This window comes from Rhagoletis zephyria, unplaced genomic scaffold, assembly GCF_001687245.7.
Source record: "Rhagoletis zephyria isolate East Lansing unplaced genomic scaffold, Rhagoletis_zephyria_1.1 Rzeph_scaffold_00719, whole genome shotgun sequence".
In the NCBI taxonomy this organism is placed as follows: Eukaryota; Metazoa; Arthropoda; class Insecta; order Diptera; family Tephritidae; genus Rhagoletis; species Rhagoletis zephyria.
Window position 1 is genome coordinate 19,368 of NW_016157803.1, and position 68,102 is coordinate 87,469.

The 68,102-nt window shown below is 39.6% G+C and overlaps 5 protein-coding genes and 3 long non-coding RNA genes across 9 annotated transcripts; 5 read left to right on the forward strand and 3 right to left on the reverse strand.

Moving 5' to 3' along the window:
* Positions 1-3,731: 3,731 nt before the first annotated feature.
* Positions 3,732-5,650, forward strand: LOC108361222 (uncharacterized). Its single transcript, XM_017613799.1, has 4 exons — positions 3,732-4,095; positions 4,479-4,650; positions 4,704-4,834; positions 4,946-5,650. The coding sequence occupies exons 2-4, from the start codon at positions 4,499-4,501 to the stop codon at positions 5,299-5,301; spliced, it is 639 nt and encodes a 212-aa protein (XP_017469288.1). The 5' UTR covers positions 3,732-4,095; positions 4,479-4,498; the 3' UTR covers positions 5,302-5,650.
* LOC108361224 (uncharacterized) lies at positions 4,979-7,197 on the reverse strand. The gene is made up of 4 exons (XR_001847262.1): positions 7,111-7,197; positions 6,709-7,011; positions 5,678-5,910; positions 4,979-5,098 (listed from the first exon to the last, which is right to left on the reverse strand). It is a non-coding gene; the product is annotated as an uncharacterized LOC108361224 (long non-coding RNA).
* Positions 7,198-8,204: 1,007 nt separating this feature from the next.
* On the forward strand, positions 8,205-11,299 carry LOC108361227 (uncharacterized). Its single transcript, XM_017613802.1, has 4 exons — positions 8,205-8,237; positions 8,388-8,734; positions 8,846-8,975; positions 11,288-11,299. Exons 1-4 carry the CDS (start codon positions 8,205-8,207, stop codon positions 11,297-11,299), a joined length of 522 nt encoding a protein of 173 aa, XP_017469291.1.
* A 7,634-nt stretch (positions 11,300-18,933) lies between these two features.
* LOC108361220 (myb/SANT-like DNA-binding domain-containing protein 1) lies at positions 18,934-20,706 on the forward strand. 2 transcript variants are annotated; one of them, XM_017613797.1, is made up of 4 exons: positions 18,934-19,144; positions 19,461-19,708; positions 19,762-19,892; positions 20,002-20,706. In XM_017613797.1, exons 2-4 carry the CDS (start codon positions 19,557-19,559, stop codon positions 20,355-20,357), a joined length of 639 nt encoding a protein of 212 aa, XP_017469286.1. In that variant the 5' UTR covers positions 18,934-19,144; positions 19,461-19,556; the 3' UTR covers positions 20,358-20,706. The 2 variants fall into 2 exon arrangements, with proteins under 2 accessions (XP_017469286.1, XP_017469287.1); XM_017613798.1 differs by having other exon boundaries at positions 19,537-19,708.
* On the reverse strand, positions 20,056-22,964 carry LOC108361223 (uncharacterized). Its single transcript, XR_001847261.1, has 5 exons — positions 22,320-22,964; positions 22,167-22,264; positions 21,765-22,067; positions 20,734-20,966; positions 20,056-20,154 (listed from the first exon to the last, which is right to left on the reverse strand). It is a non-coding gene; the product is annotated as an uncharacterized LOC108361223 (long non-coding RNA).
* A 373-nt stretch (positions 22,965-23,337) lies between these two features.
* LOC108361228 (translation initiation factor IF-2-like) lies at positions 23,338-44,499 on the forward strand. Its single transcript, XM_017613803.1, has 4 exons — positions 23,338-23,356; positions 25,260-25,399; positions 33,084-33,430; positions 44,451-44,499. Exons 1-4 carry the CDS (start codon positions 23,338-23,340, stop codon positions 44,497-44,499), a joined length of 555 nt encoding a protein of 184 aa, XP_017469292.1.
* On the forward strand, positions 25,798-26,635 carry LOC108361219 (uncharacterized). The gene is made up of 3 exons (XM_017613796.1): positions 25,798-25,963; positions 26,024-26,154; positions 26,264-26,635. Exons 1-3 carry the CDS (start codon positions 25,812-25,814, stop codon positions 26,617-26,619), a joined length of 639 nt encoding a protein of 212 aa, XP_017469285.1. The 5' UTR covers positions 25,798-25,811; the 3' UTR covers positions 26,620-26,635.
* Positions 26,239-28,052, reverse strand: LOC108361225 (uncharacterized). The gene is made up of 3 exons (XR_001847263.1): positions 28,026-28,052; positions 26,995-27,227; positions 26,239-26,416 (listed from the first exon to the last, which is right to left on the reverse strand). It is a non-coding gene; the product is annotated as an uncharacterized LOC108361225 (long non-coding RNA).
* Positions 44,500-68,102: the final 23,603 nt, after the last annotated feature.

The window sequence follows — 68,102 nt, forward strand, 5'->3', positions numbered from 1 at the left end:
CCTTTCTGCGTAGGCGGCCTTCGGCCGCACTTAGGGATTATAACCCTCAGGCAGTAGAATTCTCCTTTCTGTGTTGCCAAAGAAAAGGGGCCGAACACCTTTTGCATAGAACACCTTTCTGCGTAGGCGGCCTTCGGCCGCGCTTAGGATTATAACCCTTACTACGTAGAATTCTCCTTTCTGTGTGACCTAACTGGGGCTACCGCCCCAGTGATGTAACCTTGGGAAAGGATGAGGTAGCTAGAATTCCCTTTCTCTGTGGTAAACCTGGGGCTGGCACCCCAGTGATGTCTATTTTGGTTGGCCATAAAGGAAAGCCAACTGCACCTTTCTGCTTAGGCGGCCTTCGGCCGCGCTTAGGATTATAACCCTTACTACGTAGTATTCTCCTTTCTGTGTGACCTAACTGGGGCTACCGCCCCAGTGATGTAACCTTGGGAAAGGATGAGGTAACTAGAATTCCCTTTCTGTGTGGCACCCCAGTGATGTCTATTTTGGTTGGCCATAAAGGAAAGCCAACTGCACCTTTCTGCTTAGGCGGCCTTCGGCCGCACTTAGAGATTATAACCCTCACTACGTAGAATTCTCCTTTCTGTGTTGCCGGAAGAGGGTAATATGACCCCAAGCCCCCTACTATTTATCTTTATCTGAACAAAATAACCTTATTGTATTTTCCTTTTAATCGTATTTTCTTTGGTCTTGCTTTCCACTCTTGGTTTTTAGATATGGCAACACAGTCCTGCTGCCATTTGCGCATATTCTGCATGTACTCTCATAAAATAAACAACAATCAATTTTTGATAAAAAAGCTGTAATATACTAAAAGTATCTATTTGTTTGAACGTGCACACTCTAACCGCGCATATATTGAATGTAAATAACCTGTAAATTTAGTGGAAAATGCATTATATATTGTAAAATAGTGCCATACAAGTTGGTTAAAATTACAAACTTTAATAACAAATTCCTTAAAAAGTATAAGGTTGCGCGCTTTGAAACTTCATACAGGGAACTGTTAGACCCCCCTCTACCCCAAATATTTTTCTTAATGCTGTACTCCGGGGTTACCAATCTAAAGCCCACCCTCAAAAGTCGGAAACCACCTTGCACAACTTCGCCTCGACTTGTGAATTGCAATTTCAAAACCCAAGGTGTCGAAGAGACCAGTCCTTATTACCAAGATCAAGACGTACCGTTTTTATTTAAATAGGCGTTTTCTTTAAAATTCACGATTAATAATCCAAACCGAAATATATGGTAGCAATATTATAACAAGACCTTTGACAATCACGTACATAGAGAAGCACACGCTGCTTCGATGCTTTGAAACATCGATAATATCGGTCTCAAACTCGATGTTTGCCATCGATATTTAATACACCCGATTAACGTGATTCAAGTACTTGGAAGCAATGCGTGTGCATTCCCTTTTGTGTTTTCTATTTGCTTTTAAGGTACGACCGCGCTAGGCGACGCGACACGACACTACACAGCGCGGCGAAAAATTCCTTGCATGTATTCTAATGGAGCATACCGCACTACGTTGCAGCGGAGCTACGCGACACATGCATTTCATTCAAGAAGAAAATTGTATGTAATGAAACATAATATTTGAGAAGAATTCGTCAAGGAAAATAAAAATAAAAGGCATATACACAACATCAGCGTCACTGGCATCAATCTTGTTTGAAGGTTTTGACACAAATAAATTAAAAAATTTGCAGCGAAGTGTCCCGCCGCTCCAGTTTCAGTGCGATATACCAAAAAGTGTCGCGCCGTGTCGCGTAGTGCTGCTGCAGTGTCGCGTCGCTTAGTGCGGTCTTACCTTTCAACGTTTCAATTTTGTGAATTCAACTCTTCCGCTCTTTAAATGGAAAATAACGAAAATGTCTAAAGCAAGACAAGAAGACTGGGGGGTAATTATCTAGGTGGGCTTTCAACCCCTAAAATTGATCAAACTTTAGTAAAGGAGGTACCGTTAGACGCGTCTGCACCCCAGTAACAAGAATCCGAAAGCGGAAATTAACTTTTTTTACCCGATTAAAAGTTATTAATAAAAAACTTTTTCACAATAGCACCTTTTTTATTCACTTAATACACACACAAACGCACAAATCGCCCATGTTTCACCATACGTACAACAACAATACTTCATTTTAGCCACATAGGTCAAAATATCGCTAAAAGCTTATATATTTTATTTATTATAATGTAAACAATTTTGGCCTGCTCAACGCAAAATTCACCTGCTGATGTGCGGTATTGCCACTCTCTAACACTCCGAATTAATACAATTACCCAACGTCTACACCTACCAACTATTTCCGCGTGCCTTTAAGAATGTGGTTTATAATGCAATGCAATTTTGTTTCAGAATTTGGAATTGGTATGGGGTGGCATTACGAGTATGGAAGTTTAGTTATTTTCATGGAAAGAAAAATATAAGCGTCTTTTAAAAGTAGTAGTATATACATATATATATAGTAGTACAGTGAAGTATCGATTTTTATTAAAAAAAGCGAAGCAGGGGAAAATTTGTAATAAAAAATCGCAAAATAAAAATCGATACTTCGATATATAATGAAAATTTGTAATAAAAAAACGCGCGATATCCTATCGGTACTTCGATATATAATGAGAATTTTTAACAGTCTGTACTCCGTGTAAACATATTCAATATTTATTCCATTCAGATTGAGTGGCAATACCGCACATCAGCAGGTGAATTTTGCGTTGAGCACACCAAAATTATTTACGTTTTAATTAATAAAATATATAAGTTTTTAGTGATATATTTAGCGATATTTTAAAATAAATGACTAAAATGAAGTATTGTTGTTGTATAAATAGTGAAATATGGGCATTTTGTGCGTTTGTGTGAGTGTAGTAAGTGAATAAAAAAAGTGCTATTGTGGAAAAGTTTTTTGTTCATAATTTTTGATCGGGTAAAAAGTTAATTTACGCTTTCGGATTCTTGTTATTGGGGTCCATACGCGTCTAATGGTGCCCGCTTTTCAAAAGTTTGACCAATTTCGGGGGTTGAAAGCCCACCTAGATAATTAACATTTGCACACACTTGTAGTCAAGGGTCTACACATTATTTTAACACCCACTTTTGTAATTTTTGGTCACTAATTTATTTAAAAATTGGGCTTTGAAATATGCCCTTTTTTGAAAAATTCGGAAATTAGTGTACATTTATCAATCCTATTCTCTTTAAAGCAGTCACTTCACCAATATATTTTTATGGCCCCTTGGCCCAAAAATCGATATGTAATGCAGCGCTCAGTATAACTAAAACTTTTTAACAAAATCATTTTCCCTTTTCCTAACAGACAATTATTAATTTCTTCTCAAAAGTTTCCGATATCATTCCAGCCGATTTTTAGAATACTTAGCATAGGTAGAGCCTTGTTAGCATTCTCTCAAACTAAGCTTTTCAACAATAGTCGATAAAGACAGTAAATAAAATGTAACATTAGGTTTCCTGAAATAAAAATAACTAATTAATAAGTTTTGACGCCCTTATCTACATTTACCATTGCGTAAATCGGTTATGTAAATTTCAAAATCCACCTATGCATCCCCAACTTGCTTATAAAATCTAAGAAATAAACAAATTAACCCAATCGGCCTGCATGACATATCGATAACATGCCATCATTGCTACTGCGCAAGTTGCGAGGGTATAAAAACCTGATGGCAACCCCACAGTCGGCCTTTAGCAAAATCGTTTTGATGAACTCGCGCCAGTCATATAGCGAAACAAACCAAGAATTTACAGACATATTTTAAAAAGGAAAAGTTTGAACAAATTAAAAAGAATTCATTAAAAATAATTAAAAAGAATAGGAACACTAGTGCTAGTGAAGTGAAGAAAAGGGCGAAGAAAAGAACACCCTACAGTGATCTGTGGAGTGAAAAAAAAGGAAAAAAAAAACTAGACTAAAATAAGCCCACTGGGTGGAGGGCACCCCACACCATAATCCAGTACCCAAACCGTACGGAAGGCTCAGCTACAGAGCCCCATCACCACCTACGAGCACCAATCTCGCCAAACGACAACCAGCACCATCCACAGCAGCCGCAATCAAGGTAAGTCTTCTTTAATACAAATAACCATAAGTAGTGTAATGGGCTGTTTTTGCTTACGCGTAAATGTACATTTAGCGCATTTAGCTCTAAATGCTACTCTAAATGTACATTTATCCATACAAAATTCGTCATCTAAATGCACCTAAATGCAACTCAATCTTTGCATTAAGAATCTAAATGCTAAAAGCAACCCTGCGTTCTTCGAAGATTCGAACAAGATTTAATGAAAAAGAGTGGCAATACCGCTTGTTTCTGTGTACATACATAAATATTTGTTGACATTTTGTTTTGCTGATACATACATATTTTTTTTCCTGTGTGCGCTTAAATTAATAAATATTGACAATAAAAAATTAAGCGATCGCGAAATCTTTGGACCGCAGATGCAGAGGAGGTATTTGTGATGTTGTGGCAACAAAAAGTGGATGACTTGAGGGGGCCCAGAAAAAACAGCCATGTCTATCAGGAGATGGCGGCAGAAATGCAGATGCAAGGATATGATGTCAATTCCTCATCTGTCAAAATTAAGATTGACAATTTGACGGCAAAATATAGGTAAAAAAATAAAGTTATAAAAAATATTTATTCCTGTAATGTTCTTTTCATAGGAAGGCCAAGGCAGGTATGGGGACGACTGGAGGCTCACCTGCTTCTTGGCATTTATTTGAGCAGGTGCACCAAATAATTGGTGGCTTCTCCATCAATAACGTGGAAGAGCTGATAGAAGAGAGTTTTGAAGGTAATTGCTAGTTATTCAATTTACATGATTAAAATTGTATGTGTATATTCAAAATCATTTTTATTATTTAAAACTAATCTATATACATAAATTCAAAATACTCATTTTCAGATTCGATGTCATCATCCCCGACAAATATCTCGCCGCTTTTTCCTTCTCTTCCCCAGCTGTCGCCATCACCGTCGTGTTCATCACCACTGCCGTCAGGATCGGGAGGGGCAACACTTCCCCCATCAATATCAAGCGCAGCAACATCTACCAGATCTGGAAAACAAAAACAGATGGATCGATTAGTGACGATTTGTGAGGGTATCCAAAGCAATTTTTCGGAGGCTATGGAAAAATTCACAAAATCGAACGATGAATTGGTCGAAATAGAAAAGGCAAAGCTAGTCGCAATGCAGGAACTGCAGAGGGATGCAAGAAGGCTGACGGATGGACTACTTTATTTTTTAAATATATTTTAAGGAAATAGTATGTAGAAATTAGACTGAATTATTTTGTTTTTATTTTTGAAGTAGATATTAAGGAAATAGTATATAAGGTTTTGAGAATTGCACTGAATTATTTTGTTTACATTTTTGAAGTAGATTTTAAGTATATAGATTTTAAGGAATTAGTAAGTAAGGTTTTGAGAATTGGACTGAATTGTTTTGTTTACATTTTTGAAGTAGATTTTAAGTATATAGAAAGTAAGATTTTGTGAACTGAAGTGCTTGGATTTGAAATTGTGATAACATTTTGCTAGAGTACCTTTTTCCTTTTTTAAAACTAAAAGTTTTTTTTTTTACTTCGCGTCAAGATAAAAAGACATGAACTGAAATAAACGTGATATTAACTTACTGTAATATGAACAGAACGCATTCCTTATTGATTCCGCTTCTGCTAAGGTTTGGTGCGAGTCCACGGATTGTGGTTGTCTTCTCCTAATATCATTAGCGTGCTGCTCGTTAAGCCAAGAAGGTATAACTAGGTCATTTTCTGCTATTAAAAAGTTGTGCTAGGCACAACAAGCCTTTATAATAGAATTTGCATTATCAATTCTGTTATCAATTCCTTTTCCGATCCGGCGAAACCTAAATTTGTATACATATATGTTAAAATAATAAGTGTATCCCACTGGGAAAATAAGTAAGCACCTTACGAGGTAAGCCATGCTTTCTTTCAGTTTTTAGTACCAAAATTGTCATCATGGCCAATGCCACCTACAAGTAAAGCACAAAATGAACACCTCTGACGACACATTACTTTGTCAGTTGCAAAATAACTTGCAGCCGAAGTTATTTCCAAGCGCCAAACTACTCCGAGCGACTGCTCTGCATTATGCGTAACTTACTTTGTAAAGCGACTCAGAGGTATGTCTGATACCAAATGTACATTCTAAATTCCTACTTACATAAGGCGGCCACGTCTTTGTTAAAGTAAGGGAGATTCGTCAGTGAAGTCGTAAGGACTGCCGGGTGAAGTGTAAGTTGCTGGTAAGGTATTGCCCTTCACCCGGCGGTCCTTACTACTCCCTGCCGAATCTCCATTACTTTAACAAAGACGTCGCCGCCTTATGTAAGTAGGAATTTAGAATCTACATTTGGTATCAGACATACCTCTGAGCTGCTTTACAAAGTAAGTTACGCATAATTCTGAGCAGTCGCTCGTAGTAGTTCGGCGCATGGATATAACTTCGGCTGCACGTGATTTTGCAACTGACAACTTAATGTGTCGTAGGAGGTGTTCATTTTGCGCTTTACTAGTAGATGACATTGGCCGTGATTACAATTTTGGTACTAAAAACTGAAGGAAAACATGCCTTACCTCGTAAGGTGCTTACCTATTTTCCCAGTGGGATTTAACGACCACATCTATATTTACTTAATTACCTTGCTTTCAATTGCCCAAAAGCATTTTCAACCACTATACGAGATTTTGAAAGTTGGTAATTGAAAGCTTTTTGTGCAGGCGCCTTATCCAAACTGAATGGAAAAGGCTTCATTAAATATTTGGAAAAACGAAAGGCAGAATCTCCAAGAATGACAACTGGGATGTCAAAAATTCCTAAATTTGTGCTCATTGTGTTCAGAAGTGAGCAGTTCTCCAGTTCCCTTTTTAAGCTGGACTTTTCAAAGATTTGGGAATCATTACATCTTCCTGGACTTCCCACGTTGATGTATAAAAAACGATATCTTTAAAAGAAAAGAAAAAGTTATGCGCTATGTAATTTACATTCGGATGAATATGCATATACGCAAAATAAAATATCTAAAAAATTTCATACTGGGTACCTTGCATCAACAAGTGATAGTAACACTGTGGAATACCATCCTTTATATATAATCGACTGCTTCTTCCTGTCTGGGATGAATTTCTATGTGGCATCCATCTGAACAATATATTCGCTACTTAGTTGGGTAAAAATAATAATTTTAAGGGCTTACCAAGAGCACCCATAAACCCATTAACACAGTCTTCAATTGTTTCTCTACTTAGGGGAAAGTGGTTGAAATACATTGGGTGTAACACTTTCCACACTTCCCTATAAAATTCCAAGAGAGCTGCACATACTGTTGATTTGGCCACTCCAAACAAGTTCGCAATGCTACAATATTCCGCTGAGGACCCAAGAGCATATAGGGCGATGGCAACTCGTTTCTCCAAGCAGATGGTATTATGGAATCTTGTTTCCTTTCTCTTTAGGTGATCCAGAAATCCGCATAATTTTTTAAAAGCACTTCTATTCAGTCTAAAATTTTGTCTGAAGTTATTATCTCCAGAGCATTGACACTCGACTTCCTCGATTCTGTTAAACGTTGGATTTATAAGTATATGTATATACATACATACATAAGTGATTATAATTTTGTTTTCATACCTGTTGTGGAGCAAAGGTTCTTTTGTTGCAAGTTCCAAGTGGATGTATTCCCACGTTACAACTTGCACGTTTTTATACAGAATTAGCATCTCCATAAAGCGTGCACGTCTTTTTATTAATTCATATATGGATGTGTTTATTTCTTCAATTTTCGCATAATTGATGGTCACAGATACATATAATTTCACCATTAATAAAATAAATTTAATTCGGCGCATTTTGCTTAAATCTCAATGTAAACAATAAACAGATGATTTCGAACTTGGGTAAATGTACATTTGCTAAATGCGATAGCATGAACGCTCTTCGAAAATATATGTTCGAAAGTGCTAAATGTTGCATTTTAAATGCAGCAAAAACGCTGCATAATGAGCTGCTCTGGGTGTTTCTGGAGGATTTCCTTGCTCCAAAGTATTCTACCTTCGGTGAGAGCACGATTTCCTGCTCCAGCTTCTTATTTGAATGGAGTAACTTGGAGCAAGCAAGCACACACATATATTGTACGCTATGGACGAATCCAGTGTCGAACAGTCAAGGGGGGTTTGGTTATTTGTACAATAATTTTGGGGTGCCGTGAGCAAACGCGCTGCAAGGCTGCAACATACACGTGTAGGCAAAGATTTTAACTTTAATTTAAACCAACACTTCTGTGCTCTTTCGTACTGTTCTAAAAAAAATCTTATTTTGCAGCTACCCCATCCGGCTATAGTTGCCGCCACCACAGCTGCGCCCATACAACGGCGTAACACGGGTGCGCAACACCAGCAACCGCCAGAGAGCGGTGCATCAACCGGGGAGCACCCGAACACACCAGCACCCCGCCTAGCAACCCCGACAACAATCGGCACCAACAACAACCACGGCTGCTACAGCAGCAGCCACAACTACAACACCAACAACCTGGGTAAGCACCCGGGTAACCAGCGCGCCAGAGCGCCAGCGACCGCGCAAAGAGCGGTAACACCAGCGAACCGCCCAAGGATCGGCGGCACTAACCGCAAAAGCGGTAACCAGCAACGACAACACCAACAACCGGGGTAAGCACCCGGGTAACCAGCGCGCCAGAGCGCCAGCGACCGCGCAAAGAGCGGTAACACCAGGGAACTGCCCAAGGAGCGGCGGCACTAACCGAAAAAAAGGGTAACCAGCGCGCCAGAGCGCCAGCGACCGCGCAAAGAGCGGCAACACCAGCTATATCGACCAACACCAGCTATAACAACCAACCAACAGTCACAACAACAACAACAGCCGGCCACACACAAGCCTGCTGCAACAAGGGTGAGTCCTTCGGGCCATATAAAATTTGAAAATAAATATAAAGTTGGAAGTAGAGCTAAAAGATAAGAAAAAAGAAGACAAATAGGATTTTTGTATGTGAGCTTAAATTAAAGAGCACCCAACCTCTGGGGTAGGAGAGGTAAACGTACCTTAACGTAGAAACCATTAAACACTGAACCAACTCTGACTGCTAATTATAAAACAGCTTAGCTAATGACTAGGATGTGATGTAACTTTTAAAGTTCAATTTTCATTTAATATAAATAGATACATACCTTATTAGCATATGTACATAAAACTTATATATTAAGGTACCCGTGTACATACATATTATCAATTATCGTAATTAACTAAAATATTTTTCCACCAAACACGAGATAAGGCGATCATACATAGTTATAATGTATGAACCTCACTTGAGGCACATCCAGGGTATGATGCACATATAAGCCCTAGTGGCTGCATTAGGTTTTCTTCGTATTCAGTTTGTAATATATATTGCGTTGGGTATATATATTGAGATTAAATTAAATAAAAGCAAATTGAATAAAGTAAATTAAATTAATTGGAAAAAAAATAAAAAATCTAAATTGAAGAAAATTTCCTTAAACAAACATAGAATCAAATTAAATAAAAGTGAATTAAATTAACTAAAGCGAACTAAAGTAGACTACTATAGATTACGCCTTAAGTAACCTAATTTTTAACTAAAATAAATAAATAAATAATAATAAAATAAAACGAAAGATATACAAATAAAAATAATCCAGTGTATAAACTAAAGTAAACTACACTTTAATATAAATTCAAATAATATAATTCTAAGTAAATAAGGAAATTATAACAAAGAAAATGGCCACGATATAACAAAGAACTTAATATGCACAACTAGTAATACTAATAATAATAAATCCAATAGAAAAAGGAAATTAGAAGATTTAAAGGAAAGAATTATTTATTTATTTATTTATTTAATCAAATGGAATAAATCCTTACTGACTATAAAACAAGAGGCTTATATACTGCCTAAAATAATTAAGTAGGACAAAACGAACTGTTCCAAATGAGACTTTCAGCTTGTTTTATATTTTAACGTTCTTTTCCAGCTCTTTTTTTGTTTTAACGGATTTTTTTTTGAATTATTTTGCTATGTGTCCGTCCGTTAAGACGTTTGACAAGGCATGACTTTTCTCTGCTATGGCGCAGGGAACAGCGGTGAAGGCAAGAACCCAGCCCAGCCGACATGACTAGCCATAGTGCACCCTATTGTGTCATGCCGCCTGCATTCACTGCTGCTCCCAATGTATGCGTTCCATAACAGTGGCGCCCAACGGGGTAGCCCGAAGTCTGGCCAGGTTGACTGGTCCTGACTGGCACATGAATCTTCACCATCCCGCAAGTCCCAGAGGGGCATGCGTTTGCTGCCCCTTGCTGCGTTGCGGCGGGATGAGTGGAGCTGAGAGTGCTGGTTCGGATCGGTCCTCTTGGTTAGCAACCGATGGCTTCTCCGAGACTACACGTCACGTCCTCCGGAGTTTTGTATTCACCCGGTAAGGCAGTGCTAAACGCACTTAGTTTTTTTTGTAGTTTGACTTTTTTCTCCAAATTGTTCAGTGGTCCGATATGTCGGCACGGGAATGGGGAAAAATTAGTCCGCTAAGTGGGGTTCAGAGTAAATAGATTTTCCTTTAGTTTTTTTGCCGAATATTTTTTTTGTTTTTTGCGACTTGTTTTTCTTTGGGGAAAATATATATATATATATATATATACATTTTTCGTTTGAACCCAGCTCGCTCCATAGGTCTGCGCTGGCGCTCCTGAGCGCCTTCGTGTTGCGATGGAGTGGGCTGGGACTCCAACCACGACTGACTATCGGGGTCTCAGTCACCCCACATGTCTCAGGGGGCATGCGTAAACTGCCCTTTGCTGCATTGCGGTGGGGTGCACTGAGACCGAAAGACAGCTCAGTAAACTTGTACGCGAAGTCCAGTACACCCTTCAAGTCTGGAGGGGCATTCCATTATGCCGGCTTTGCATTGCGGTTGGGTGTGCTGGACCACAGCGATTTTTGTGTTTGTTTTTGTACCTTATTTTTTCGTAGACTAGTGCCTTCTTAATGTTAGGGGGGGTCAGCATTCCCATTGACTCCTGAAAAATACATATTTCCCAATTATATTAAGTTATACCCACTTGAATTTTGCTTACACGTATATTTACCACATATATATTTAATTAACCCACTTAATATGTTTATTTACTAAAAATATATTTTGATTGTTTTTTGTAATTCTTTTGCGTATATTCTTATTCAGTACGCGGACTAAATAATTAGTGATATTTTCGATTTTTTTTGTGGAATTGTCGCGATCGGTTACAGCAGTATCGCGCCACTTATATAAATCTATTGATTTTTTTTTATTTTATTGGAAACCTTTTTCTTCCTCGGACGTTCTTTGGCTTAGGCTGTTAACAGCAAGCCTTACCTAACTTATCATTTTTTCTCGGTTTTTGTTTGGAGCTCTTGGGGAGCCAAGCCTTAACCACCTATTGTAGACTTTTAATTCGGATTTGATTTGACCTTAAGCGTCACGTTTTTTGCTATTCCTAATTGAATTTGTCTCACCACTGAACACTCGGTAGATGGAACAGCAGCTTAGGCAAACACGCAGTGCTTCAGTTAGAGGTAGCGGCGCAAAGTCAAGAGGGGCCGGGAGGAGAACCAGTGCCGCTATGCCAGCAACTAATCCTCTGGTGATGCATTTACCTATTGCTGACCATACTGGGGGAGTTCCGCCTCCAATTCCAATGGCCAATCCCGCTCCGGGACTAAAGGTTGATAGCCGTCAAAGTTCAAATTTACTTACCGTCTGGGACTTCGGTCCAGAATATATCCGCTACCTCCATGACTATGCTTTCGGGAAGACAGGAAAATGATAGGTCTTTGCCAGGGAATACCGGTTTTGTAGAAGGTACTGCAGAAGATAGAAGTAGACGTTCTAATGGCGGAGCGCCTGCAGGAGATTCATGGGTAGGGGTGCTTCATCAGCTCTTACGTACTTCGCAAGAAGAAATGAGAGCTGAAATGAGAACAATGCAAGAAAATATGAACGCATTAAGTGCAGTAGTAACTGCATCTCAAACCACACCCAATGACCCTAGGAGCTTTGCTTCTATCGGACGCAATCCGACACAAGCAACTTTGAATAACCGACCAAATTTCACCACCAATATTGTCATTAAGCCACAGGATTGGAAGGTATCCTATGACGGCACCGGTAGCGTTTCTGATTTTCTCTTCAAACTCAATACGTTGTGTGAGCGCACACAATGTACAGATGAGCAGTTGATGGCAAGCTTCCACATATTTTTGTCAGGGCGAGCTGAGGAATGGTATTGGTTGTTCACTAAGCAGAATCCAGATGCGACTTATCCCTTCTTGTGCTACTCTATCAGGCGGGAATTCGGTACCTTAAAAAGTGAGCATGAAATCATGATGGAGATCTCAATGCGTCGACAGAAGGCTAATGAATCGTATGTTACGTTTCATACAGATATGTTAGCCTTGAACGGGAGACTAAGGGAGCCGATGTCGGAGAACCTTCTGATGGACATATTGAAGAGGAACGTTAACAGCTGCCTGAAATTGATGCTCTTCAATGCTGGTGCGCAAACTTTACATGACTTACGCGACGTTGCTAGGAAAGGCGAACAGATCCTGAAGGAAACCAGGAGCTTGGTACCGAACTATTCAGGACGGCATGTCAACGAAACCTTGGCTATCACACCGGATGAATGGACAGGAGGAATAGATGGAGAAATGGATCCACAAGTGGAAGCGCTAAATTTCCAGAGGACTAGGAAACCGGACTACTCAGGAATACAGTGCTAGAACTGTGACAAGATGGGACACTCATACATCTATTGCGAGGAAGCGATGCGGAACGTGTTCTGCTTCAAGTGTGGACAGAAGGGGGTGGTCACTCCAAGATGCCCCAGAGATCATCGGAGGCAGGCAAACCGGAACCCGAGCGAGAAGGCAATCGGGGATTCTCGTTCGGCCCCCTAGCCCCCTAAGCAGGGAGTACAGGAGCAACCGCCTCCTGTACTAAACCGAAAAGTAAGTCAGCCTCAGCCAGAACCGTTCGTTTGCATGGAGATGTCAGTAGTTCGGAGAGTAATACCAGTCCCTCGAGGGTTTCACCACGGGTCATCATAACTTTCCCAGATAGTTCCGATAGTTCTGATTCCGAGTGTAGGTTTTCTTCTACAGCCAATCCTCTCCAGGTTCGAATTCTTAGGCCTTCACGTAGGAATGTGGCATGCCAGACTCAATTCCCAGTTAGTTTAGAGAAAAGAGAACAGGATTATGAACGGATAAGGGCGGATATTTTCAAAGAGCAACCAAAATTTTTAGTTTCTGAAAATATTCTACTTTTGCAAAGCACTAAAATTCTTATAACGCCAGATGAGAGAACGCTAGCAAAGATTAAAATACACGATAGTTTCATAGTGGGTTTATTGGATTCCGGAGCAAACGTTTCCATTCTTGGAAACGGATGTGAAGAATTCCTAAAGAAAACAACTTAAAATATCATTCTTTGCGCGCTCTTGTCTACACAGCTGGTGGCAATCAGCAGAAAATACTCGGCTCGATATCTTTACCGGTCACTTTTAAAAATATTANGCTCGATATCTTTACCGGTTACTTTTAAAAATATTACGAGGACTATTCGCTTTTATCTTGTACCGTCATTAATCCAAGAAGCATACCTGGGAGTTGATTTCTGGAAAGCATTTGCGTTAGCACCCGATGTATTTCCAACCGTTTCTTGTTTAGATTTTCCAAATGAGGATGAGCCAAACTTCCGTCAGCTCACACCAGATCAGAAGATAGCATTGCAAGGAGTTGTTCAGGAGTTGCCCTCGTTCGAAAAGCTAGGACTAGGTCAAACCAATTTAGTGACGCACCATATAGACACGGGTGATGCGGTGCCAATTAAAAGTAAGCACTTTCCTCTTTCACCACCCAGGCATGCGGAAGCCTATAGCGAAATTGAAAGGCTACTCAAGATGGGAGTGATTGAGGGATCGAAATCACCATGGTGTAGTCCAGTGGTACTAGTCCGGAAACCAGGCAAAGTCAGGCTGTGCATAGATTCCAGGAAGGTGAACGCGGTCACCAAGAAGTACTCGTATCCGTTGCCCCATATTAATGGGTTGTTGAGCAGGTTAAAGGACACATACTTTATAAGTGGTATTGATTTGAAGGATGCTTTCTTTCAAATCAAATTAACGGAATCGTCTAAGGAAAAGGCGGCATTTGCGGTTCCAGGAAAGCCATTGTACCACTTTAAAGTAATGCCCTTTTGCCTGTGCAACGGTCCACAAACAATGAGTCGGCTGATGGATAAGGCTTTTCCTTCACGGTTACGAGAGAACGTCTTCGTCTACCTGGATGATCTGATGGTGTGCAGCTCAAACTTTGAAGACCATTTGGAATTGCTGAGCGAAGTGGCGAAATGCTTACGCGAAGCGGGACTTACAATCAACGTGAAGAATAGCAAGTTCTGCCGGAAGGAAATTCGGTATCTCGGGTACTTGATAGGGAATGGCTGTTTGAAAGTAGACCCGGGCAAAATAGAAGCCATAAACGATTTTCCGATTCCCAAGTCTCCTCGTCAGGTTCGCAAGTTTATAGGAATGGCAAATTGGTACAGGTCGTTTATTACCAACTTTGCAGATTTGGCTGGTCCAATGACAGATTGCCTTCGAAAGTCAGCTGGTCCATTTAAGTTAACTCCTGAGGCAGTGGAAGCATTTGGAAAGCTTAAAGTTGCACTCTGTTCAGCACCTGTACTGGCACAACCAGATTTTTCTAAAGAACTCGTGATACAATGTGATGCATCCAAAATAGGAGTAGGAGGCGTGTTATTCCAGCTCGATGAGGAAGGAGCAGAGCATCCCATATATTTTGTATCGAAGAAGCTTAATAATGCTCAGCAAAATTATACGGTCACCGAGCTGGAATGCCTTGCCGCAATAGTTAGCGTCAAACGTTTCAGACCATATATTGAAGGATTGCCTTTCCGAATAATTACTGACCATTCAAGTCTCAAGTGGCTAATGACACAAAAAGACTTGAGTGGCAGGCTGGCAAGATGGTCGTTTCTATTGCAACGATACAACTTTAGGATGGAGCATCGCAAAGGATCATTGAATGATGTGCCGGACACCATTTCGCGTTTTGACGTGGACGAATTGTCTTCTACCCCACCTCTGGAAATTGACTTGGCATCACCGGAATTCGACGGCGCAGAGTACTCGGAGCTTCGTGAAAGAATTAAAAACAATCAAGAAGATTCCATTGCTAGTTACCATGGAGGTTGGCAGAAGACTTTAGAGCGTGTTCGGCAGAAATATATCTTTGGCCGCAAATGGCAAAGGACATACGCCTCTATGTAAACCGTTGCGAAACCTGCAAAGCCGTGAAAGCCACAAATCACGTGTCCATCCCACCTATGGGCAATGCCTTCGTATCCGAGAGGCCATTCCAGCGTCTTTATTGCGACTTCTTAGGACCATATCCAGGATCAAAGCGAAGAAACCAGTTTTTGTTTATAGTGCTAGACCATTTTTCCAAATACGTATTTTTGAAGGCGATGCAGAACGCGACGTCGGCAAACGTAATTAGCTTCTTTAGTACAGAGATTTTTCCTGGTTTCGGGGTCCCTCAATTCGTCCATAGTGATAACGGGAAGCAATTCATTTCGAAGGAGTTGCAGCAGTTTTTTGAAAACTACGGGGTTGTTCACATTAAGACGGGGTTATACTCAAAGCAGGCTAACGCCTCTGAACCCGTGAACAGAGAGATTGTTTCGAAAGTTAGAATCCTCCTGAAGGACAAGCAAGATCACATGGACTGGGACAAACATATACCCGAAATTCTGCCAGTTTTAAGAAGCGATTACCATACGTCGATTCAGAGTTCGCCATACTACGCCTTATTTGGACAAAATATGATACAACATGCGTCAGCCTATAACATCCTGGAGAAACTTGTTAGCCTAGGACAAGACGAGGTCCCAATTACAAGCAGAGCTGATAAGCTAGCAAACATTCGCGAACACATACGAAAGAACCTTGAGCTAGCGCAAGACAGAGCAGCGAACACGTACAACAAACGTACGCGGGTTGTGAATTACCGGGAAGGACAAGAAGTATTCCGGAAAAACTTCGCTCTTAGCAATTTTTAGCAAGGCATAAATGCTAAACTCTTGCCTAAATATATCAAGTATCGTGTTCTGCGAAAGGTAGGCAATGCTTTGTACGATTTAGAGGACTTGAATGGCAAACCGATCGGTAGGTTCCATGCATCTGACATCCGGCCGTGACAATGTCATCTGTCACGAAGAGCGATCCGAAAGTAAAGTAGTTTTTTTTAAATTAATAATCACGTTTTTTCTAAAATTTTTATATATACACGTTTTTTCCAATATTAATCTTAGCGATAGGGTAAAACCTTGACCGCCCGCAGACTGCCCGGGGTCCAACCTTGCATGGCTTTTCCTCGAAGCTAAGTCATGTAGGGCTGTAACTCGCTTCTGTAACTCTTCCCTACCAATTATTTCTCTGCGTGTAGAGAATATACGTCATTCTCTACCACTCATTAGACAGAGAACAAGGCGTCATATATGAATTCGCCCAGGTAGAGAATCGGGACAGAACTGAGCTACTGGACTAGCGGAGGGGCCGTACTGTGAGAACCGACTAAGTTCGGCAATGGGGGGTGGCTAACTCTAGCCAACGAAAGTAAATAGAGTATCTTTTTTTCTCTTACTGTCCTTTTCACAGGGCGCTTTGGTACAAACCGCCCAGTATCCTCCCCGAGCATCTATATTCATAGGACGTTCACGCGCGCTCCCACCGGGAGTCTTGAACTGCCTGACAATCCGCACTCCCATTAGGATTGTCTTTTAGGAGTTTTGACGAGTTCTCCTTATCAAAATGTCTAATGTTTTCGGAGTTTTGACGAGCTCTCCTTATCAAAATGTCTAATGCCTTTCGGAGTTTTGACGAGTTCTCCTTTAAGAAAATGTCTCTTGGGCCGCAAAGCCATAATGAATAGGAAACAAAATAAATATATACACGTTTTCCCAGCCGCCGGACGGCTATAAACTCGCGGCCAAGTGTCCTTTTTAGGACAACCTGCCTTGTGTTCTTCTTAGCGGAGTTGAACTAGTGGGGGGCAAGGTGTAAAGACCGACTAAGTTCGGCACCTTGGGGGGTAGGCTTCTCTGGCCTAAAACAATAGAGAACCACCGCAACACCGGACTTGATTATTTTTTCAGAGTTTACTCGGTATAATTCTGACTCAAGCATTTCGAAATGAACGCTAATTCGACCCATACTTAGTCACAACTGGGATTGAGTTCCGAGTCTAGTATGCTAAGCAAACTCTGACCTAACTTTTGTTTTTCTGCCGGAATTACGAAAACCACCTTGACTTACCGAAACCCGGAATTGAACATTTTAAAACATTAAATTCATTGATAGCAAACACAAGAATGTTAGGAGCCGACTCAGTACTGACTAAATCCGTAGACGTATTGTTCCAGAGACCGGCCACACAATAACGAGTCCGCCCAGCATTGCAAGCGAATGCTGACGCGGAATACAGGAAATGCGTTGACTTCGGTACTTTCGTAACATCAATCTTAACTTTTAGACTACCCATACTGAGTCGGACGAACCCTAACTGCCACCTGACGTAACTAAGGGGTGTTATTATTTTGCCCGGCTAAAGACTTATTTTTTTGAGACTCTATATCTCAGGGGTGAGTAGTGCCCCACGTTCTTCTGATTTTACCACCTAATCTCTTGCCAGACGCCTTGCGAAGACAGTTAACCCTTCCTGTTCACTTCTGTGACGAGTCGTGAAGTGAAGCAGGTTTGTTATGGGTTACTGTTTGCCGCACAGAAATCTAAATATTTTATTCTTCGGCGTATAGTGCACCCGGTAACGTGTCAGAAAAATTCACCATTTAATATTGTCCAGAGTGTACGGCGACGCTAAAACTGCCAATGAGACTCTACCATCTTGACAATTCTTGGCGGGGTTGCCACTACAGGTAACATTGCGGCCAGGACATAAAAAGAGCAAAAGCGGAAAAGAGAAGACGGCACCTTTTAGACAAGCCACACTAGAGGACTATTACGTGGCAGGATTTCATTGGCGGCGCGAACTGCTGTTATAAACTTTCCGCGAAACTGCCGTTACAAAAATCACGCGAGACTCCCGTTACCAAATTGCGCGTGATATAGAGATGGCCCCTTGGCCCAAAAATCGATATGTAATGCAGCGCTCAGTATAACTAAAACTTTTAACAAAATCATTTTCCCTTTTCCTAACAGACAATTATTAATTTCTTCTCAAAAGTTTCCGATATCATTCCAGCCGATTTTTAGAATACTTAGCATAGGTAGAGCCTTGTTAGCATTCTCTCAAACTAAGCTTTTCAACAATAGTCGATAAAGACAGTAAATAAAATGTAACATTAGGTTTCCTGAAATAAAAATAACTAATTAATAAGTTTTGACGCCCTTATCTACATTTACCATTGCGTAAATCGGTTATGTAAATTTCAAAATCCACCTATGCATCCCCAACTTGCTTATAAAATCTAAGAAATAAACAAATTAACCCAATCGGCCTGCATGACATATCGATAACATGCCATCAATGCTACTGCGCAAGTTGCGAGGGTATAAAAACCTGCTGGCAACCCCACAGTCGGCCATTAGCAAAATCGTTTTGATGAACTCGCGCCAGTCATATAGCGAAACAAACCAAGAATTTACAGACATATTTTAAAAAGGAAAAGTTTGAACAAAATAAAAAGAATTTATTAAAAATAATTAAAAAGAATAGGAACACAAGTGCGAGTGAAGTGAAGAAAATGGCGAAGAAAAGAAAACCCTACAGTGATCAGTGAAGTGAAAAAAAGGAAAAAAAAACTTGACTAAAATAAGCCCACTGGGTGGAGGGCACCCCACACCATAATCCAGTACCCAAACCGTACGGAAGGCTCAGCTACAGAGCCCCATCACCACCTACGAGCACCAATCTCGCCAAACGACAACCAGCACCATCCACAGCAGCCGCAATCAAGGTAAGTCTTCTTTAATACAAATAACCATAAGTAGTGTAATGGGCTGTTTTTGCTTACGCGTAAATGTACATTTAGCGCATTTAGCTCTAAATGCTACTCTAAATGTACATTTATCCATACAAAATTCGTCATCTAAATGCACCTAAATGCAACTCAATCTTTGCATTAAGAATCTAAATGCTAAAAGCAACCCTGCGTTCTTCGAAGATTCGAACAAGATTTAATGAAAAAGAGTGGCAATACCGCTTGTTTCTGTGTACATACATAAATATTTGTTGACATTTTGTTTTGCTGATACATACATATTTGTTGATAGTTTTTTCCTGTGTGCGCTTAAATTAATAAATATTGACAATAAAAAATTAAGCGATCGCGAAATCTTTGGACCGCAGATGCAGAGGAGGTATTTGTGATGTTGTGGCAACAAAAAGTGGATGACTTGAGGGGGCCCAGAAAAAACAGCCATGTCTATCAGGAGATGGCGGCAGAAATGCAGATGCAAGGATATGATGTCAATTCCTCATCTGTCAAAATTAAGATTGACAATTTGACGGCAAAATATAGGTAAAAAAATAAAGTTATAAAAAATATTTATTCCTGTAATGTTCTTTTCATAGGAAGGCCAAGGCAGGTATGGGGACGACTGGAGGCTCACCTGCTTCTTGGCATTTATTTGAGCAGGTGCACCAAATAATTGGTGGCTTCTCCATCAATAACGTGGAAGAGCTGATAGAAGAGAGTTTTGAAGGTAATTGCTAGTTATTCAATTTACATGATTAAAATTGTAGGCATATTCAAAATCATTTTTATTATTAAAAACTAATCTATATACATAAATTCAAAATACTCATTTTCAGATTCGATGTCATCATCCCCGACAAATATCTCGCCGCTTTCTCCTTCTCTTCCCCAGCTGTCGCCATCACCGTCGTGTTCATCACCACTGCCGTCAGGATCGGGAGGGGCAACACTTCCCCCATCAATATCAAGCGCAGCAACATCTACCAGATCTGGAAAACAAAAACAGATGGATCGATTAGTGACGATTTGTGAGGGTATCCAAAGCAATTTTTCGGAGGCTATGGAAAAATTCACAAAATCGAACGATGAATTGGTCGAAATAGAAAAGGCAAAGCTAGTCGCAATGCAGGAACTGCAGAGGGATGCAAGAAGGCTGACGGATGGACTACTTTATTTTTTAAATAGATTTTAAGGAAATAGTATGTAGAAATTAGACTGAATTATTTTGTTTTTATTTTTGAAGTAGATATTAAGGAAATAGTATATAAGGTTTTGAGAATTGCACTGAATTATTTTGTTTACATTTTTGAAGTAGATTTTAAGTATATAGATTTTAAGGAATTAGTAAGTAAGGTTTTGAGAATTGGACTGAATTGTTTTGTTTACATTTTTGAAGTAGATTTTAAGTATATAGAAAGTAAGATTTTGTGAACTGAAGTGCTTGGATTTGAAATTGTGATAACATTTTGCTAGAGTACCTTTTTCCTTTTTTAAAACTAAAAGTTTTTTTTTTTACTTCGCGTCAAGATAAAAAGACATGAACTGAAATAAACGTGATATTAACTTACTGTAATATGAACAGAACGCATTCCTTATTGATTCCGCTTCTGCTAAGGTTTGGTGCGAGTCCACGGATTGTGGTTGTCTTCTCCTAATATCATTAGCGTGCTGCTCGTTAAGCCAAGAAGGTATAACTAGGTCATTTTCTGCTATTAAAAAGTTGTGCTAGGCACAACAAGCCTTTATAATAGAATTTGCATTATCAATTCTGTTATCAATTCCTTTTCCGATCCGGCGAAACCTAAATTTGTATACATATATGTTAAAATAATAAGTGTATCCCACTGGGAAAATAAGTAAGCACCTTACGAGGTAAGCCATGTTTTCTTCCAGTTTTTAGTACCAAAATTGTCATCAATGCACATGCCACCGACTAGTAAAGCACAAAATGAACACTTCTGACGACACATTACTTTGTCAGTTGCAAAATAACTTGCAGGCGAAATTATTTCCAAGCGCCGAACTACTCCGAGCGACTGCTCTGCATTATGCGTAACTTACTTGGTAAAGCGACTCAGAGGTATGTCTGATACCAAATGTACATTGGAAATTCCTACTTACATAAGGCGGCCACGTCTTTGTTAAACTAAGGAAGATTCGTCAGTGAAGTCGTAAGGACCGCCGGGTGAAGTGTAAGTTGCGGTAAGGTATTGCCCTTCACCCGGCGGTCCTTACTACTTCCCTGCCGAATCTCCATTACTTTAACAAAGACGTGGCCGCCTAATGTAAGTAGGAATTTAGAATCTACATTTGGTATCAGACATACCTCTGAGCTGCTTTACAAAGTATGTTACGCATAATGCAGAGCAGTCGCTCGTAGTAGTTCGGCGCTTGGAAATAACTTCGGCTGCACGTTATTTTGCAACTGACAACTTAATGTGTCGTAGGAGGTGTTCATTTTGCGCTTTACTAGTAGATGACATTGGCCGTGATTACAATTTTGGTACTAAAAACTGAAGGAAACCATGGCTTACCTCGTAAGATGCTTACCTATTTTCCCAGTGGGATTTAACGACCAATTCTATATTTACTTAATTACCTTGCTTTCAATTGCCCAAAAGCATTTTTAACCAGTCTACGAGATTTTGAAAGTTGGTAATTGAAAGCTTTTTGTGCAGGCGTCGTATCCAAACTGAATGGAAAAGGCTTCATTAAATATTTGGAAAAACGAAAGGCAGAATCTCCAAGAATGACAACTGGGATGTCAAAATTTCCTAAATTTGTACTCATTGTGTTCAGAAGTGAGCAGTTCTCCGGTTCCCTTTTTAAGCTGGACTTTTCAAAGATTTGGGAGTCATTACATCTTCCTGGACTTCCCACGTTGATGTATAAAAAACGATATCTTTAAAAGAAAAGAAATAGTTATGCGGTATGTAATTTACATTCGGATGAATATGCATATACGCAAAATAGAATATCTAAAAAATTTCATACTGGGTACCTTGCATCAACAAGTGCTAGTAACACTGTAGAATACCATCCTTTATATATAATCCACTGCTTCTTCCTGTCTGGGATGAATTTCTATGTGGCATCCATCTGAAAAATATATTCGCTACTTAGTTGGGTAAAAATAATAATTTTAAGGGCTTACCAAGAGCACCCATACACTTTGGGAATCCAATGTGTTTAAACCCATTAACACAGTCTTCAATTGTTTCTCTACTTAGGGGAAAGTGGTTGAAATACATTGGGTGTAACACTTTCCACACTTCCCTACAAAATTCCAAGAGAGCTGCGCATACTGTTGATTTGGCCACTCCAAACAAGTTCGCAATGCTACGATATTCCGCTGAGGACCCAAGAGCATATAGGGCGATGGCAACTCGTTTCTCCAAGCAGATGGTATTATGGAATCTTGTTTCCTTTCTCTTTAGGTGATCCAGAAAACTGCATAATTCTTTAAAAGCACTGCTATTCAGTCTAAAACTTTGTCTGAAGTTATTATCTCCAGAGCATTGGCACTCGACTTCCCAAAACGTACTTCCTCGATTATGTTAAACGTTGGATAAGTATACTAGCTTATACCCGCGGGTTTCACCCCGCGCTTTTATACAAATAGGAAAAATAATTTAATGATATCTATTTTTTGGTTCCGATCGGTTCGTATTTATGTTTTTTAAATTTTAATATTTTAATAGGCTTGTCCGATCTTGCATCCTTTAGTGCAAATAAAACAAAGTTATTCCACTATTGTTGCCCAACGTTTCGCTAAACTCATTAGCATCTTCAGGGGCTGGTTGTTTATTTTCACTGTGTCAACAATAAGTACAAAAATTACAAATATTACAAATATGCATTAACGTTGGACAAAAATTACAGAAGGAACATACATGTATGACGTGCATATGAACATAAAAATGGCAAATGAATTATACTATTTTACTACTTACAGAAATTTCAATTTTAACATATTTAATTAAACTTAATTTTACTTCGGTACCATCTATTGTGGTAGTCTTGTCAATACTGGTAATTGCTAAAATTCGGCATAAACATAAAATGTATGCAGCAGCATACCCATTTCGTTATAGCTCGTTATTTTTTAAGCGAGTTAAGATATCAAAATGTCTAATGCCTTTCGGAGTTTTGACGAGTTCTCCTTTAAGAAAATGTCTCTTGGGCCGCAAAGCCATAATGAATAGGAAACAAAATAAATATATACACGTTTTCCCAGCCGCCGGACGGCTATAAACTCGCGGCCAAGTGTCCTTTTCAGGACAGCCTGCCTTGTGTTCTTCTTAGCGGAGTTGAACTAGTGGGGGGCAAGGTGTAAAGACCGACTAAGTTCGGCACCTTGGGGGTAGGCTTCTCTGGCCTAAAACAATAGAGAACCACCGCAACACCGGACTTGATTTTTTTTTCAGAGTTTACTCGGTATAATTCTGACTCAAGCATTTCGAAATGAACGCTAATTCGACCCATACTTAGTCACAACGGGGATTGAGTTCCGAGTCTAGCATGCTAAGCAAACTCTGACCTAACTTTTAGGTTTTCTGCCGGAATTACGAAAACCACCTTGACTTACCGAAACCCGGAATTGAACATTTTAAAACATTAAATTCATTGATAGCAAACACAAGAATGTTAGGAGCCGACTCAGTACTGACTAAATCCGTAGACGTATTGTTCCAGAGACCGGCCACACAATAACGAGTCCGCCCAGCATTGCAAGCGAATGCTGACGCGGAATACAGGAAATGCGTTGACTTCGGTACTTTCGTAACATCAATCTTAACTTTTAGACTACCCATACTGAGTCGGACGAACCCTAACTGCCACCTGACGTGTTATTATTTTGCCCGGCTAAAGACTTATTTTTTTGAGACTCTATATCTCAGGGGTGAGTAGTGCCCCACGTTCTTCTGATTTTACCACCTAATCTCTTGCCGGACGCCTTGCGAAGACAGTTAACCCTTCCTGTTCACTTCTGTGACGAGTCGTGAAGTGAAGCAGGTTTGTTATGGGTTACTGTTTGCCGCACAGAAATCTAAATATTTTATTCTTCGGCGTATAGTGCACCCGGTAACGTGTCAGAAAAATTCACCATTTAATATTGTCCAGAGTGTAAAACGCTAAAACTGCCAATGAGTCTCTGTCATCTTGACAATTCTTGGCGGGGTTGCCACTACAGGTAACATTGCGGCCAGGACATAAAAAGAGCAAAAGCGGAAAAGAGAAGACGGCACCTTTTAGACAAGCCACACTAGAGGACTATTACGTGGCAGGATTTCATTGGCGGCGCGAACTGCTGTTATAAACTTTCCGCGAAACTGCCGTTACAAAAATCACGCGAGACTCCCGTTACCAAATTGCGCGTGATATAGAGATGGCCCCTTGGCCCAAAAATCGATATGTAATGCAGCGCTCAGTATAACTAAAATTTTTAACAAAATCATTTTCCCTTTTCCTAACAGACAATTATTAATTTCTTCTCAAAAGTTTCCGATATCATTCCAGCCGATTTTTAGAATACTTAGCATAGGTAGAGCCTTGTTAGCATTCTCTCAAACTAAGCTTTTCAACAATAGTCGATAAAGACAGTAAATAAAATGTAACATTAGGTTTCCTGAAATAAAAATAACTAATTAATAAGTTTTGACGCCCTTATCTACATTTACCATTGCGTAAATCGGTTATGTAAATATCAAAATCCACCTATGCATCCCCAACTTGCTTATAAAATCTAAGAAATAAACAAATTAACCCAATTGGCCTGCATGACATATCGATAACATGCCATCAATGCTACTGCGCAAGTTGCGAGGGTATAAAAACCTGCTGGCAACCCCACAGTCGGCCATTAGCAAAATCGTTTTGATGAACTCGCGCCAGTCATATAGCTAAACAAACCAAGAATTTACAGACATATTTTAAAAAGGAAAAGTTTGAACAAAATAAAAAGAATTCATTAAAAATAATTAAAAAGAATAGGAACACAAGTGCTAGTGAAGTGAAGAAAAGGCGAAGAAAAGAAAACCCTACAGTGATCAGTGGAGTGAAAAAAAGGAAAAAAAAACTTGACTAGAATAAGCCCACTGGGTGGAGGGCACCCCACATCATAATCCAGTACCCAAACCGTACGGAAGGCTCAGCTACAGAGCCCCATCACCACCTACGAGCACCAATCTCGCCAAACGACAACCAGCACCATCCACAGCAGCCGCAATCAAGGTAAGTCTTCTTTAATACAAATAACCATAAGTAGTGTAATGGGCTGTTTTTGCTTACGCGTAAATGTACATTTAGCGCATTTAGCTCTAAATGCTACTCTAAATGTACATTTATCCATACAAAATTCGTCATCTAAATGCACCTAAATGCAACTCAATCTTTGCATTAAGAATCTAAATGCTAAAAGCAACCCTGCGTTATTCGAAGATTCGAACAAGATTTAATGAAAAAGAGTGGCAATACCGCTTGTTTCTGTGTACATACATAAATATTTGTTGACATTTTGTTTTGCTGATACATACATATTTGTTGATAGTTTTTTCCTGTGTGCGCTTAAATTAATAAATATTGACAATAAAAAATTAAGCGATCGCGAAATCTTTGGACCGCAGATGCAGAGGAGGTATTTGTGATGTTGTGGCAACAAAAAGTGGATGACTTGAGGGGGCCCAGAAAAAACAGCCATGTCTATCAGGAGATGGCGGCAGAAATGCAGATGCAAGGATATGATGTCAATTCCTCATCTGTAAAAATTAAGATTGACAATTTGACGGCAAAATATAGGTAACTATAGTCATTCCAAAGTTATAAAAAATATTTATTCCTGTAATGTTCTTTTCATAGGAAGGCCAAGGCAGGTATGGGGACGACTGGAGGCTCAGCTGCTTCTTGGCATTTATTTGAGCAGGTGCACCAAATAATTGGTGGCTTCTCCATCAATAACGTGGAAGAGCTGATAGAAGAGAGTTTTGAAGGTAATTGCTAGTTATTCAATTTACATGATTAAAATTGTAGGCATATTCAAAATCATTTTTATTATTAAAAACTAATCTATATACATAAATTCAAAATACTCATTTTCAGATTCGATGTCATCATCCCCGACAAATATCTCGCCGCTTTCTCCTTCTCTTCCCCAGCTGTCGCCATCACCGTCGTGTTCATCACCACTGCCGTCAGGATCGGGAGGGGCAACACTTCCCCCATCAATATCAAGCGCAGCAACATCTACCAGATCTGGAAAACAAAAACAGATGGATCGATTAGTGACGATTTGTGAGGGTATCCAAAGCAATTTTTCGGAGGCTATGGAAAAATTCACAAAATCGAACGATGAATTGGTCGAAATAGAAAAGGCAAAGCTAGTCGCAATGCAAGAACTGCAGAGGGACGCAAGAAGGCTGACGGATGGAGTACTTGATTTTTTAAATAGATTTTAAGGAAATAGTATGTAGAAATTAGGCTGAATTATTTTGTTTTTATTTTTGAAGCAGATATTAAGGAAATAGTATATAAGGTTTTGAGAATTGCACTGAATTATTTTGTTTACATTTTTGAAGTAGATTTTAAGTATATAGATTTTAAGGAATTAGTAAGTAAGGTTTTGAGAATTGGACTGAATTGTTTTGTTTACATTTTTGAAGTAGATTTTAAGTATATAGAAAGTAAGATTTTGTGAACTGAAGTGCTTGGATTTGAAATTGTGATAACATTTTGCTAGAGTACCTTTTTCCTTTTTTAAAACTAAAAGTTTTTTTTTTACTTCGCGTCAAGATAAAAAGACATGAACTGAAATAAACGTGATATTAACTTACTTAAATATGAACAGAACGCATTCCTTATTGATTCCGCTTCTGCTAAGGTTTGGTGCGAGTCCACGGATTGTGGTTGTCTTCTCCTAATATCATTAGCGTGCTGCTCGTTAAGCCAAGAAGGTATAACTAGGTCATTTTCTGCTATTAAAAAGTTGTGCTAGGCACAACAAGCCTTTATAATAGAATTTGCATTATCAATTCTGTTATCAATTCCTTTTCCGATCCGGCGAAACCTAAATTTGTATACATATATGTTAAAATAATAAGTGTATCCCACTGGGAAAATAAGTAAGCACCTTACGAGGTAAGCCATGTTTTCTTCCAGTTTTTAGTACCAAAATTGTCATCAATGCACATGCCACCGACTAGTAAAGCACAAAATGAACACTTCTGACGACACATTACTTTGTCAGTTGCAAAATAACTTGCAGGCGAAATTATTTCCAAGCGCCGAACTACTCCGAGCGACTGCTCTGCATTATGCGTAACTTACTTGGTAAAGCGACTCAGAGGTATGTCTGATACCAAATGTACATTGGAAATTCCTACTTACATAAGGCGGCCACGTCTTTGTTAAACTAAGGAAGATTCGTCAGTGAAGTCGTAAGGACCGCCGGGTGAAGTGTAAGTTGCGGTAAGGTATTGCCCTTCACCCGGCGGTCCTTACTACTTCCCTGCCGAATCTCCATTACTTTAACAAAGACGTGGCCGCCTAATGTAAGTAGGAATTTAGAATCTACATTTGGTATCAGACATACCTCTGAGCTGCTTTACAAAGTATGTTACGCATAATGCAGAGCAGTCGCTCGTAGTAGTTCGGCGCTTGGAAATAACTTCGGCTGCACGTTATTTTGCAACTGACAACTTAATGTGTCGTAGGAGGTGTTCATTTTGCGCTTTACTAGTAGATGACATTGGCCGTGATTACAATTTTGGTACTAAAAACTGAAGGAAACCATGGCTTACCTCGTAAGATGCTTACCTATTTTCCCAGTGGGATTTAACGACCAATTCTATATTTACTTAATTACCTTGCTTTCAATTGCCCAAAAGCATTTTTAACCAGTCTACGAGATTTTGAAAGTTGGTAATTGAAAGCTTTTTGTGCAGGCGTCGTATCCAAACTGAATGGAAAATGCTTCATTAAATATTTGGAAAAACGAAAGGCAGAGTCTCCAAGAATGACAACTGGGATGTCAAAATTTCCTAAATTTGTACTCATTGTGTTCAGAAGTGAGCAGTTCTCCGGTTCCCTTTTTAAGCTGGACTTTTCAAAGATTTGGGAGTCATTACATCTTCCTGGACTTCCCACGTTGATGTATAAAAAACGATATCTTTAAAAGAAAAGAAATAGTTATGCGGTATGTAATTTACATTCGGATGAATATGCATATACGCAAAATAGAATATCTAAAAAATTTCATACTGGGTACCTTGCATCAACAAGTGCTAGTAACACTGTAGAATACCATCCTTTATATATAATCCACTGCTTCTTCCTGTCTGGGATGAATTTCTATGTGGCATCCATCTGAAAAATATATTCGCTACTTAGTTGGGTAAAAATAATAATTTTAAGGGCTTACCAAGAGCACCCATACACTTTGGGAATCCAATGTGTTTAAACCCATTAACACAGTCTTCAATTGTTTCTCTACTTAGGGGAAAGTGGTTGAAATACATTGGGTGTAACACTTTCCACACTTCCCTACAAAATTCCAAGAGAGCTGCGCATACTGTTGATTTGGCCACTCCAAACAAGTTCGCAATGCTACGATATTCCGCTGAGGACCCAAGAGCATATAGGGCGATGGCAACTCGTTTCTCCAAGCAGATGGTATTATGGAATCTTGTTTCCTTTCTCTTTAGGTGATCCAGAAAACTGCATAATTTTTTAAAAGCACTTCTATTCAGTCTAAAACTTTGTCTGAAGTTATTATCTCCAGAGCATTGGCACTCGACTTCCCAAAACGTACTTCCTCGATTATGTTAAACGTTGGATAAGTATACTAGCTTATACCCGCGGGTTTCACCCCGCGCTTTTATACAAATAGGAAAAATAATTTAATGATATCTATTTTTTGGTTCCGATCGGTTCGTATTTATGTTTTTTAAATTTTAATATTTTAATAGGCTTGTCCGATCTTGCATCCTTTAGTGCAAATAAAACAAAGTTATTCCACTATTGTTGCCCAACGTTTCGCTAAACTCATTAGCATCTTCAGGGGCTGGTTGTTTATTTTCACTGTGTCAACAATAAGTACAAAAATTACAAATATTACAAATATGCGATAACGTTGGACAAAAATTACAGAAGGAACATACATGTATGACGTGCATATGAACATAAAAATGGCAAATGAATTATACTATTTTACTACTTACAGAAATTTCTATTTTAACATATTTAATTAAACTTAATTTGACTTCGGTACCATCTATTGTGGTAGTCTTGTCAATACTGGTAATTGCTAAAATTCGGCATAAACATAAAATGTATGCAGCAGCATACCCATTTCGTTATAGCTCGTTATTTTTTAAGCGAGTTAAGATATTTGGGCCGTTTAAAACTATGAAATTATAAAATCTCGTCTGCGCGCTAGGCATACGAAATGTATCAATCCCTCTAAGTTGACCTTAAAATGTTTCCAGGTATACGACGCGTGAACGTGTAACCTTCTTGGAGGTGCCACGGCGAGTTCTAATATTTCCAACTCAAATTTAGTAACCTGGCCTTGATAAAATACCACTTCTCATTACTGTAGCAAATGCCTCAAGAGAGCTTTAGATTATAAGGCCGAACCCGGCTCTCCCTTTTCCATTTAATGAAATTTATTCTGTCTTCCACAAACACTTTCAGGGATATGTGGCAAGAAAAAGTAAACTTTTACTGGAAGTGCCACGCCCCTTTTTCTTATAACCCTAATCTTCTTCCATGAATTTAGAATTGATTTTACATACCCCAGTACCAAGTCCCAGTACTCTACCATGAACACCTCTAGAGATAAGCAGTATAAAACAGTAAATTTGTACGGCAGGAAACATGTCCCCTTTTCGAATAACGCAAATTCTTCTCTATGAGTATGGAATTAATTTTGTATACACATCTCGGTGCCAAGTTCCAGTCCTCTGCAATAAACACCTCCAGAGATATGCAGCATAGAAAAATCAATTTGCATGGGAGTTGCCACACCACCTTTTCCAATAACTCTCATTTTTCTCCATGAGTATGGTATTAGTTTCACATACATACATACATATGTATTTCCATACCAAGCTTGAGTGCTTTACCCCAAACATTTGAAGAGATATGCAATATGAAACTTTCAGTCAGTATGGGAGGTGCTACGCCTCTTTTCCAAAAACGTCCATTTTTCTCCGTGAATATGAACATGATTTCACACAGTGTTGGCAAACTGTTAATCTGATTAACGATTAAAAATTAACGATTAAAATGTTAATCGCGTTTGACGATTAAAATTAATTAGTCGTAATCAACTGTACGATTAATGATAACATTTTTTTAATCGTTAATCGCTGGCTGCGATTACGTTTAATTAATTTAAAACATTAATCGTTAATCCAATTAAAAATAAAATCTGATTAATTTGTCTAGTTTGTCCGAGTTTGAAACCAAACACCAGTTATAGTAATTATTTTGTGTTTTACGCTTATAAAAAGCACGTAATATAAAAAAATAATAATTATTGTTATTAGTAATACATAAACTGGGAACTTTTACAAACCTAGTTTGTAAAACGTTTGTTGGTATATATCTTAATGAAAATGCACACCAAATTGCTTAGATTGATGAGGAAACCCGACTTAGCCATACTGGATTAACTTGCTTTGTGTGCACAGGAAAATTCCAGCATAACTTAATTAATCACCAAACCTACTTGATCAAATTAAGAGTTAATGATTAAAAATTAATTTTTTAATCGCGGTAAGGTTAACTGTTTAGTCGGATTAAAATTAATCATGATTAACTGTAATCAGATTGAATTTAATCGAATTAACTAACTAATTAAAACATCAATCGATTAATGCCAACATTGATTTCACATACATATCACTATACCAAGTTTCAGTTCTCTCCCACAAATACTTCCAGAGATATGTATGTAATATGAAAATTCCAATTTGTATGGGAGGGGCCTTGAGTTATCGGACTTACTTTCAGTCTAAGACCATCCTTCCGAAATCCGTAGTAAGTGTACTAAATTTCGTTCTGATCGGAAAACCGGTTAAGGAAGTAGCCTATTTTTCAATCCAGGTCATAAACCATCTTTGAGCAAAATTTAATTTTCAAACAGGTGGCAATTCTTAAAAAAGTAGCCTATTTTCCAGTCTAGGTCATAAGCTATCTGTGTGCATACTTTCATGCAAATCAGTTCAGTCATTTCCACGTATTAATTTAATTAAAGTTACCTAATACGTGATAACTCTTAAAATAGTAGCCTATTTTCCAACATAGGTCATAAGCTATCTCTGTGCGAAATGTCATGCAAATCTGTTCAGTCGTTTCCGCGTATTAATTTAATTAAAACTTTTTTAACAGGTGGCAACTCTTCCAAAAAATTAGCCTATTTTCCACTGTAGGTCATAAGCTATCTGCTTGCAAAATTTCATGCAAATCCGTTCAGACTTTTCCGCGTATTAATTTAATTAAACTTTTATAGCAGGTGGTAACTCTTAAAAAAGTAGCCTATTTTTCAACCTAGCTCATAAGCTATCTGTGTGAAAGCTTCCATGCAAATCAGTTCACTCATTTCCGCGTATTAATTAACTTAAACATTTCTAACAGGTGGCAACTCTTAAAAAAAGTAGCCTACTTTCTAACTTAGGTTATAAGCTATCTGTGTGCAAAATTTCATGCAAATCCGTTTAGTCGTTTCCGCGTATTAATTTAATTAAACTTTTTTAACAGGTGGCAACTCTTCCAAAAAATTAGCCTATTTTCCACTGTAGGTCATAAGCTATCTGCTTGCGAAATTTCATGCAAATCCATTCGGTCGTTTCCGCGTATTAATATAATGAAACTTTTTTAAAAGGTGGCAACTCTTAAGAAAAGTAGCCTATTTTCTAATCTAGGTCATAAGCTATCTGTGTGCAAATTTTCATGCAAATCCATTCAGTCGTTCCCGCATATTAAATAAATGAAACTTTTTTAACAGTTGGCAACTCTTAAAAAAAAAAATAGCCTATTAACCAACCTGGCCCATAAGCTATCTGCGTACAAAATTTCATGCAAATCCGTGTAGTCGTTTCCGCGTAATGATTTCCCAAACATCCAAACATACAAACTTTCACATTTATAATATTGATAAGAAGATGTATATATATACATACATACATACATAAGTGATTATAATTTTGTTTCATACCTGTTGTGGAGCAAAGGTTCTTTCTTTTGTTGAAAGTTCCAAGTGGATGTATTCCCACGTTACAACTCGCACGTTTTTATACAGAATTAGCATCTCCATAAAGCGTGCACGTCTTTTTATTAATTCATATATGGATGTGTTTATTTCTTAAATTTTCGCATAATTGATGGCCACAGATACATATGATTTCACCATTAATAAAATAAATTTAATTCGGCGCATTTTGCTTAAATTTCAATGTAAACAATAAACAGATGATTTCGAACTTGGGTAAATGTGCATTTGCTAAATGCGATAGCATGAACGCTCTTCGAAAATATATGTTCGAAAGTGCTAAATGTTGCATTTTAAATGCAGCAAAAACGCTGCATAATGAGCTGCTCTGGGTGTTTCTGGAGGATTTCCTTGCTCCAAAGTATTCTACCTTCGGTGAGAGCACGATTTCCTGCTCCAGCTTCTTATTTGAATGGAGTAACTTGAAGCAAGCAAGCACACACATATATTGTACGATATGGACGAATCCAGTGTCGAACAGTCAAGGGGGTTTGGTTATTTGTACAATGATTTTGGGGTGCCGTGGGCAAACGCGCGACCCAAACCTAAAGGCTGCAACATACACGTGTAGGCAAAGAATTGAACTTTAATTTAAACCAACACTTCTGTGCTCTTTCGTACTGTTCTAAAAAAAATCTTATTTTGCAGCTACCCCATCCGGCTATAGTTGCCGCCACCACAGCAGCGCCCATACAACGGCGTAACACGGGTGCGCAACACCAGCAACCACCAGAGAGCGGTGCATCAACCGGGGAGCACCCGAACACACCAGCACCCCGCCTAGCAACCCCGACAACAATCGGCACCAACAAGAACCACGGCTGCTACAGCAGCAGCTACAACTACAACACCAACAACAGGGGTAAGCACCAGGGTAACCAGCGCGCCAGAGCGCCAGCGACCGCGCAAAGAGCGGTAACACCAGCGAACCGCCCAAAGAGCGGCGGCACTAACCGCAAAAGCGTTAACCAGCAACGACAACACCAACAACAGGGGTAAGCACCAGGGTAACCAGCGCGCCAGAGCGCCAGCGACCGCGCAAAGAGCGGTAACACCAGCGAACCGCCCAAAGAGCGGCGGCACTAACCGCAAAAGCGTTAACCAGCAACGACAACACCAACAACCGGGGTAAGCACCCGGGTAACCAGCGCGCCAGAGCGCCAGCGACCGCGCAAAGAGCGGTAACACCAGCGAACCGCCCAAGTAGCGGCGGCACTAACCGCAAAAAAAGGGTAACCAGCGCGCCAGAGCGCCAGCGACCGCGCAAAGAGCGGCAACACGAGCTATATCGACCAACACCAGCTATAACAACCAACCAACAGTCACAACAACAACACCAGCCGGCCACACACAAGCCTGCTGCAACAAGGGTGAGTCCTTCGGGCCATATAAAATTTGAAAATAAATATAAAGTTGGAAGTAGAGCTTTTAAAGTTCAATTTTCATTTAATATAAATAGATACATACCTTATTAGCATACATAAAACTTATATATTAAGGTACCCGTGTACATACATATTATCAATTATCGTAATTAACTAAAATGTTTTTCCACACGAGATAAGGCGATCATACATAGTTATAATGAATGCACCTCACTTGAGGCATACCCACGGTATGATGCACATATAAGCCCTAGTGGCTGCATTGGGTTTTCTTCGTATTCAGTTTGTAATATATATTGCGTTTGGTATATATATTGATATTAAATTAAATAAAAGCAAATTGAATAAAGTAAATTAAATTAATTGGAAAAAAATAAAAATTTAAGAAAATTTCCTTAAACAAACATAGAATCAAATTAAATAAAAGTGAATTAAATTAACTAAAGCGAACTGAAGTAAACTACTATAGATTACGACTTAAGGAACCTAATTTTTAACTAAAATAAATAAATAAATAATAATAAAATAAAACGAAAGATATACAAATAAAAATAATCCAGTGTATAAACTAAAGTAAACTACACTTTAATATAAATTCAAATAATATAATTCTAAGTAAATAAGGAAATTATAACAAAGAAAATGGCCACGATATAACAAAGAACTTAATATGCACAACTAGTAATACTAATAATAATAAATCCAATAGAAAAAGGAAATTAGAAGATTTAAAGGAAAGAATTAAAGACCAAAACGAAATTTAAACAAATAAATACAGAAATATAGGGGAAATAGATTTCATATACTTACCAGAACTACAAACCCGACTTACTTGCCTGACTTCCATACCGGATTTACTTACCTGACATGCTTACCTAAATTACTTACCTTACCTCCGTTTCCTTATACTTACCTTAGATCTAAGATTCACACCTACCTAGTTGCTTAAGTAAATACATATACCTACCAGTTTTAGAGATTAGGACTTAGTGTTAGGATGATTAGTTTTAAGGATTAGTTGTTAAGAAAATGAATTTGTTTGAATAAATTGTTATTAAAATGGGAATGCTAAGTCGACTCATTATTTAGGAAGGCATGTAGGCACTTTTTACTTATGGGGTCATCGAGAATAAGGTGCACCGATGACCACGGCTAAGGGTGGGTCAGCACCAGGGGCCACACATCGCCCAGTGGCCCCAATCATATTCGGCCTTAGCTTCTTGTTTTTGTTTTTGCTTAGATTGGTATTTTGTTTTCTTTTGACTTTCAGCTTGTTTTATATTTTAAGGTTCTTTTCCAGCTCTTTTTTTGTTTTAACGGATTTTTTTTTGAATTATTTTGCTATGTGTCCGTCCATTAAGACGTTTGACAAGGCATGACTTTTCTCTGCTATGGCGCAGGGAACAGCGGTGAAGGCAAGAACCCAGCCCAGCCGACATGACTAGCCATAGTGCACCCTATTGTGTCATGCCGCCTGCATTCACTGCTGCTCTCAATGTATGCGTTCCATAACAGTGTTCTCTGCAAAAGGTGTTCAGCTCCTTTTCTTCGCAAAACAGAAAGAGAACCCTATTTTGTGAGGGTTATAATCCCTAAGTGCGGCCGAAGGCCGCCTACGCGGAAAGGTGTTCTCTGCGAAGGGTGTTCAGCTCCCTTCTTTCGCCTGATAACCACCTTGTGATATTTCATTTTATTTAAAAATCCGACAGATTCTGTTAGTTGGGTTATATTCCACTTCAAACTGCACAATTTCCCTCGGTAAATGCCGTTTTTTGCCCATTTTAAAACGGTTCCCTAGGGGCCTGTGGGAGGCCCCGAAGGGGTGTGCGACTTTTCGTAAAGTTGGGTTTGTTCCCTTTCGAATGGGGGCAGGGGGGAAGGGTTAGGGGACCACGCCCCAGCCCCTCCGCTCCCCACCCCAAAAACGTCCGGCAAATAACTAAACTTTTCCCAAAGACTGAAACGACTTGACGGTACAGACGCAAGTATACACTTCCCTTTTCCCACCCCTTCCCTTCCACAAGCAAGCAGAATTGAATTCAACAGTTGAACCGTGTAAAAGCGCTGCAAAAAAGCAAGGTTTGAAATTCGGATTTATATGGTTTTTTAGATAATGAGCTATACTTTTGTATAAAATTAATAAACCTTAAACAAACAAAAGAAAAATAAGCAAAACTTGTTAAACTGTTGCGACCCTATTAATACTTATTAGTGCTATTTATAAGACGTCGCAAAGTTGCATTTTTAGCGAAATGGCAATGTTGCGAACAAAGTTGTATGAACGACCTATCGCAACTCCGGATTGCAAATGTAAAATTAAAAAAAGGCGATTTAGAGAAAAAGAAAAGTTTTTACAATTATATTTCGAAGAAGCCCCAACTGATATACTTTTTCTTGAAGTATTTAAAGACAGTAAAAAACACGTGTTTCGCGACTTTGACTTTGCAATGATTGCCAGCTCAAATACTATGGCAATATCGCAAATTTTTTCAATTTTTCATACAAAAGTAATCAGCTGTGTCGCAAGATGGCAAATTTTGCGACAAATGCGACATTTGCAAAAACTTTGCGACGTTTCATGAATCCCATTAAAAATTTCTAAATTCGCTAAACATCTCTCTAGCTTGTCTTGGATTAAACTTATCCATTATTTCCAAAATATTTTTTTTTTTTACTGATCATGCACTTTTATTATTTATTTATTTATTTATTAATATTAGGAGGCTCGGCGACTAGGCCATTTGCCTCGCAAGCGAAATTATATTTCATGCAGCAGGTTGTGTTTGTTGAGGGCGTCGCTTAGCAGTTTTATTGTATGTTCATCGCTGCAGTCTAGAGTTGCAGTCAAGTTATTGCTATAACCGGAGATGGGACAGTCCTTAAGAATGTGTTCTATACTGAGGGGTTCGTTACATTGCCTGCATTCCCGTTGAGCTACGCGTTTGTATTAATGCTCAGATGTGAATTTGGTTACGCCTACTCTCATTCTTGCTATTGTTATACATTTTTCGCGTGAAAGGTCCTTATTATAGTTCAGTCGGTCACATCTGACGTTGTGGGTCCTTAAAAAACACTTGGACGATTCGCACAATCTATCTCTGGTTGCTCTAAGGTACGATCTATGGAAATTCGTCATGGCAGTGACTAAGCAAGGAGACTCTGCTACAAGTGGCACACTAAAAGCTTGTTTAGCAGCTTTGTCTGCTAGCTCATTGCCTGTTATCCCCATGTGTCCGGGTATCCATGTCAGTTTCATATCGCCGTGTTTATTAATTCTCCCCACTACGTATCTGTGCGCTTCACTATTTCGGTCCATTAGCGATTTTAGCACACTCAAGTTATCCGAGAAAATGACTGCCGGTTTTTTGATTCTGGTTGCGTGTTGGACGGCAAATTTAATTGCTGTTAATTCGGCGTTAAAAATACCAGCATATGGCGGCAGAAGAGCTTGATGGAGTTGTTGATGAATTCCATCCATCCGTTGTTCTATAACAGCATAAGACGGTGATTCTTCGAGTAAGGAGCCATCAGTATAGTAGAAGGTATCAGCTGAACAGTTTGCTTTATATGCTAAAAACATTTTGATGTAGACTTCCGCAGAGGTGTTGCTTTTATTGAAAGCGCTCAATGAGATGTCGATGGAGATACTTTTGTCTGTATTGGGATATGCGTGTCCTTTAGATACTTGGTAATAGCAGTGATGCTGCAGATGCTTCTGTAGCTTTTGACCCTAGAACTTTCTCTAGTTATACAATCCCAAAAAGTGTTATGCAGAGGATGCGAGGCCGTTGTGATAGATTCCTGGTGAAGGTAACGCCTAAAATTTTCGTTTTCGCTTTGAGATCGACGTTTTTGTTTCTCAGTGTAATGGACGATACGTTCCAGTTTCTCTTTCTGCAAATATGAATGGCTTCAATCTTGTCAGCCGGTATTAATGCTCCGGTTCTTGCCGACCAGTCTTGAAAATTTTTGTTGGTTGAGGTTTTTCTTTATTTGCGTTTCTAATAGTTTGCAAAGCGTGTGTACTCCGTGGTTGGGCATGTATGCATGCTGGATTTTGAGGATTTTACCATCGCATGCCTTCCACAGTCTTCTCGTCACTATTTTGTCTAATATTTTCGAGAGCACAGGTAATAAGGATATAGGTCGGTACCCTTCGACTGAATTCTGGTTCTTACCTAACTTTGGTATGGGCATAAGTACAGCTTCCTTCCAGTCGTGTGGGTAAATACCCGTTTTTAAAATATTGCTATAAAGCCAGCACAATCTTATTTTGAAAACGCTCGACGAATTTTTTACCATAACATAAGTTATTTTATCCTTCCCAGACGATGTTCCTTTAGTATTTTTGAGCGCAAGATGTAATTCCGCACTTTTATATTCTTCATTTTTGGAAGAACATTCTGAAATTTCGAACTTTGCGGCCAGAATGGAGAATGCTAACATAATTACTAGGCCAACCAAAAATATGGTAGAGCATGTTTTTTTTCGTATACTTTATCATAAAATGCATAAAAAGGAAATGCTAATTGTAAAAATATAAAGCGTTTTTTAACATATTTGTTAGAGCATATTTCGTATTAAATGCATGTTTTGGCTGTTTTTAAATAAATTCCAAATTTAATCCATATTCAAAAATATTTAATTTTTTTAAATTACAGGGCCAGTGTCCGTTGATAGAAAACTACTCTGGATGGTAAATTTTCGACAATAATGAGGTGAATAAAAATTGCCGAGCCCGTAGAACTAGTGAAAAATTTTACGGCAAGCAGCACACTTTCCTGACGATTTTTACATGTTGTTTGCTATAATATTATTGCCAAAGAAGGTTAATTTTTAAGAAGGGAAAACTCGTTACTTTGAAAATGAGCCGCGACGATTTTGACCCTATCTGAAACGCAAATTTTTTATTTTCGCCTCAAATACGGAAAAGGCAAGCAAAACAGAAGAAAAGCGGCAAATATGAATTTCTGTGGTTATTTTGCACAGGTGGTTGGAAAAATGTAGTTTAATTTAAAATATATATAAATTAAGGTGTAAAAAATAGAATATTCAGTGCATGTGTAAGATACGGAGGTGCTTGTTTGTGAAAGTGTCCATATTAATAATAAAAAGTGTTTGTAAAGTGTTGCTCAACAAGTGTCAAGTGTTGGTGTATATGGATAAAAGTGATCATTATTTTAAACGAAATCAGTGTACTTTTATATAAAAATGCATTAGTTTAATAAGAAATCTATGCATTTATATATGTTATATACATATTTTGTTTCATTAGGAAAGACATTTCAAGAAGTGTGGAAAAAAGTAATGCTTCGTGCCATTTGATGGGTAAAGTGTGTTTTTGGCGGCATATAAACAAAACTAATGTTCATTATATACAAATTGTATTAGTCTAATATAAAATCTATGTATTTGTATATGAATTTGCATACGTTTTGTTTTCATCGGGCAAGAATAAATATTTTCCAATTTTTTGTTCATATTCATGCAAAAAAATAAACGCGTAAATGTGACATATAACAACGTGTGCTAATATTTGCGTGCGTCCCTGCCGAATCCGGTCCAACTCCACGGCGCTCAATAGCACAGTGGATCAAATCAATGCGATGAACAGCGCCCCGAAATGCAAGCATCTCGGTACCAATTGGCAGTGCGGAATGAATACACTTACCACCTTGGTAAGGTTGGAGGCCTATCTAAACCCCTGAGGTACTATGGGTCCGGCGCCCGGTTGCAATGCAACTCTACATCGAGCCACACGACTCTCCCAGAATTTGGGTTTAAACCACAGCCACCACGATACTCCCCGTAGGGCCAAACCGAACAAGCAGATTGGAGCAAGCCCCATGGGCAACTGCTCCCCGTGGTGCCAGAATTAAGTCTCCGGTCAGACCTCGTAGCCGTAACTACTCCCAGTTGAGTTTCCATGCCACTCTGGACTGGTCGCCCCACCCATCAATTTACTCCTTAACTAATTGCACGCATTCATTCTGGAATCGTCGCTATGCGCACCACATGCACTACTTTCCGAATCACAAAGATTTCGGCTATGCAAAAATGCGTTAAATGGCCCATGTCCGTTCGGAAGAAAACCCAGACTGAGACAAAATCTGAAATCCGGGTTTTCACGGACAAAATTAACGTCACGAATATACCCAATGTCACCCGACCGTTGGAACTATTGTCCCAGCGTTCCTGCCACTTCCTTAAGACCGTCTCCCACAAGGAGCGCTTACACTCCAAATACCCTCTCTCCAAGTCAGCATCCGAAATCCACCCATCCAACAACGGCATCTACATGCCCCTTCTTAATCGTAAAGCCATAGAGCGCTCTGTAACCACCAAATCAAGAGGAGGCACCCCCAAGAGCACCTGCAGCTCATCAGTGGAAACTGTGCAACATACCGGCAGACAAGACAGCAGCATTACCCTCTGGCAGGACAAAATCTTTTTGCGATCCACAACCGTCATAACAGATTCATACCAAACGGCAGAACCATAAGTGGCACAAGCCACAAACAGGCCCTGATATATGGTACGAAAAGCAAGTCGGCATAGGCCCCAGTCAGACCTCAAAATGTAACGTTCCTGACCCACAACACCAAGAATTCGCAGCTTAAGGCGCACAAAATGCAAACCACAGTTCATCTGCTCGCCCATCAACAGCCCCAAGTATTTGACTTGCGTCTCGTACCTGAGACTGGTTCCGTTTAAGCGGATTACCGGCGGGCGACCCTGCAACAATTTTCCCTTCAGGAGATCATCACTGTCTTCTCTACCGACACATCAACACCCACATCCGCACCCCATGCACTTACCACGCCGAGCAGCTGATTTCCCTTCAGCTCTATTGCAACCCTCGACTGCCCCCCTACTAAGATGAAGAGGTTAGCATCATGAGGTTCCAAATAAATGGACCACAAATGGAACCCTGAGGACAACCGCGAGCATCCTAAACCTCAAGTCTACCCCCCTCCCTAACTAAAGCGGCTCTCCTGCGAGAGAAGTAGCTACGCCATAAAGCCAACTCTGGACACCAAAGTCTCTCTAGCAGCTCAATGACCCTATCCCAACGTAAATAGTCGAACGCCCCCTTAAAATAAACGAATATGACAAGAACATACCTACAGGTACAATTCTTGCACACCCTTTGACGTTAAGTCAAGCATCCTCAATACTGCGCGCTTTCCTGAACCCATACTGCCTATCCGACATACTACCCCCAGTAAGCTCCTGAAGCCTTTGACCCGTTCCAGCACTTTTCCAAGCACTGAAAGGAGACTGATGCCCCGATAAGATCGAGGATCACTCCTGACCTTATCGGGCGACTTCAGAAGAAGAACAACCCTAGCTACTTTCCACTCACGTGGAAAATATCCTTCACACATACATTTCATAGAAAGCCTCCAAGTGCCACAAACATTTGCACATCTCTCCGTTGAAACCATCAAAACCCGGTAACGTTCCAGACCTTACCAGGTCAAATGCATACGCCAACTCCCCAACATTTAGTGGAGGGACATGTGCTTCTGCTTGAGGAACCTGCACTTCCGTACCAGGAAAGAACGCACCAAACAAGACCCCCGCACACTCCCTCCACGTTGTTAACACGGAGCCACCAACGCGAAGAGAGGGGATCTCCTCACTTCAAGGGTCGTCCCTATTTTCCCACACAAACCTTCTCCACTCTTCCCCCTTCACCCGTATAAGCATCTCCTTATACTCCCTCATTTGCCGTGAAAACAGCAATCTAGCTTGAGCTAGACCCCATACGTCGTTCCCGCTGAAACCGTCGCCTAAATCGACGGACGGACTCTCGTTTCTCACTGAGCTGCTCCGACCACCATTTGACCCGCTTTAGTTGCCCCCGTTCCAACTTCTTCAAAACCCTGTCATTAACCCCCAAACAATGCCATTTAGACAAACAATTTGTTTGTCTACACCCATTTCCTCGAATAGCCCCAGTGGTATTGCTAATACCGCCTCCCTTACCCTGTTCCCATATTGCTCCCAGTTGACACCATTTGTACGCCACCTTCTCATCTGGTACCCAACCCTACGGCCAGGGGGGAGAGAGTGGAGTAATCTCAATCTGTATAGGATTGTGATCACTTACACCCCATCCTCCCTTGACTTCCCACCAAATCGGAACGTCTGCATCCCAGCCCTGTTCACCAAAGTTAGGTCAATGTCGCTGGCACCCATCGGCCCATCAAACGTGTACCACTCACTAGGTATATTGACAACGTCAACGCCACTGGACATCACGCACTCACCTAATACTTCACCCCGCTGGCAGCTTTGATATCCAGACGAATGCCGGGATTTCTTGCTGAACCACATCGTGGAAGAAGCATTCGCGTCTAAGCCAATGACCACCGGCGTGCTACTCGCTAGTGGTAGCACGGTGTCAAGATACCTAATATATGGCTCCAGAGGCACGCTGAATTTGCAGTACAGGCAAGCAACAAACAAACGCCCAAACTCTCCCTCCAACCCCACAATTACCCCCCAATCAGACGAGTCTACCACAACTCATCCGCAGCTGGACTCACTCACCACCACCGCGGCATTGACCCTATGGTCAGCAATTACCTTAAATCCTCCCCCTATGGCAAACTTCCTTTTTTGCCTTACATTCTTACACCCTATGGTCAAAACTCATGGACCGGAAACAGCTCTGCACGAGGGTGTCCGGTCTCACCCTGAAAGAGTACCACTTTACGTAGCAACGACCTGCTTCCAAGAGGACGGACATTAATTTGTCCGATCCCTCAAAAGAAGAACATTAGTTGCACTGTCATGAGCCACCTTCCAGGGTCGGCTGACCATCCTCACCTCCTTTCCCATGCACCCAGTACTGAACTCTTGCAAGTTCAGTCTATACAGCTTCTACATAAATTCATCCGCATATATCTCCTTGTGCACTCCTTGAACCACTACTCTTGCAACCGAAGGTGTACGCAATATCAGCTCACCAGAAAGCAAAGCCTTTACCTCATGCAGTCTTACGCCTAAAACCGGCCCAATCTCCTTCATTACCTGCTCGGCTACCTCCTTCGAGGACTTTTCCCCAGTCTTGCTCTTTACCACGCCCGACCACGTATGCACAGGTTTGGCAACTATCGGTGCAGGCATCAACGGCACAGTCGCCAAAGGCGCAGGCGTCAAGGGCACTGGCGCCAAGGGCGCCAGCATCGACACCGACCCAACCATAAGAGCAGGGGCACCTTTGGGGAGCATCGCCCTTCCTGGCACTCAACCCCTGTACCTGGCCACGTAACCTAGCGTTCTCTACTATGGCTGCCATTAACAGCTCCTAATATCCCGAAGATATATCCACCAGCGTTTTATGTGAAACATAAGTTGTCTCCATTTTTCTCACATACTCCTCCGAAACAAACGCGTAAATGTGAAACATAAGGTGTCTCCGTCTTTCCCACGTCATCCGCCATATTTATCCTAACATTTTCTTAAATTCCTGCGAAATGCCACGTCTTGACATATTTACGCGCAAATGCGTACATATATATGTACGCTTACACTAGGCTGCACCTAACATGAACACCTTGTTACCACTTCTTGTAACCACAAATCTAGGTACCCTGGTAACGTTTTAATTTATTCAGCATTTCAGCTATGAAGTCTTGTAGAAATTCTGTGGTTGCATACTTCATGGGGCAATATTTTGTTACCTGCTTATGAGATGGAAACGAAATTTACCGGTTACAAGAGTCCACAGAATGAAAAAAGAGTTAAAAAAAAGAGAGGAACTTTATTTTCCGGTAAAAAAAATTTGATTACCAACGCAGAATAGGTTAACGTTCGATTTTGTGTTTGAAGCTTTTCATGACAGTAAACAATATTTGTGTTACCAACGCAGAATAGGTCTGTATGTATACACTCACTTATACATGCTTCAGAGCTTTGCAATTATCAATAATGCAGAATAATTAAATTGTTTGAATTCATATATATGTCGCTCGAAGTATCTAGAGTCAACTGTAAACAAATCGTAGGCGCTCGGTTGACAAAAATTTTAAAATTTATGACCGAAGCTCGTGAAGGCCTTGTTGCCACATTAAATTAGTGGTTAAACCACTTATGTATGTGATTTTAGAACTTTTTCCTTAAGATCAAAATATCATGGGCCATTTATGCAAAAAATTTTGTTTTTTTTTTGTTTTTTGTTAAACTAAAATCTTAAGCAACTAATTAACGATATGAAAGTTTGAAGAAGTACTGCGATTAAAAAGTTTAGAGAAAAAATGTCTTAACTCGAGATAAGTTATTTCTCGATATTACTGCGGAGTAGCCATTTTTCATTTGGCTGGCTGTGATTTCTTCATTTTTACATTTTAGAATTTTTATGGCCCTCGCGAAGAAGTTGCGCTTGTGGGCGGTATGCGTTTGCGGGGAGATGTATGGCCATTGAATTTATGAATGAATGTGTTTGACCAAAGAACGTAAATCTATAAGAATAGACAACACGTTACAATTGTAGCGAGTGTTAACATCAGGAGCGTGTCTTCTCTTTTCATCCAATCAAAAAACGTATTTGGGCAAAAGAGAAGGCACGCTCCTGATGTTAACACTCGCTACAATTATAACGTGTTGTCTCTTCTTATAGATTTATGTTCTTTGGTTTGACCTTGAAGAATATGCGCATGCGTCTATGAATGAAATTTTTATTGTTGTGTTTTGGTCACGTATGTATATGCTTTTACATATGTACATATGTATGTATGTACGTACGCATATTTGAATGAATGTAGATATTTTTGGAGGGGATCGCATGAGTATATTTGTACAAATTAGTGTAAATTATTTATTGACTATAAATGTACATTTTTATGCGTAATTTCATTCATAATTACAACTTTAAAAGGTCAGGTATAGCGCATGCACTTAATTCACTTACATTTGCTTAAAATTATAAAATAAATTAATCTATGCACATGCGCATGCAAATTGTTAAATGCCTTCGGCAAATAAACAAAAAGAGTTGCGGTCATGTTTTTTGTCATTTCATTTCTTTATTTCTATCATCAATCACTTTTTCTCAACGTTCTTTGTCGCCGCGAATCCAAATGTGCGGCGAATTCATTTACGAAACTTGATGTCAAAACGGACGAGAATTCCCCTTGTAAACCTTCTAGACTCACGAGCCACACTTCAGCGTGTTATCTCTTCTTATAGACTTACATACGTTCTTTGTTATTGCTAAGACTTGCTACGATAAGTGCATGCCTTTCTGTTCCGAAAGAATTGAATTCGTGAAAAGACAAATATTTTCCATATAAATGATGCATGGATCCATGTTGCATAGAGATAAAATCTCCACTTTTACCCGCGCTTTTGAGAAATTTCTGAGGACAAAATTGCGAGCACTTAAGGCTGGTTTTCATTGGGTCAAAATCACTGACATCAAAAACTGCCTTCATCTGACAGCTGTTCATTTGATGTCAAATGCGTTTTCATTACATTTTAAAAACTGATCAAATGTCGATACCGCAGTGCATGTGAAAGACTGTCGACAAATTTCGGTGTCAGATGACTGACATTCCGTTTTCATTACTGATGTCAAATGTGATGTTAAATTTTTACAAAAAGTCTAGAATACCGACCGTTTAGCTATAGACAAACCAAAAATGTAATTAGATAGAACTTTTCATGCTGATTTTAACCTTACCAAAATTATTTAGCGCAAGTAAAAAATTAAGAAGGTATAGTGGGTTAAGTTAAATTTTTCGATATTTTGAAATATCAATATCCTATGAACTACATAACCGATTAAACAACTAATTATGTCAAAATAAAGATGATTACATCTTTCAGATGATGTACATAATTTTCTGATTTTTTATATTTTTGAGTCAGAAATACAAAAAAACAAAAAAAAATAATTTTTTCATTAAATTACCTTTTTTGAAGAAAATTGCTTAATTAATGCTACAGAAATTTATATTACTTAGAAAGTACAAGTTATTACCTTATATAGAAAGGTTTGTTATAGGGCAAAATTTAACGAAATTAGTGGAAAAAATCGAAATAGTATATATATTTTCTTTAAATATCGTTTACCAAAAATTTGTTTTAAAAAATGGTTATAGTAAATACGTCGTAAAAAAGCTATTAAAATTATCTTTGAATTGGATTCAATACTTTTCTAATCGGTCGAGTCGTTTCCGAGATATTTAAAATATAAGTAATTGGAAAGTTTAAGTTTAACCTGTTATATTTTCTTTGTTTTTTACTTGCCCCAAATAATTTGGGTATAGTTAAAATCAGCGTGAAAAGTTCTACCAATCTGCATTTTTGGTTTTTTTTTGTAGATAAACGGTCCGTATTGCAGCTAGAATCAGCTGGTCGCATGGCAAACGAAAACAAAGTTGCCAACATGTTGGCAAATACATTTTGGTTGTCAAATGCTGCCACATCAGCGGCGAGGGCCGTTTTCATTTGGATGTCATTTTATATGACCGTGCGTGGTAATATATGACAACAAACGCAAATTACACCAGATGGTAACCCGTTTTCATTATTTTGACATTTGGCGTCAAATATGACCTAATGAAAACCAGGCTTTAACTTTGTAACAATTTTTATTTTGATTTGTGCTAAATATTTGAATACAATTTTTTGCCACTAGAAGCAACAGCATTGCCTTTATCGGCACATATAGAAATTGTTGAGAAAGCTGGAGAAAAACCAACGCTTTAAATTTTTCAACTGTGAGCAATAAGCTTAAATTAGGTTTTAGCAAAAAACCGGGCTTTATTGTATTAAAAAATATTGTATGCTAAATTGAATGCGGTTATTGTTGTTGTTGTTGTTGTTGTTTTAGCCGCTACTAAGCCCCGCTTTGGGCGGTTCATCCATCAACGTTGTCGTCTATTTCAGCTAGGGGGAGGCGCAGGAAGTGTCTTACTTCCACAGGGGCTGTCCATAGGGACAGGGGCGTTAGCTGAGTGGGGTTCTCAGGGCATGTGAAGAGGTGCCGGGAGTCATGTGGCGACTCTCCACATGCCGGGAATTGGTTGGGCACATCCTCATTGATTCTGCTCAGGTAGCTGTTGAGCCTGCTGCAATAGCCAGAGCGAAGTTGGGCTATTGTAGTGCGGGTCTCCCGAGGCAGACAAAGTTCTGTCCCGTCCACGTCCGGTGGTTGTGTGCCTAGAACGGCATTCACAGGGCGGGAGTCTACATAACTTGAGACTGATTCCCTGTGAATGCCGTTCAGGGCCTGTCGGTAGGTTGACGGGTCCAGAGGTTGTTTGATATACCTCTGGAATTCGTCTGTCAATTCGTAAAGATGCCTCCTGACGTGCCGTGGCGAGGGCTCTTCCGCGAGCTGTTGCCCGCTGGGATGGCCACGTCTGTGGCTCCCAGTGAGGAACTGCTTGCAGAGCATTATGTTATGCTCCTTTACTGGGAGCATCTGGGCCTCGTCATGAAGGTGGTGTTGAGGCGTCATCAGGAGACATCCTGTCGCAGTTCGTAATGTCGTGTTTTGGCAGGTCTGAACCTTCATCCACAGCTTTCAGCTAGTCTCCGGCGACCATACGGGAGCTGCGTAGTTTAGAACCGGCCGGCCAATTTCCTTGTATGTTGCCAACAACGTTTCTTTATCTTTGCCCCAAGTGCTGCCGGCCAGCGACTTGAGGACATTGTTCCGGCTCTGTACTTTGTTGACAATTGCCGTTGTATGCGCCGAGAAGGAGAGCAGACTGTCGAAGGTAACTCCGAGAATTTTCGGGTTATTCACCGGCGGTATTGTTACGCCATCGACGTGAATACCCAGTGGCAGTCTGACCTCCTTCGTCCAGGTGGTGAAAAGGGTTGCCGAGGATTTCGCAGGGGACAGGGCAAGGCTCCGTGCAGTAAAGAAGCGAGAAAGTTCGGAGAGGTAACCGTTTACTTTCGAGCACAAGTCCTCAATTCCATTCCCAGACGCCATGATCGAACAATCGTCAGCATACGAGACTATATTAACACCCTCTGGTGGCTGAGGAAGCTTTGATATGTAATAATTAAACAGTAGCGGGTAAAGGAAACCACTCTGTGGTACCCCCTGTTTAATTTTACGTGGCTTGCTAGTTTTGTTTCTGAAAATTACCGACGAGTGCGGTTATTCAAATCATCCGATTGAAAAATATATAGGCGCGTATTCATAGTCCACCCACTAAGTCGTATTTCAGACTTCTACTAAGTAGTTTTACGATATTGCAAAACGAGTGTGAAAATGTATCGATTTTTCTTTACGATATTTTGGAAAAATTACATTTTTACTAAATAATGTCAAGTTTGATCATCCTTTTATGCAATTTTTACTTTCATTGCATGTTTATCCAAAAGAATAAGGTATAAGTTTCTTGTTAATTGTTTGAAATAGCCAGAACTACCGCAATGATGGGAAGTCGATGTTTATCGAAAGCATGCTGTGAAACATACAAACACTTGTCTTAATTTTATGCACTAATTTGCTTCAAACGGCGTTTCCACAATAACCGAATCACGTGGTTCGCTCTCTCAATTAGAACGGCGAATCAACCTGTTTACACGACACATTCGTGNTATTCCAATTATAAATTTGTGATTTAGCTTTATTCGAATTGTAATACGCATTTAATTTGATCTTCCGAGTAAAATGGATCGATCTTTGTAAATATTTATTGGAGATTATTCAATATTATCAAAATCACCCTCTACCAACTTAATTTTTACATATTTCGTCTGTTTTCCCTTAATTTCATAAAATACTTCTTCCTAGTTACGACTTAGTTGCAACTGCAGCCGAAACTAAATTTTAAGTTGGTACTTAGCCAGAAAAGTCGAAACTAAGGCGACTATGAATAGCTTTAGTTGTGACTTAGAATAGTTTCCTCTTAGGGCCGTTTGCACCATGTCTAGTTAACGCTAACTGGAGGTACATCCTTCAGTTAAGCACGTTGACTGCTTTATCGATCACATGTTATATAATGGGTGTCGATAACGTCGATAAAGATGTTTAACTGGGAGTTAGAATTAACTAGACATGGTGCAAACGGCCCTTAGTTGAGTACTAAATATGACTATGAATATGCGCCTATGTGTTTTCACAGCCGTTATCGATAAAAATTAACATAAAATTAGAGTTGGCGCATATTCATAGTCACATTTAGTTCACAACTAAAAGCGCAAACAGTCAACGATGTAGCGTAGACGTAGGTTGACGCAGACACGATCTAGCTTATGGGATTCGTATGTTAACGAAAACTCACTACCGCATGGCGGTGACGTTGCCGTTGCTTCTCTCTCTCTATCAACTTGACATTATTTAGTAAAAATGTAATTTTTCCAAAATATCGTAAAGAAAAATCGATACAATTTCACACTCGTTTTGCAATATCGCAAAACTAAGTTAAAACTACTTAGTAGAAGTCTAAAACGCGACTATGAATAGAAATGAATTTGAAGTTGGTACTTTAATTTAAGTTGCAACTTTAGTAGTTTCGACTTAGTGGCTGGACTATGAATAGTCGCCTTTGTTTCCGTTTAAAGGAAAGATGTTGTTTTCGTATTTAAATTTACAAAGCTTTAGTTTGGTTTTTCACACTTCAAAACTGACAATTCCATGTTACATATGTGAGCATATGTGTTTACATGTAAACTAGATTTAATATTCGTATTAATCACAAATACTAATTTGAAGGGGCGCGTGCGAGAAGTCCGTCGATAAGTGCTGAACTGTTTTCTGCGGATTTCGCACGATGATAGGGAGGCGGCTGTGCGCGCTCGTTACTCATGTTTTCGGAATCGACGTCGGTCAACTGCCAAACTGCTGCGGCCACGGATTGCGCGCACGGCCGTCGTATTGCGCTTTAAGCGGGGGCTTAAACATCCTCCCCGCCCTCCAGGAAAGAGCTGCTTAGGGTCTTTTGCAGCTCTTTCAGCGCTTGAATCATGTTGCCAAGGATGCGGTTAGTGGTGCGGCCCTGGTAGTTGGCCGTTTGTAACCTTTGGAGAGTTCGCCCGATAGTCCGTCGGGCGGTCTTCTTGCGCGGCGGTTGCGACGCCTGGTTGCGTGGGTTTTGCGCCTTCTGCCCCGGGCTTCCCTTGGTGGTGGGCGTCTTCACTGGCCTACGTGCAGATGCGCGCTGTTTTGGCTGCTTCTTACGTTGGCCCGTGCGCGCAGGGTTGTTGGCTGCCACAAGAAAAAAAGTGTGATGCGCCAACCCGCAGTGTTTGCAGCTGCCCGGCGAGTCGCATTCGCCAGTTGTGTTGGAGAGCGCAAGGCAGTTGACACAATACCCTTGCGCCCGGGATACTGCCAATAGCTGCGGTGGCTTCATGGCCTTGAAGGCCGGGCACGTCCTGAGCGGGTGATACTTGTGGCAGAGCCGACATTGGAGGCAGTTATCGCAGCGCAATGTGCTTTTTCCGAGGCATCGCAAAACCCGTGGATTTGGGTATCTTGCCCCTGAGCGAAATTAACCCATCGCGGGATTTCGATGTGGCAGTTGGCTGGCAGATTTTCTGCGAACTGTTGCCATTTTGCTAAGGCTATGGGTTTGGCACATTCGTCCCAATCAACGCCTTCCAGCCAAAGTTCTTGAAGCAAATCTTTGCTTGAATCATAACTGGCGACAGCCAACTTGCCGGGTCAAAAAGTTTTGCAACAGAGGATACAATTTGCCGCTTTGTGACGGCACTCGATGTCGATGCAGGCAGAATGGTGTAGGAAAATTTATTTGTCAGTGAGTTCCATTGTATACCATGAGTTTTGTTGTGGAAGCGCTCTCAAATTTAAAAAAGTTGGAGTCGAAAAGATCCTCCTTTGGAAATTTTTCTAAAATGGCCGGATGATTGGCCATTAGTTTCATGAGTATGAAACCAGCTGACTTTAGCGCTTTGATCACTTGAACAAGTGATTCAGTGGCGTTGTCAATATCATGACTTCCGGATAGGATGTCATCCACATACGTTTCGGTTTTAAGTATTGTGGCAGCCAAAGGAAATGTCGTATCATCTGCTAATTGATTCAGGATACGGACAGCGAGGTATGGTGCACAATTAACGCCGAACGTTACAGTTTTAAGATTATAATCGGTGACAGGAGAGTCAGCCGATGTGCGAAATAAGATTCGCTGAAAATCTTTATCGTCCTCATGGATGAGTATTTGACGATACATTTTTTCAATATCTCCATTGAACACTAATCTGTGCATTCGCCACTGCAGAATGAGCAGCATGAGATCTGGTTGGAGTGTAGGACCAGTGCGCAACACGTCATTCACGGATTTTCCTGAACCAGATGTTTTTGAGGCGAACTTTGGTGGTCACCTTATCTGGTTTGACGACCGCATGATGTGGCAAGTAGAACGAGAAGTATTTGCCATTAGATATTATTTCGCATGGCTTCGTGTGCTCCATATGACCGAAGCGATCGTTCCATACTGAAGAACTGCTGAAGTGCAGCAGACCGAGAGTGGCCAAGAGACAGCTTTTTTGGAAATTCTTCCTTGAATGGAAATCGCACAATGTATCGACCGTTTGGGGCACGAGTCGTTGTTGTTGCATATATATGCTCACATGCCTGATCTTCAGGGGAAATTTGTGGGGGTTGTGGAATCTCCTCCACTTCCCAAAACTTTCTAACCTGAGAGCTGAGAGTTGTATTCGAGCACTCTTCTACTTGTGCCGAGAATGACACCACCAGCCAAATATTGTTTTTGGCGCAAGTATAGTGTCGCACATCTTTTGTATATCTTCCAGCAGGATTTATGGAAGTATATGGCTGCCGATTACCATATCAGTTTGAGCTGGTGTGTGGCAACTTGGATCAGCAAGCTCAAGGATCTTGAAGCGCTGCCAGTTTTCACGGCTAATGCTGAATGTAGGCATGCGCCTCGTGAGCTGAGGCAACACGATAGCCTGTGTATTTATCCGTTGCATGGTTTTGGGTGCAACTAATGTTAGTGGACAAAGCTTTGAGGAGCTTTGTACTACGTGTCCACCCATGCCGGAAATTTCGAACTTTGAATGTTCGAATGGTAGTTTCAACCGTTTCTGAACTTTCGGGGAAATGAAAGTTCTTTGTGAGCCTTGATCAGTCAGGGCTCTACGTTGAAATAATTCCCCCTCGTGTTCAACTGCGACCATGGCCATTGGAAGGAGAATTTTGCTATCATTGTCGGTGTGCAATGATTGTATTTGTGCTTGTTTGGAACAGCACAGTTGCTCGCTGGAATTGGAGCTTGTTGAGCGGGAGGTGTCAACTGGTCAGTAGTGTGTTGTGCGACGGTTTCATTCGTTCGCGCACTCGAGTGTCCAGATTGTGATTTGGGATTCATGTGCAGCAGGGAGTGATGCAATGTGTACATGACCACTTGCTCGGACATTCATTAGTGCTATGAGTATTACCAAGGCAGTTTTTGCACAGCTTGTTTTGGTTTGCGAATTGTATTCGGTTCGGTACGGAAATTCGCTTAATTGTAGGCAGATTCTGATGGGATGAGGGGACTTGCAGTAAGAGCAAGTTGTTTCCCTCTTAGGTTCTGCCACAAAGGTTTGAGTCCTGTTAAAGGACCTGTTTTGCGCAAAATTTTGATGAGCGACTGATTTTTGTTTATTTTGGCTTGGATGAAGCCTGTTAGTCTTTTGACTACCTCGTATCTTATAGTAAGAAAATCGTCCATTTGTGACCATGAGAGTAAATCTCTTCGTGAAGAGAGAGATTGTTCTCAAAGTGCAAGTGTGGTTTCAGGCAATTTGGATGAGCATATGTACACCAATATGGGATCCCAACTGTTTGTTTGGACGTCTTGGGAATTAAGAGCTGACAGACAGTTGTTGATTGATCTTTGCAGCCTTTGAAGTTGCTCGATATTCTCGGATTGAATAGTGGGCAAAGTCATTAAAATTGTAATTTGGTTGTCAACCAGGATACGTTTGTTTTCGTATCGTGACCGTAAAGCTTCCAAATCCAGATCGAAGTTATCAGCGCTGAGCGGGTATTGCTTGACGATGGAGCCGACTTTTCATTGAGTTTTGTACCGAAGGTGGTTGATGTACACCGCTGTGAACATGTCACGAAAAGCGGGCCATTCTTCGTAGCTGCCATAAAATGTCTCCATGTCACAAGATGGGACTTGAAGAAAAACCTTTGCCTCTGCCGAGGTGTGTGCCACGCGGGGTGGTGGACTCGGTGCGCGATTGCTCTAATCACGACATTTGACCGGCAATTTTAGCTTTGCTCAAGGCAAGTGAAGTACTTGCCTTCTACCGAATTCTTAAAGTTTTCGGGTAGGCTGTCATCTGGCTTTGAAAAATCCAAATCATAGGCGGACTGAAGCCGTGCCCAACAATCATATAGTGATTTATCTTTTATCATGAGGTAGGATTCAGTGAGGTCTTGGATTGGTGCATCACTGAATTTCGCACAGTATCTCATGATACTGTTACTTTCCGCTACAATCTGTTGAGCCAATGGGTAAAAAGCTTTAGATTTCAGGCGCGGAGAGGGTTCCTCTTCCCACCGGTGGCTTCTAGTGAAACACCTTTTGAGTTTGTCTCCTTTTCAGAAACGTTTGGTGGACTGTATCCAAATGGCATTTTGAATGCTGTGGAAGGTCACACGTATATAAATTAAAAGAAGATCTAATTAAAATTAGCTGAGTACCACACAGATATCGTTCGCAAAAACTTAGAAAAATATGTGTCAAACGAGAAAAATTACACTTTGTGCCACAGAAAATCAGGAAAAAATTAAAGATTTTGTGGCGATGGTTGTGCTTTTGCTTCTTGCAAATTACGTTAAACTATATTTGCTTTAATCTTGGTCCAGCACTCTTTATAACGTGGAAAACGGAGCGTCCCAATTAAATCCGCGGAATATGGGTCTGAAAAATTTCAGTAAGAGAATAAAAATCAAAAACACTTTTCACTGATATATACGTGGTGGAAATATACGTATAAATATTTAATGTATGTAAATAATATATAAATACTAAAAAAGTATTGGTTATTTCTCACTATCTACACAAATGCAATTTGGAAGTTTTCCCTTCTGGGTTGCATGTATCTTAATATCTTTAAGGGCCGGTTACTCAATGTCTGGTTAACACTTATCTCCGGCTAAACATAGTTATCGACGTTACCGACTCCCTGTTGTATGCATGGAGTCGAAGACGTCGATAACGATGTTTAACCGCAGATTAGTGTTAACGGGACATTGAGTAACCGGCCCTAAGTCACTTATCGCGTTGTAGATAATATTCGTATATTATTTTTTGCTAGCTCGTATGCGCAGAATATGTGGAATGTAAAAATGTATGTACAAATATTTACGTATGAAGCCGAGTATATGGCTAAGCTATGCTTTGTCACAGCAGTGGTGAGTTCAGAAACGAAAACAACAGAGAATTTGTTTTGATTATAGTGTATGTATGTATGTGCAAATATTTACATATGAAGCCGATGATATCGCAGCAGTGGTGAGTGAATTTGTATGAAAACAACAGAGAATTTGTTTTAAATACAATGCGTATGTCTGTTTGTGTGCGGGAAAGCACAAGTGGATATAATAATACGTAAAGAGCCGCTCACCGCTGAGGTGAGTTTTTGGTACCGAACGTATTTAAGGCTGAGAGCGGGCTTTGACTTACGTTCTCTTAGCTTGGTGAGTGCAGCAGAGAAAAGCGAGGTGGGAAGATATTAAGGGCCGGTTACTCAATGTCTGGTTAACACTAATCTCCGTTTAAACATCATTATCGACGTGTTCGGCTCAATGCATATAACATGGAGTCGGTAACGTCGATAACGATGTTTTACCGGAGATGAGTGTTAACCAGACATTGAGTAACCGGCCCTAAATAAGCTAGAGTGCGTTTGGTATGTGTGGACTGTATTGTCAGATGAACAACAGCGACTCTCTTAGCTATTATGCGGATAGTTGCAGAAAATGCAACTTGTAAAAATGCTTATATGTGCTAACGTATGTACTTATGGTATATGGGGAAAAAATGCACTTATGTTTTCGGCACTTTGTTAAACCAAGTTCAACGAACTATGCGACCAACGGCAAAAATTGGTAAGCAGAGGAAAGTATATGATTTTAATGTGCTAATATTTTGATCTTGCACAATGGGACACAGTAGGCATATAAACTACAACGGAATTTTATTTCGATTATGTATAAAATTTTACATATATGTACATATACTTATATATATATAAGTTTGGCGGTATGTGGAGCTATACCGCTTTCCGGGAAACGGAATTTTTCTACCAAAATTTTAATAGCGGCAAATTGCCGTTGTGGAATTTTAGGGCGGCAAGAAAATGTTCACAATTTTAGTAAAGCCGTTTTTGGCGAGAGAAAATACCCCTTTTGTTAAATTATATATATATATATATGTATGTATATGTATATACCAATGTTCGTTGGTAGTTTATTGAATTATTCAAAGGTAAACTTGTGGGTTGCAGCGGTTTTCTTTAGATGGATTTTAAAGCTTTTCACTGCAGATTCCCACAAGCCGTCCATGTGGGGGGCGCTGGGTGGTATATATTGCCCGTTGATACTTTGAGGGGCATATTTTTTGACAATGCCTGCGGAACATTCGTTAAGGAATTTAACGAAGTCGCGTTCTGTAGCACGCTGGGCGCCAATGAATGTTTTTCCATTGTCGCTCATGATTTTTCAGGGGAATCCTCATCTGCCAACAAAGCGGGCGAATGCTGCTCGAAATGCCTCGGTTGTAAGATCCGAGCATAGCTCGAGATGCACTGCCTTTGTGGAAAAACAGACAAAAACTGCAACGTATGCCTTGATAAGAGTGGTAGGTCTTAGCACCGATGCTTTAATTTGGAATGGCCTTGCAAAATCTATTCCAGTTGTAGAAAATGGGAGTGAGAAACTGCGGCGCTCAGGGAGTAGAGCGGCCATTATTTGGGTGCGTGTTTGTTACTTGTAAGGCGTGCACACTTTGCATTGAAAGATGCATTTTTTAATCAGAGGTTTTAGCTTTGGTGCGTAGTACTCTTGCCGGGTTTCGGGTTTCTGCGTGAAAAAGCAGCGAGTGTAAAAACTCCAAATATAGCTGGCAGATCCTCGATTCGGTAGGGAGAATAATTGGGTGCCTTTAATTATAGCTCAATGTAGGATGTGCTAATCGGCCATTTACCCGTGGAAGTCCGTCTTTTACTACGTTTATGCGACAGAATTCATGAATTCTTCATTTCATGAATTCAAAAATGGTTTCGTTTATGCATAACTCGCAAATTCATGAACTCAAGTGTTTTGAAGTGCCAGCACACTAGCGAGAAACTAAACAGTAGGGTCGTGGTTTTTTGGCCTTTTTCTAAATTTGCATAAGCCGTTGGTACCAAATGGTCCTTGTTATATTGATATGCCACTACATGGTTTTAAATCTAAAAACTACCCTAGTAAACAGCTGTTTCTGAAACGTGACGTTGCCGGACTTGCACTTCACGATTTCATGAAATGGTGCCGAAATTCATAATTAATTTTCGTGTATAATTGAATTCATGAAATTGTGTTTATGCAGCCAATTTTAATCCAAATTCATGAAATGATTTCATGAATTTGACTACGCATAAACGTAGTATTTGTTCAACGAAAGATTGAGAAAAAGAAGAGGACTTTTTTGTTAATTGGCTTTGTATCTTGCAAAGTGCTTTTTCCGCTTGGGAAATGGCGTGATTGCGCTGCGTTGATTAGACGTATTTTTGCATATTGAAATTCGTTATGTGTCAGATGTGGATTAGTGATTGTAGCTAACCACTTTGATTTAAGGCGGGCATTGTCCACGAAGCGGAACATGTACGCAGTCACGCGGAGTGCTCGAGAGAAAGAAGAAAAGCGAGCGCGTGTGATATACCTCGACCTTGCGCTTTTCAGGTGGAAATGCAGTGCATGCCCTTGACCTTGGCCATGCATCCATGTGGAAAGAGAGCCATTTTGGTCCGTGCCACCAGAGTGGGGAATTTGCCAAGTCCTGCGGTTTGCAACCACGGGTACCGAGGTCGGCTGGATTGTCTTGGCTGGCAACATGGCGCCATGTACATGGTGGCTTTTCAAGCCAAGTTAGCACAATCTCTGAATCTGACTATAAGAATGTGTTGCACGATTCTAATTTGAGCTGTTTTCTAACAGTTGCGACCAGTTTTGCGAGTAAGACTGCACCACACAGCTCCAGGCGTGGCAAGCTTACCGTCTTCAATGGTGCGACTTTGCTTTTTGCAACCAAGAGAGTGGAATATCTTTGGTTGCTAGCATCTACGCGGATGTAAATCGCAGCGCAATATGCTTTTTCCGAGGCATCGCAAAACCTGTGGATTTGGGTATCTTTCCCCGGAGTGAAATTAACCCATCGAGGGGTTTCGATGTTGCAGATGGCTGGCAGATTTTCTGCGAACTGTTGCCATTTTGGTAAGGCTATGGGTTTGGCACATTCGTCCCAATCAACGCCATCGAGCCGAAATTCTTTAAGCAGAATCTTTGCTTGAATCATCACTGTCGACAGCCATCCTGCCGGGTCAAAAAGTTTTGCGACAGAGGATACAATTTGTAACTTTGTGACGGCATTCGATGTCGATGCAGGCAGAATGGTGTAGGAATGTGTATCTGTGAGTGCGTTCCATTGTATACCAAGAGTTTTGGTTCTGAAAGTGCTCTCAAATTTCAAAAAGTTGGAGCCGAGAAGATCCTCCTTTGGAAACTTTTCTAAAATTGCCGGATGATTGGCCATTTGTTTCTTGAGTATGAAACCAGCTGACTTCAGCGCTTTGATCACTTGAACAAGTGATTCAGTGGCGTTGCCAATATCATGACTTCCGGATAGGATGTCATCCACATACGTTTCGGTTTTAAGTATTGTGGCAGCCAAAGGAAATGTCGTATCATCTGCTAATTGATTCAGGATACGGACAGCGAGGTATGGTGCACAATTAACGCCGAACGTTACAGTTTTAAGATTATAATCGGTGACAGGAGAGTCAGCCGATGTGCGAAATAAGATTCGCTGAAAATCTTTATCGTCCTCATGGATGAGTATTTGACGATACATTTTTTCAATATCTCCATTGAACACTAATCTGTGCATTCGCCACTGCAGAATGAGCAGCATGAGATCTGGTTGGAGTGTAGGACCAGTGCGCAACACGTCATTCACGGATTTTCCTGAACCAGATGTTTTTGCGCCGTTGAATACCACGCGAACTTTGGTGGTCACCTTATCTGGTTTGAAGAACGCATGATGTGGCAAGTAGAAAGAGAAGTATTTGCCATTAGATATTATCTCGCATGGCTTGTGCTCCATATGACCGAGGTAGAGGTATTCTTGCAACACATTATTGTACATTGAGCCTAAGTCTCCTTTTTTCTGAAGCGATCGCTCCATACTGAAAAACTGCTGGAGTGCAGCTGACCGAGAGTGGCCAAGATACGGCTTTTTTGGAAATTCTTCCTTGAATGGAAGTCGCACAATATATGCCTGATCTTCAGGAGAAATTTGTGGAGGTTGTGGAATCTTCTTCCCAAAGCTTTCTAAGCTGAGAGCTGAGAGTTGTATTTGAGCGTAGAATGTAACAATGTACGTACGTATGTATGTACAAATATTTGCGTATGAAGCCGAGTATATGGCTAAGCTATGCTTTGTCACAGCAGTGGTGAGTTAAGAAACGAAAAGAACAGAGAATTTTTTTTGATTATAGTGTAAGTATGTATGTGCAAATATTTACATATGAAGCCGAAGATATGGAAAAGCTACGCTTTGTCACAGCAGTGGTGAGTGAATTTGGATGAAAACAAAAGAGAATTTGTTTTAAATACAATGCGTATGTCTGTTTGTGTGCGGGAATGCACAAGTGGATATAATAATACGTAAAGAACCGCTCACCGCGGAGGTGAGTTCTTGGTACGGAACGTATTTAAGTCAGAGAGCGGGCTTTGACTTACGTATGTTCTTACGGTATATGGGGAAAAAATGCACTTATGTTTTCGGCACTTTGTTAAGCCAAGTTCAACGAACTATGCGACCAACGGAAAAAATTGGTAAGCAGAGGAAAGTATATGATTTTAATGTGCTAATATTTTGTTCTTGCACAGTGGGACACAGTAGGCATATAAACTGCAACGGTACTTTATTTGGGTTATGTATAAAATTTTGCACATATGTACATATACTTATAATATATATATATATTATATATATAAGTTTGGCGGTATGTGAAGCTATGCCGCTTTCCGGAAAACGGAATTTTTCTACCAAAATTTTAATAGCGGCAAATTGCCGTTGTGGAATTTGTGAGCGGCAAGAAAATGTCCGCAATTTTAGTAAAACCGTTTTTGGCAAGAAAAATACGCCTTTTGTTAACTTATATGAGTAGTCCACTTGCAAAGCGCGCTATGTAAAATTTTTTTCGATTTTTAGTTTTTGGAGGATTACGTACCAGTATTTATAGTAGTTTCATGTCCACAAACAACGCTGTGCAAAATCTTTTTGTATTCTGAAAAAAAAATAACATCAAATGTTACCTCTTCTTCCAAAAGTCGCTATCACACTTATTTATAAACTTTCAAAACTATACATCTTCTGATGAACTTAGAAAACTGCTTTAGGTCGTATAGACTGCTAATGTTATCTGTCATGTTATGTTATGTTACAATTTTATAAGCCTCTTATTTATCCAAATTTTCAGGTAATAATAAAAAAGATTCAATTTAAATGTTACTTGTTGTTGTAGTCGTTTTTTTCAAATTTATGGCTTTCTATTATAAAATCACATAGCGCTGTTTGCAAGTGGACTACTCATATTTATAATTCAAAAATTTTTTTTTTGGAAATTCATAAACGCTACCTCAAATTATTGTTATTTATGATAAAAAAAGAAACGTGTTTTTTTATTTTGAAAAAAGGTTTCTTAGAGGTCGCGCTGGGAGGTTTTTTATAAAAACGCTGATGTTCTCAATTTTTTTTATTTTCTTGACATGGTATTATTGGGGAACATTCTTTAAATTACATACCTGTCTTGGGCAGTTAGAATGGGCCTAGCTCCCGAAAATATGCTCTCGAAAAGGGACTAGTTAAATTAAAACGTTGATACTAGACGGACTTAAGTCTTGTCATGGGTTGGAACTTGTTACCAGGGGGCTTCTGGGGTTGCTAATTAGAAATCTGAAGCCAGTTTTTCAAAATTCTAAATGGCGGATCCAAAATGGCGATAATTTTTTTTTTTAAATTGTTGGATTTGTTCGAGAACCGGCAGTCGAGAGGTTTTGGGGTGGCCGATTACGAATTTGAAGTCAATTTTTTTAAATCCAAAATGGCTGATCCAATATGGCGATCAAATGAAAAAAATAAATACTTAAATTAAAACGTTGATACTGAACGTTTTAAACATTGTCAAGGGTGAAACTCGTTTTCAGTGGGTTTCTGGGGTTGCTAATTACGTATCTGATGTCAGATTTTCAAAGTTAAAAATGGCGGTTAAGAGGTTCAAAGAAATCCAATCATTTCTTTTAATTTTGTCGCCATTTTGGATCCACCAAAATTATACATGGATGCATTATTTAGATCAAGTGTAAATCGTAGCGGAATAGCTGCGCTTGATTGCGTTGGCTTAGCAAATGAAAAAGTGGGAAAAAAGCAACGATAATTTACAAGGCTAACTTAGCACAGTGCGTAGGCAACTGGCTGAGTCAGTGGGATCGTCGGTTCGAATCCTACTGAAAGAAGTCTGATGAGGAAATGTGGTGATTTCCGAAATAGCTATCACTTCTACCATTCTTTCAAATTATTGTTGCTTTTCCGCAATAAGTTTTTCATTAAAATCGGCCTCGAGCTCAATAAAAATTGTTGAATATAATTGTTATAAGGCCATAAAATAACAAAAACTAATTTTAATATATACTGTAGTTTTTAATTGCCATCGGCCAGCTACACCTCCCGAGGTGGAGCATCCCCAGCAGTGAAACCAAGTAAACATTTTTGGAATGAATGTATTAATATTACTTACATATGTATGTATTTGTTTTATAATATACAGAATACATAATATACATGGTCGGCTACCTCAAATGAATACATACTTAGATAGTACATATATGTGACCTGGTCTACGGAAAGGGGGCTTAGGTGTCAAAAAATCAATTTTCACTTTTTGGTTGATTCGGATGGAAGATGAGATGCTTTTTCACGTGGTGAAAAGCAGAAAATCCTAACTTGCTTAGAAGTGTATTAAAAATAATAATAATATTAATAATAATAGTAATAATATTAATAATAATAATAATAAAACTATAATAATATTCCGGCCAACAACAACACTTACTGGACGTCCGGCGCGGAGAACAATTAACGAGATAATGAGAAACTGACGAAACGAGTTGCTTACTTTTAACAGCTTTTTCACAGAAAACTAGTTTTCGCACGTAAGCTCCCTTTTCGTAGACCAGGTCACATATAAATATCTCGTATATGCGGAATCCAATACCACGTATGTATGTACAATAAAAAAGGGATTTTGTTATTCTTTTTCCATTACTGCGTACTTTATTAATTTAAGTTAAGATTAATAATAATAATCTTATAGCAAGTAGGTTCAGTGAAATACCATTCCACAGTTTTGCGCTTTTGTTAAATTTATTTACCATCGTATACGCGGTACTACGTTTGGCGTATACGAGGTATTTCGTGCTGAGCGACGAAATAGGTTAATAAGTCAAATTTTTAATTGTTTTATTTTTATCTTAAAATATATACATGTTCACGCTGATTAGGTATTTTATTGATTCTTACAAAGAAGTTGGAAACTGTGTATCTATGTACTTATTTAAAAACATCATTTGGAGTCTGGTAATGTTTACGAAGATATTAACATTCATACATATGCATCTAATACGGGAAGAATGATTTTCTAAAATATGTATTTACATATAACAGCCTTAAAAGGATTTACTTTTCAAAAATGCAAATAAAAATTGATTTTCATTGGTTTGTGAACTTTTTCTGTAGTACTATACAAAAGAATTTGTGATGACCTGAACTGTTAATCTGATGAAAAAATTGGTTATTTTTCCTTACATTTGGTAACTTTTTCGTCTAATCTTGGTTAGAAAGTTCTTTGAGCGGCGGCAACACTGGTTATAATCACTAGCGCGGCCGAAGGCCGCCCACGTAAAAAGAAGTTCTGGGCAAAAATACTTCCGCCCTTCTTTTCCGGCAACACAGAAAGGAGGATTCTACTTAGTAAGAGTTATAATTCCTAAGCGCGGCCGAAGGCCGCCTACAGAGAAAGAAGTTCTACAAATACAAATAGGGCCGCGATTAGGGATTATAACCCTTACTAAGTAGAATTATCCCTTTCTGTGTTGCCGGAAGAGAGGGGCGGAAGTATGTTTGCGCAGAACTTCCCCTTTCTGTGTTGCCGAAAGAGCGGAGCGGAGTCTCCGATCCCTGCTAGTATTGTCCTACGCGGTCGCGAATATATACGAAGCCGTTACAATTGTACTAAGCAGTCATAGATATTGTGTAATTTTCTCGTTCACGGTTACAGATATTAGTTTATTTAGTTAACTTGTTGAGCAAAGTTTTCTTTATTACAAAAAGCGATTCAGATGTGTCAAAGCAATCATAATGTTCGATAAAATCTTGGCATTAACACCGAAAAGCATCATGCATTTCAAAGTTTGATTTACAAATACTCAACACAATAGGTTTAAAATGTCTCGTGGGTCTTGTAGGACTACTGACCATCCCGTTCTTTAATTTAATTAAAAAAAGAGCACCAAGCATCTCTCTACGACTCTGAAGCGTCGGCAAATCTATAAGCTTCAGGCGATCCTTGTAGGGTGGGAGATTTTTAGACGAGTCCCAACATAAATTTTTGAGGGCAAATAACAGGAACTGTTTCTGCACTGATTCGAGCCTGTCACTATGAATTTGATAGCTAGGATTCCATACTATAGATGCATACTCCAAAATCGGTCTAACTAGAGAGGTAAAGAGAACTTTAGTGACATAAGGATCGTTGAACTCCTTCGCCCAGCGCTTAAGAAAAGCCAACAATCCTCTTGCCCTAATCACGTAAGAGTTTATGTGAGACTTGAATTCTAGTTTCGGATCCATAGTTTTTTCGATTTTCTAGAGGTCATGAATTTACACTTTTTTAAATTCAGTGATNCACTTTTTCAAATTTAGTGACATGGAATTTGCTTCACACCATTCGAAAATGCAGGTTAGGTCAGCTTGCAAATGCTCCCTATCTTCTGCAGTACTAATGTACTTAAAGAGCTTAACATCATCAGCGTACATTAAGCATTTCGAGTAATTCAACACCTTAGGAAGGTCATTTATAAATAAAATAAACAAGACGGGACCAAGATGGCTGCCCTGAGGTAGGCCGGACGTGACATGTATTGGCCGGGAGGTACAATTTTTAAAACTTACTCTTTGTTTCCTATCCACTAAGTAAGAAGAAAGCCAGCTGAGAAGAATAGGAGGGAAACCAATTCGATCAAGTTTATATATAAGGGTTGAATGAGATACTTTATCAAATGCCTTACTGAAATCAGTGTAAATCACGTCCGTTCGAAGATTGTTTTTAAACCCATTAGACACATAAGTAGTGAATTCAAGAAGATGGGATACAGTTGATTTGCCTTTGCAAAACCCGTGTTGCGATAGATCAATAGCAGAAGTAATAGAGTGAGATAGTTCTTCTGTAACGATTGCCTCAAAAACTTTGGGAAAAGCACAGAGCTTCGCAATTCCTCTATAGTTTACGATGTTAGCCCTACTTCCATTTTTATAAATCCTTCCAGGAAGATGGGAAGACACCCTGTTTTAGGGAAGCCTTAAAAATATTTGTCAGAGGGTTATTCAAATACTCTGCACAACTTTTAAGAACACTTGTATATGAAATTTTCAAACAATTCAAATGAATGAGGACATCCGCAGCAGATATCGATGGAATTCGGATGCAGTCAAATGACATCGTAGTATTTATGACGCAGAACTCTTTCTGCGTAAGCGGCCTTCGGCCGCGCTTAGGGATTATAACACTTACTACGCAGAATTCTCCTTTTTGTGTTGCCTTCTCAAGTTTATAAAACACCTTCTGACCTCGTAGTATTTTTTGGCGCAGAACTCATTCTGCGCAGGCGGCCTTCGGCCGCGCTTATGGATTATAACCTCTTTCTGTGTAGGGAACAAAATAAGCAGAAGTATTTTTGAGCAAAACTTCTTTCTGTGTAGGCGGCCTGCGGCCGCGCTTAAGGATTATAACCCTCACAAAGTAGAATTCTCTTTCTGTGTTGCGAAGAAAATGAGCAGAAGTATTTTTGAGCATAACTTCTTTCTGCGTAGGGGGCCTGCGGCCGCGCTTAATGATTATAACCCTCACAATGTAGAATTCTCTTTCTGTGTGGGGAACAAAATAAGCAGAAGTATTTTTGAGCACAACTTCTTTCTGCGTAGTCGGCTGGCGGCCGCGCTTTGGGATTATACCCTCACAATGTAGAGTTCTCTTTCTGTGTGGGGAAGAAAATAAGCAGAAGTATTTTTGAGCTGAACTTCTCTCTGCGTAGGTGGCCTGCGGCCGCGCTTAAGGATTATAACCCTCACAACTTAGAATTCGCCTTCTGTGTTGCGAAGAAAATTACCAGAAGTATTTTTGAGCAGAACTTATCTCTGCGTTGGCGGCCTGTGGCCGCGCTTAAGGATTATAACCCTTACCAAATAGAATTCTCTTTTTGGTGTGCACCAAATGGGCTACCTCCCCAGTGATGTAACCTTGGGAAAAGATGAGGTAACTAGAATTACCTTTCTGTGTGATAAACCTGATGCTGTCGCAGCAGCAGCAGAAGCAATACCAATTCCACGTCTTGTGGAAAAAACATCATGATCTTAAAAACAAAACACTTTAATATGAAATTTATAAATATAAGATAAACTTATAAAAATAACCTGCAATGTTAGCAGCAGCAGCACTAATAACTCCACGGCTTGTGGAGGGAACTTCGAAATCTGTTATAAAGAACACTTTAGTATACAATATATACGTGAATATTTAATAAAGGAAAATTACCTGCTTGAATTTTGCTCATTTTTACAATAACTTTATCACTTGATGGAATACAATAGCGCATGGAAAAAACAAGACCGGAAAGCTTTCAATGGCGAATTGAAAAAATAAGCCGAAATAATATATAACAAAGCAGTTTTAAAATCCCGTTAATTCTTATCCAAAAGCACCTCGTAAAGGGAGGTCTCCAATATAGTAAAAAAAAATACTCAATAATAAAAGTCACTATATTAAGATTATCATGTTTATTTAAATCATACAATAAATAATTATTATAATATACTAAAAGATACTATACATAATGCTCACAATTGCTATTAAACTCATAATACCATAGCACTTATCATATTCGCCTTCATAATATTCTTATGGTTTGAACATCTGGCAACACATTTTGAAAATGGCGTGATCTTGTATTTTTGGTTCATGCTTGCATTTCATACTGGTTGGGTTCTCTAAAGAAAAGTAAACCAATTTATAAACGTGTTCCTCATCGTTAAATAATGAAATTAATAAAATATAAAATGGATAAGCGTTCAAAGAGCTTAACTTAGTTGAAATGTGTGTTTTCTGCAATGGTGTTGTTTGAAATGGTTTGATATCGTACATTTTGTAAGGTGAAATTTTCGACTTTAACAACAAATTACTCGTAAACTATCACCCCTATTCTGCAACTCTTTCGTATTCAGACTTTGCTACGAATCATAGAAATAGTATGCTGCAATCCGAATCGTATTTTCGAACTTTCGAAATTCGTAACAATGGCATGCCTCAAAACGAACGAGTAAGCTTTTTTGTGTAATTTTGTACGAAAACAATTGTGTCGGAGGGAAATAGAAGATGTAAATCGATGTGTGTTTGCAAGAAATATTGGTGGTGTTCATTTAAACAGATAAATTTGCCTTTCGCATATACGAATATTTTTATCAACTGCTTTATATAAACGAGCGAAAAAAATCTTTGTTGCCCCTTATCGAGAAAATTGGGTCCGGTTTAGTTATTTGTACAATGATTTTCGGTTGTTGTGTCCAAACGCATAACCCGAATCTAAAAACTTTAAAATACACGTGTAATCAAAGGATTCACATTTTATGTAAGATATGTAAATGTTTCAAATTTCCTACCTCTAGCTGATTAATAAACTGGGTTTGTACTATGCACCTTTTTGCAAATTTCTATATGGGCAAAAATACTGGGGACGGCGTAGCCGGAGTGATATGGACAAGAAATGTTGTATACTTTGACATGCGGAAGCCCCTCTTCCCCGAAACACAGAAAGTAAGGGTAATAATCCCTAAGCGCGGGCGAAGGCAGAGGCAATCGCAACAGTTGGTGGACCTAACAAAGTACATGTTTTCAATGGCTTGGAATAAGCTGTTATTGCATTAACTGGATTGAGAACCAGAGCTTCAGGCATAGGAGGAGTTCTGGCTTGTGGTTCCACAATTCAACTAGAAGCTGACATAGATGCGCCCATGGTTACTATGCCCGACAGCACCGCATACCTTTGTGAGTCTATTGACATAGGGCCCTCTTACTCTGCTTCTATAATTGCAAACGCATCAGAATCCATAATTTTCCTCAAAATATGTAAAAATAACCAATTTTACAATAAACTAGCACACGATGGGTATTTTTTTAATTCCTTTCCACTTTGTTTTCCTTCATTCAGCTATCTTCGAAAAACAACTGATAGCTAGCAATGCTGTACATGTTTCCGCAAGGGTTGCAGCATGTGGATTTTTCGTTTTTCGTAGCGTAGCTACGAATTACGAAAATTCGGGTTCTAGAATAAGGGGGTATGAGTTTCCTCGCCGTGCGGTTTCCAGTTTTGTGATGTGTACGACCCCCTTTACACCCCCCATAAAGTAATTTTGTTCAAAGCGTAGTGCACTCTCGCGAAGTCAACCCCTGAGCTAAAAGTAGCATATCTTTTTTGTACAATTGAAAAGCTGCAATGACGGTCTGCCGCCCCTTAATTGGAGCGCTAAGCGATGCGTTATCCATTGTCAACGAGTGTCAGCGCGCGCTATCCCCAAATCAACGCGTCGTAATTTTTGACGTTTTCTCAGGACTTCTCGTTTCCTCTTTCACTTTTTTGTCCGTTCTCTTTCTTTCCGTCTTCTGCATCCAACTTCAACACGTAACGCCCTGTAAAAAATTAAAATTCCATTTGCTCGGCGTTAAGCTTTGGTTTCCTCGAAAGCGGTAACGTAAGATAATGGTCGTAACTTTACAGTGCCAAAAACGTTGCCATATAAATATTACCAGATGAAAACTAAGATGACGGCTATACACACCGTAATGTAATTTGATGGCACCGTAATATTTCTGACTGCGACAGTGACGGTGTAAAACTATTTATCAACGTTTTATGGCAACGTCATAATTGTAGCTGTGTACTAGAAAATTTGTTTACGACTATTTTGACCAAAATAAAAGCATTTAGTATATATTTCTATCAATTTTTATTTATTTATTTATTTATTGCAGTCATATGAAACAGACGTTCCTTACAGACTAGAGATAAAAATTTAGCTACTTAGACGATACATGTAAAACATAAAGCACTCTACAGTTTCGAAATCAAAGAAAAAATAAATAAACTTTTTGGAAGAGAGAAATCCAGGTCGATAGAATTCGAGATCGTGTTAAATTCGTTTAAAGCTCTTGAAATAGGAGCATTTCTGGCATACTCCGTATTAAAATTTCCTCCATAGAACGGCAGAGGACTGCGAAGATTCCTTAGAGGAACATTGAAGTTGACCTGCTCTAGGAGCGTAGGGCAATCGATCACACCATTTATTAAGTTAAAGGTAAAAGTTAGAGATAGGAAAGATCTTCTGGCTTCCAGAGATTTAAGGTCTATTAATAGCACACGAGACTTATACGATGGAATAGGCTCGCTGAAGTTAAGATTTCTGAGGGCAAATTTAAGAAAAACCTTCTGAACCCTTTCAATCCTATTAATTAGGTTTGAGTGGTATGGCCTCCAGATAAAAGAAGCATATTCTAACTTAGAACGAACAAAAGATGTGTATAACAATTTAAGTGTATAGGGGTCAGAGAACATTGAGCTCTGACGCCTGAGAAAACCAAGTACAGCGTAAGATTTAGAAATGATGTGACTGATATGACTGTTAAAAGACCAATTAGAGCTGAAAATTACACCAAGGTCTTTGATTTCTTG

Coding starts and splice junctions, on each gene's coding strand:
- LOC108361228 (XM_017613803.1), top strand. Junction 25,400..33,083: donor CCACAGCAGCCGCAATCAAG/GTAAGTCTTCTT, acceptor CTTATTTTGCAG/CTACCCCATCCGGCTATAGT. Junction 33,431..44,450: donor CGACAACACCAACAACAGGG/GTAAGCACCAGG, acceptor CTCTTCTTATAG/ATTTATGTTCTTTGGTTTGA.
- LOC108361220 (XM_017613797.1), top strand. CDS start 19,557: ATGTTGTGGCAACAAAAAGTGGATGACTTGAGGGGGCCCAGAAAAAAC. Junction 19,709..19,761: donor AATTTGACGGCAAAATATAG/GTAAAAAAATAA, acceptor TTCTTTTCATAG/GAAGGCCAAGGCAGGTATGG. Junction 19,893..20,001: donor GATAGAAGAGAGTTTTGAAG/GTAATTGCTAGT, acceptor ACTCATTTTCAG/ATTCGATGTCATCATCCCCG.
- LOC108361227 (XM_017613802.1), top strand. CDS start 8,205: ATGGACGAATCCAGTGTCGAACAGTCAAGGGGG. Junction 8,238..8,387: donor GTGTCGAACAGTCAAGGGGG/GTTTGGTTATTT, acceptor CTTATTTTGCAG/CTACCCCATCCGGCTATAGT. Junction 8,735..8,845: donor CGACAACACCAACAACCGGG/GTAAGCACCCGG, acceptor AAGGGTAACCAG/CGCGCCAGAGCGCCAGCGAC.
- LOC108361222 (XM_017613799.1), top strand. CDS start 4,499: ATGTTGTGGCAACAAAAAGTGGATGACTTGAGGGGGCCCAGAAAAAAC. Junction 4,651..4,703: donor AATTTGACGGCAAAATATAG/GTAAAAAAATAA, acceptor TTCTTTTCATAG/GAAGGCCAAGGCAGGTATGG. Junction 4,835..4,945: donor GATAGAAGAGAGTTTTGAAG/GTAATTGCTAGT, acceptor ACTCATTTTCAG/ATTCGATGTCATCATCCCCG.
- LOC108361219 (XM_017613796.1), top strand. CDS start 25,812: ATGTTGTGGCAACAAAAAGTGGATGACTTGAGGGGGCCCAGAAAAAAC. Junction 25,964..26,023: donor AATTTGACGGCAAAATATAG/GTAACTATAGTC, acceptor TTCTTTTCATAG/GAAGGCCAAGGCAGGTATGG. Junction 26,155..26,263: donor GATAGAAGAGAGTTTTGAAG/GTAATTGCTAGT, acceptor ACTCATTTTCAG/ATTCGATGTCATCATCCCCG.